The sequence below is a fragment of the Onychomys torridus genome, chromosome 8 (genome assembly GCF_903995425.1).
Source record: "Onychomys torridus chromosome 8, mOncTor1.1, whole genome shotgun sequence".
NCBI classification, from domain to species: Eukaryota; Metazoa; Chordata; class Mammalia; order Rodentia; family Cricetidae; genus Onychomys; species Onychomys torridus.
The window spans coordinates 91,041,743-91,102,690 of record NC_050450.1 but is presented as its reverse complement, the minus strand read 5'-3'; the positions used below and the strand labels follow the sequence as shown (position 1 = coordinate 91,102,690).

General features: G+C 49.6%; 3 protein-coding genes across 15 annotated transcripts in view; all 3 read right to left on the bottom strand.

Annotated features, from left to right (window-relative positions):
• Positions 1-13,567: 13,567 nt before the first annotated feature.
• On the bottom strand, positions 13,568-31,940 carry Hexim2 (HEXIM P-TEFb complex subunit 2). 7 transcript variants are annotated; one of them, XM_036198298.1, is made up of 4 exons: positions 31,788-31,930; positions 31,081-31,175; positions 26,537-27,461; positions 13,568-13,585 (listed from the first exon to the last, which is right to left on the bottom strand). In XM_036198298.1, the coding sequence occupies exons 2-3, from the start codon at positions 31,135-31,137 to the stop codon at positions 26,583-26,585; spliced, it is 936 nt and encodes a 311-aa protein (XP_036054191.1). In that variant the 5' UTR covers positions 31,138-31,175; positions 31,788-31,930; the 3' UTR covers positions 13,568-13,585; positions 26,537-26,582. The 7 variants fall into 7 exon arrangements, with proteins under 7 accessions (XP_036054191.1, XP_036054192.1, XP_036054190.1 ...); XM_036198299.1 differs by lacking the exon at positions 13,568-13,585 and adding an exon at positions 14,260-14,277; XM_036198297.1 differs by lacking the exon at positions 13,568-13,585 and having other exon boundaries at positions 26,448-27,461; positions 31,882-31,940.
• Positions 31,941-44,783: 12,843 nt separating this feature from the next.
• Positions 44,784-46,846, bottom strand: Hexim1 (HEXIM P-TEFb complex subunit 1). Its single transcript, XM_036197415.1, has one exon. It carries the CDS (start codon positions 46,230-46,232, stop codon positions 45,162-45,164), a length of 1,071 nt encoding a protein of 356 aa, XP_036053308.1. The 5' UTR covers positions 46,233-46,846; the 3' UTR covers positions 44,784-45,161.
• Positions 46,847-50,679: 3,833 nt separating this feature from the next.
• Acbd4 (acyl-CoA binding domain containing 4) overlaps positions 50,680-60,948 on the bottom strand; it is an 11,378-nt gene continuing 1,109 nt past the window's right edge. Inside the window, exons 2-12 of one of the 7 annotated variants that reach the window (XM_036197352.1) lie at positions 60,614-60,948; positions 60,393-60,528; positions 60,121-60,239; positions 59,747-59,867; positions 59,591-59,675; positions 59,209-59,329; positions 58,878-58,964; positions 58,483-58,553; positions 58,323-58,401; positions 57,538-57,677; positions 50,680-51,313 (exon numbers count right to left, since the gene is read on the bottom strand). The exon at positions 60,614-60,948 is cut by the window's right edge and continues 134 nt beyond it. In XM_036197352.1, coding sequence (XP_036053245.1) covers positions 51,194-51,313; positions 57,538-57,677; positions 58,323-58,401; positions 58,483-58,553; positions 58,878-58,964; positions 59,209-59,329; positions 59,591-59,675; positions 59,747-59,867; positions 60,121-60,202 — 906 coding nt within the window. In that variant the 5' untranslated portion in view covers positions 60,203-60,239; positions 60,393-60,528; positions 60,614-60,948 and the 3' untranslated portion in view covers positions 50,680-51,193. Of the gene's footprint in view, positions 51,314-57,537; positions 57,678-58,322; positions 58,554-58,877; positions 58,965-59,208; positions 59,330-59,590; positions 59,676-59,746; positions 59,868-60,120; positions 60,240-60,392; positions 60,529-60,613 lie in introns of those variants that run through there. The other 6 variants (XM_036197353.1, XM_036197350.1, XM_036197351.1 and 3 more) reach the window with 6 other exon arrangements.

The following is a 60,948-nucleotide window of genomic DNA, read 5'->3' as shown; positions in this document are numbered from 1 at the left end:
GTTTTTATTTTATGTGCATGAGTGTTTTGCGATGGGTTTTGGGTCCTCTGGAATTGGGGTTACAGACCCCAGAATGTCTCACTATACAATTTTGGTTGTTGAATCCTATGTGTTTATTGCCTATTCAAAAGCTAAATTAAAAGCAAGCTGTGGGGGCTGGAGAGATGGTTCAGTAGTTAAGAGCACCTGCTGCTCCTGCAGAGGACCCAGGTTCAGTCCCCAGCACCCACATGGTGCCTCACAACTATGGGTAACTCCAAGGCCAGGGCATCCAGCCAGCGCCATCTTCTGGCCTCTGAGAGCACCACATACACATGGTGCACATTCAATCATGCAGGTAAAACACCCATACACCTAAAATGTAAAACGTAAACCTTTAAAAAACAAAAGCAAGCTGTAGTCTGGGAGTTGGCTCAGTGGCTAAGAGAGATTGCTACATAAACACGAGCACTTCAGTTTGCAACTCAGTACCATTAAAAAAAAAAAAAAAAAGCTGGGTATGTGTACACAAACCTAAATTCAGTGCTAGGAGAGCTGGGAAACAGAGTCTATCAGCTTGCTAGCCAGCTAGTCTATCAAAAAACTTGCAAGCTCCAGCTTTGGACAGACCGTGTATCAAGGGACTAAGGCAGAAAATGATAGACCCAGACACCTGACCTCCACTAGCCTATGCCTGTGGACACAGAGGAAAGCACCCACACACAGGTATATACACACAAAGCTAACGACACCAAGCATCCTAGCTCATGCCTGTAATCTCAGTACTTGGGAGGCTAACATGGAAGGATTGTGAAGGTCAGCCTGGGTTACATGGTGAACTTGAGCCAGCCAGGGCTACAAAGCAAGAGTCTGTTTCAAAGGGGAAAAAGAAAGGAAGGAAGGAAGGAAGGAAGGAAGGAAGGAAGGAAGGAAGGAAGGAAGAAAGGAAGGAAGGAAGGAAGAAACACCAGCCAGGGCTGGGGGTCTAGGCTTGTAATCCCAGTATTTCAAGATGATGTAAAAGTTCAAGGCCACCGGGCGGTGGTGGCACACACCTTTAATCCCAGCACTCGGGAGGCAGAGCCAGGAGCATCTCTGTGAGTTCGAGGCCAGTCTGGTCTACAGAGCGAGATCCAGGAAAGGCGCAAAGCTACGCACAGAAACCCTGTCTCGAAAAAAAAAAAAAAAGTTCAAGGCCTTGGGGTGCTCCCCATGTCCCCCCTCTGAGAAGCTATTGGCAGTTGAGGGCTACTGAGAGAAGGAGACTCACTTCTGGGGGATCATGTGACCTCATGTAGGTTGCCCCAGACCCCCAGTGAATGGCTCTACACCCATGTGCTTAGATCAGCACTAATTGGACTTGGGGGCTAATAAATAATAATAATAATAATAATAATAATAATAATAATAATAGACATGATGTTGCGACAGAGATGCCCATCCTGCTTGCCTCAGTCTGTATCAAGAAAATGGGGGATAGGGCCAAGTATCATGGTACATGTCTTAATCCCAGCACTCAAAAAAAAAAAAAAAAAAAAAGCTGACGGGCTGGGGGTGGAGCCCAATAGTATACAGCACTTGCTTAGCATGCACAAGAGCTCCCACCCACCCAACAACACAGAAGAGATTTAAATCACCTCCCTCTGAACTGGTAGATCAAAAACAAGCTTCCCAGAAACAGACCTTTCCTTGGTTTTTGTTTGTTTGAATTTTTACTCTTTTTGTATGAGTGTTTTGCCTAAATGTATGTGTGTGAACCACTTATGTGTCTGGTGTCTGCAGAGGTCAGAAGGTATTAGATCTCCTAGGACTGGAGTTAAGGGTGGTTTGGGCTAGTATGTGGGTGCTGGAAATTGAACTCTGGGTTTCTTGCAAGAGCAGTCAAATCTTAACCACTGAGCTATCACCCTCTTGCCCATTTCCACCCTCCTTCCTTCCTTCCCCCTCCCCTTTCCTTCCTTTTTCAAGCAGGGTCTCACTGTGCACCCAGACTGTCCTCAAACTTTCTAGCCTCAGCCTTCCAAGTGGGACTATCTGCGGAAGATACCACCACACCCCATTCAACACCAAATCCTGACCTTTTATTAAATGCCTTAGTCTCTGAAACAGTCACCTGCAGAGACACGTGGCACATCTTTCTCAGTGACACATCTCACACTTGCCACCCTCCTGCCTCAGTCTCCTGAGTGCAGAGGTTACAGGTGTGCACCACCCATCTGTATCAATCAGCTCCGCCAATGCAGTCAGAATAGGAAAATTGGGTTAATCCCTTCAGAAACCCAAATCCCACACAAACCAGTGCAGAGAGGCCCTGTCTTGTGGCCTGCCGAATGCTCAGCTGCCAGGCTAAGTGAAGAAGGAGGGCTGAGAGTCATGTGTAGTGTACTTGGTATACACTGAAGGGTTAATGAATGTGGAATGAACCTCTATGGAAGACCTGCTGCACGCAGACAACATGGAAGCATCTCATTGACATAGTCTGCAGAGTAATAGGCAAAGGCTACTAATATTAACACTCACTCTGGTTTGAATGAGTTCCCCAAAGGTCACGTGTTGGAAACTTAATCTTCGGCACAACTTTGGGAAGTGAGACTGTAAGGGTCGGTTAAAAGAGACTCCTCATGAAGAGATCAATGTCGTCATCACAGTAGCAGGTTCCTTCGGAGAGGAGAGTTCCGCCCTCTGGGGACGCTCTTGCCACGTGATGGCTTCCCCCTCTTTGTAATAAGGCATCACCCGCGGCAGCTGTCACTGTTGAAGCACCAATCTCCAGATCCATAATAAATAAATTTCATTTCTTTATAAATGACCCAGCTTTGGGTGTTCTGTTATAGCAACCCAAAACAATAAGGCAGCCCCATTGTGTACAGATGGAAAAACTTGGGCCCAGGGAGACTGGGTAACTTGTCTAAAGTCAAGAAGATGTTAGATCAGAGACAGTAATGGAGAGACAGGGAAGAAATAGACAAGGGCCAGGCATGGTGGCACATGTCTTTAATCCCAACACTCAGGAAGCAAAGGATCTTTGTGAGTTCAAGGTCAGCCTGGTCTATATAGAGAGACCCTGTCTCAAAGAAGGAGGAGGAGGAGGAGGAGGAGGAGGAGGAGGAGGAGGAGGAGGAGAAAGAAAGGAAGAAAGAAAGAAAGGAAGGAAGGAAGGAAGGAAGGAAGGAAGAAAAGAAAAGGAAGCAGCCCAGGCCTCTGCCACAGGGACCACTGAGGCTAACTTCAGACCCACTCCCCACATATGTGTGGGCCCAGGGGCCTCTGAGCAGGGAACCGTTAGGCATCCAGGTTCCTAGGACAGCCTACTCCTATGCTATCCAATATGGTAGCCACTGGCTCCTGCAGAGTTTCCACAGCTCCGGGAACAGACCTCACGGGGGTAGTGAGGGAGTGAAGAAACACAGATGGACACACAGAAAAGCTGAGGGCGAGAGAACTGGGCTCTTTGATGCAGAATCTGAAGCACCTTGGAAGCGCTGCATGTTTATTATGTGGAGTTGAACAGAGAGGCAGGGTAATAGCACAGTGATAAACAAGGAGGTGGGGTTGATGGTCAACAGCTGAATCAAGCACACAGGTTTAGCTAATCTCAGTAGGAGCAGCCCATGAGGGGAGGAGTACCTGAGGAGAGGAGCCTCTGGGAGGAGCAGTCTTCAGGCAGTAATTTTTTGCGGGGGAGGAGTATATGATGGACATTTCTTGCACACCCTATCAACACCCCCTCATGAACAAGAAGGGTCTCAGGAGAGGGTCCTTGCCATGGCAGCACCCAAGTCAACATCACACATTCACTCAGGACTTAACATACTCAGGACTTCCTCCATTCCCCACAACTAGGCCACGTGTGATTATTGAAAATTTTAAAGATTATTTATTTTGTGAGTACGAGCATTTTGTCTGAATGTATATATGTATACCATATAGGTGCCTAGAGCTCAGGGAGACTAGAAGAGGCCTTTGGATCCTCTGGAACTGGAATTACAGATGGCTGTGACCACCATCTGGGTACAGGAAGCTAAACCCAGGTCCTCTGCAAGAGTAAGTGCTCTTAACCATTGAGCCATCTCTCTAGCCCCTGGCTACTGAAATATGAATGATTGAAATGAAATGAAGCTTAAAATTCAGTTCCTTGGCCACTCTATGTCACATTTTAAGTGCTCAACTGCCCCTGTGGCCAGTGGTACTGGACAGGGCAGATAGAAACCAGTTCCATCATCCAAGGAGCTTCTGCTGGAGCCCCAGGGAATAGCACAGGCCTCGGATCCTGGCACTTGGCAACAGGAGGATAAGGAGTACGAGTTCATCTTCAGTTACATCGTGAATTTAAGGCCAGCCTCGGCTATAATAACATGAAATCCAGTCCTCTTCCCCACCCCCCAAAAAAACAAATGAATAAATTCTGTTGGGCACTGGTGGTGTAGCAGGTGAAGCAGGATGCCTAGGGGACTACTTACTTATGGGGAAGGTTACAGAGCGGAGAACCAAGAGTGGTACTTTCCTACCTTGCTGAAAGGGCAGAGTACACCTAGGTGGCTGGGACGGCTTCACGGGAAGAATGACATTTGACGGAGTAATGGTTGGACAGGAAAGAGATTGGCGGTTTCGGGGGAAAGAGCACATGAAGAGCACGGTGGAAGTGGCCTGCTGGGAGAGACACCACATCCGAGATGACCAGAATGAGGGGTGTGGAGCTGAAGAGGGAAAGTGGGAATCTGGGTCCGGCAGGATCCTGACGGCCTAGGCAACATACTAAGGATGGGGTCAGAAGGGGCAGGAAGGGCAAGATCAGCCACATCAGATCATCATGTTAGAAGCAAAAGCAAGAACTGGAAGGAGGGTTGGGGATTTAGCTCAAGGTAGAGCACTTGCCTAGCAAGCACGAGGCCCTGGGTTTGATCCTCAGCTCAAAAAAAAAAAAAAGAACTGGAAGGAAGCTGGGTGCATGGCGCACGCCTTTAGTCCCAGCACTTGGGAGGCAGAGGCAGGAAGATTTCTCTGAATTTGGGGCCAGTCTTATCTACAATGTGAGCTCCAGGAAAACCAAGCTAAAGAGACTGTGGGTGTACTCAGTGGTAGATCACTTGCTAGCATGCACAAAGTCCTGAGTTCGATCTACTCCAGCCCCAAGTTCTGCAGGCAACAAGGTAAAACAGCTATCCAAACCAGGGCTCTTCCAAAGTTAGAGGTGTGAGTCTGGTGTTTCCCAGCCAGAGCTAGCTGGAACCAGCAGTGTCCCGGGAGCACAGGGTAGAATGAGGGGCACAGGTGGCCGGAAAGGCAGAGAGCCCCGCTGCTTCAGAACATTCCTTCCTAGGCTACCCACAGACATTTTCTGATCTGACAGCTGGAGTGGCCAGGGACCCAGGCCAGGAGTGACTCACCCACCGGGTCCCAGGGCGGTGGGGGCGGCCTGCCCTGCAGTGAGGCCCGGTCAGCAGGTGGCGCTGTTGAGTCGGCACTGGCAGACCCTGACTGCGCTCCCCTGGGACCTGGAGCCGGGTCAGCCCTTGGGTTTTTCTTCCAGAACTCGGGGCCCAGGAGCTGTGAGTAGCCTCGCTCATCCTCGCCGGGACCTGGCTTCCGGCTCTCAGCTTTCCTGTGCCTTCGCTCCCTACCGTGGATGTCCCAAGGCCACCAACCCTTCCCATGGCGCCAAGAGAAGGGCAGGAGGTGTCGTGGGCAGGCTTCATTCAATTCCTGGCCCTAGAATCTAAGTAGCAAATTAATCTTCCCTTTCCCTCCCTTTCCCTCCGCCCTATCCTCCCCCTCCCTTCCTCCCTCCTCCCTCCTTCCTTTGCTCCTCCTGGGCAGCTCTATCTAGTCGTTCAAAACAAACATGTTTTCAGCCCATCCCACGCCTGCCCTGCTGGGGCCTATTCAGTTTTAAATCCTGGACTCCAGTTCCTTCTGCAGGATCCAGGGGGCAGGGTAGCGATGCAAAGGGCAGGTCTAGGTGCGGGGGTGGAGGAGGGGCTGGCAATGCCCTCAGCCTTCCTGCGGTCTCCAGAGCAGGGACTGTTCTTTTCAGTTCTTTTCTGGCCTACCCACACTCAGGTGAAGGGGACTGCGTCCACCCACCCCTTGCCTCCAGGAAGGACTGGCTGTTCAGCACCTCCCCCACCCTCCTGAGTTCTCCCTCTGACATTTACCCGATGCAAGCAAGCCCGGCAAATCTTGACTGGGACCATCCAAGGTGCCATTATCATCTGGTGACTTGTCCAAAGGTCCATTTCCACCCTGTGCTTCTCAGTGACGCCTCCCAACATGGCGGGCTCTTCCTTCCTCTTTGGGATCAGGGTCCACTTGGGATAAAATTCCTTTACTGGATTTCTCTCCCAGTCCGTGTCTGTCTTCCTGGGACCTCACTTCTACCAGACTGGGGGACAGGAAGGCCAGGGCCAGGCAATAGGCTCACTCTGTGTTCTTAAAGAAATTCATTTGTATTCCTGTCGTGGTTTGGTTTTGTTTTGTTTTTGAGACAGAGTTTTGCTGTGTAGCCTTGGCAGTCCTGGAACTCCACTGTAGACTAGGCTGGACCTGAATCCATGGAGATCTGGAGACCCACCTGGCTCTGCCTCTCTGCCTCTGCCTCTGGGATTAAAGGTATGCACCACCATCACCCGGCTCTTAAAGTCTTTAGGTGGCAGAATTTGTCCTTAGCATTTAAGAGGCTCCTGGGCAGAGGAGAGAAATGGGAGGGAAGGAAAATGGAGGGAGGTGGTAAGAGAGAAGGAAAGATTATTTATTTTTGATTTCTTCAGAGTCAGTTTCTCATGTATAAAACACAGTTAACATAAATATACTGGGGCAAGTGGCAGTGGTTTTCTTTTTTTTTTTAATTTAAATATATTTATTTATTAAAAATTTTTTCATTTTATATAATCAACCCCAGTTCCCCCTCCCTCCCCTTCTCCCACCTCCTCACCTCCCTCCCACTCTGCCCCCATCCACTCCTCAGAGTGGGTAAGGCCTCCCATGGTAGTCAACAAAGTCTGGCATACCAAGCTGAAGGAGAGCCTAGCCCCTCCCCATTGTATCAAGGCTGAGCAAGGTATCCCACCACAGGGAATGGGCTCCAGAAAGTCAGTTCATGCATCTGGGATAAGTCCTGGTCCTGCTGCCAGGGACCCCACAAACAGATCAAGCCACAGGTAACGGTGGTTTTTAATCCCAGCACCTAGGAGACAGAGACAGGCAGATCTTTGTGAGTTCAAGGCTAGCCTGATCTACACAGTGAATTCTAGGCCAGCCAAAGGCTACAGAGTAAGACCTTGACAAAACAAACAAGGAAAATCCAGGTAACAGCAGCTCCTTCCTAATGGAGCTGACGAGAGGAAAATAAAGATGCATCTCACGCAGTTAGACAACACTTCTCACTAGTTTCTTGTTTGTTTGTTTGTGTTTTGGTTTCTTTGACACAAGTCATACACAGTCGAAGCTAGCTTCAAACCACTATGTAGCTGAGGCTAGCCTTGGACTTCTGATCCTCCTGCCTCCACTCACCTAGGAAGTGCTGGGATAATGGGTATGCACCGTTATGCCTGGCTTTCCAACAACTTTTAAAAGGTAAGGAAAACAAGTAACCAGGCCAGGTCTGTTGACGGCATGTGCCTATAATCTCAATATTTAGGCAAGAAGATAGAGCGTTCAAAGGCAGCCTGAACTACATAGCAAAATGAAGTCTTGTGGATTTCTGTTGTTTGCGTTTGTTGTTATTTGTTTTGAGACAGGATCTCACTCTAACTCTGGCTTGCCTGGAACCACTATGGGAGACCAGGTTGGCCTCAGACTCAGAGATCTGCCTACCTCAGCTTCCCAAATGCTGGGATTAAAGATGTGCACAACACGCCTGGATTTTTAACTTTTTATTTATTATTACTGTGTGTATGTACATGGTATACATGTGAACATGGGTGCATGCACGCCATGCCCGGGTGTGGAGACCAGAGGACAACCTTGTGGGGTCACGCCTCTTCTTCCACTCCTGCCGGAAAGCAGGGCCAGCACCTTATCTCATGAGTCATCACTGGCCCCATGCTGTGGTTTGAAGGTGACGTGTCCACACAGGCTCATGTGTACACAGACTCATGTGTAGACAGACTCGGTTCTCCACCGGTGGGAACTTTTGGAATTGGCAGCCACCTTAGGAGGTGAATTCTAGCTAAGCAAGTCGGTTTCTAGGTGTATGTTTAGATTATTCCTGGACCCTGATTCTATCTTGCTTTCTGATTCCTGTTGGACTTTAGGTGAACAGCCTCAGCTTCCTCCTCCTCCTCCTCCTCCTCCTCCTCCTCCTCCTCCTCCTCCTCCCCCCCCCCACCACCACCTCGATGTTCTGTTCTCCCTAGGCTCAGAATCAACAGAGCCGAGAATAATGGATCTCTGGAACCATGAACCAAAATAAAGAATTCTGCCCTTGACGCTGTTTTTCTTATGTGTTTGTCACAGCCAGCACCAAAATAACTGACACAGGAGGAAACGTTGACAACCAAAAAGTAATAAAAGTGTCTACAGCTGGGGATGTAGCTCACTGGCAGAGTGCTTGCCTAGCATGCATAAAGCCCAGGTTCGATCCCCACCACTGCATAAACTGGGCATGGTAGCACTCAGTACCGTGTTATGGTAGATTACATGCCTATAATCCCAGAATGTGGAAGGTAGGAGAAGGAAGATCAAAAATTTAAAGGCTTCCTTAGCTACAAAGGAAGTTCCAGGCCAGCCTGAGCTACAAAAGATTCTGTCTTGGCTGGGCGGTGGTAGCACATGCCTTTAGTCCCAGCACTCGGGAGGCAGAGCCAGGCAGGTCTCTGTGAGTTCTAGGCCAGCCTGGTCTACAGAGTGAGATCCGAGACAGGCACCAAAACTACATAGAGAAACCTGTCTCAAAAAAACTGAAAGAGAGAGAGAGAGAAAGAGGGGGGGGGGGATTCTATCTCATTAATTAATCAATGAAATGTTGATGAGGTATTCTAGTCCATGCCTTTAGTCCCAGCACTCAAGAGGCAGAGACAAGAAGATCTCTGAGTTGCAGGCCAGCCAAGGCTACATAGTGAAGGGGGAGGTGTGGGGCAGGGAGATCTGGAGAGATGCCTCAGCATTTAAAACACTGAATTGTTCTTCCAGAGGACCTGAGTTTGGATCTCAGGACCCGCATCTGGCAGCTCACAACTCCCTGTAACTCCAAGGGATCTAACGCCTCTGACCTCTGAAAGTACCTGCACATACATGCTACACATATAAACTCATGAAGACACATAAATAAAAATAATTCTTAAGTCTGTCATACAGAGATCTGAGTTTGAGCTTTAGTGAGAGCCTGAGGAATGGGGGAGATGGGGTAGAGAAAAAAAGGGTAAAAAGGAAGTCCATCCCCAGCATCTACAGACAGTGGCTCACAACCACCTGTAACTCCAGTTCCAGGGAGCCAAGACCTTCTTCTGACTTCCATGGGCATGTGGTACACATACATGCAGACAAACATACATACGCATAAAATAAATGCATCTTTTTTATACCGGGAGAAGAACAGACAGCACTGAGGTCTGGATAGGGTTCTTATGCTCAGCAGGCGAGGCTGGAGGCTGTGGAGCAGTTTCAGTTGTGGTTGAACATGTGTGTGTAGACACAGAAAGGCCCCAAATTCAACTAGATACAAGCCCAAGAGGGAAGTGGGCATGAGAACCAGAAAAGGAATTTTCACAGTTGCCCATCTTAATAACCTAACCAGCCAGAACCCACATATCCAATCCCTGCAATGTAACTGAATATACTTAAATTTTGTGTTTGTTTTTTGAGACAGTGTCTCTCTCTGTAGCCTTGCTGGCCTGGAACTCACTACGTAGACCAGGCAGGCTTTGAACTCACAGAAATGTACCTGCTTCTGCTTACCAAGTGTATGCCACCATTCCAAGCTCACACTTACTATTTGACATTCTTAATGTATTCATGATATGTTTGTGTTTACGTGTGTGTGTGTGTGTGTGTGTGTGTGTGTGTGTGTGTGTGTGTACAGCAGCACATGTGTAGAGGGTTCAGAGGACAACTTGTGGGATTTGGTTCTCTCCTTTCATCATGTGGGTCTCAGGGTTCAAACTCAGGTCACCAGGCTTGGCGAGCCTTTACCCAATGAGCCATTTAGCATACTCAAACAAATATGTTTTAGCATTGTCATATAATAGAGTACTATATAGCAACGAAAATGAATGGACTACTGATCTTCATAACTAGGAAAAATGTCACAAACAACACTGAAGGAAAGAAAAAGAACAGAAGACAGAAATATCTTGTTTATTTTCACAGTAAGTTCCAAAACAGCCAACTAGTCTACGTCAGAGGTCAGCTTGCAGGTTATCTTTGGGACCCAGGGATGAAGGGCAGGCTTGGAATGTTCTAGATGCTGACACTGTTTCTTCATCAGGAATAGTGACACCAGTGTACAGGCTTGGAAGAGTCAGTAAGCCCTACAGGTGACTTAGAATTGTTTATATTGAAGGTGTGTTTCTCTCTCTTTTATGTGCATGTCAGGAAAGTGCCTGGCCCGAAAACATGAGGACCTGAATCCAATCCCCAACGCCCACACTAAACAAAGCCTTGTGCAGTGGCCTGTGCCTATCATTGCAGAAGTCAATACGAGGAGACGGGAGGGTACTTAAGGCTTGCTGCCCGGCTAAGTCAGTGAGCTCCAGGCTCAATGAGAGACTCCCAGCTGGGGAGATGGCTCAGTGGGTAAGAGTGCCTGCTGCCCAAGCATGAGAACCTGAGTTCAAATCCCCAGAACACACACACACACACACACACACACACACACACACACACACACACACACACACAAAAGCTAGGTGTGGTCTCATGCACCTGTAACCCCAGGCCTGTGGGGAAGACGGAGACAGGGGGATCACTGGAGCTTGCTGACCACCCAGCCTAGCTCCAGGTTCAGTGAGAGACCCTGTCACAAGAGACTAAGGCAGAGAGTGGTAGGGCAGGATATTCAATGTCCTCCTCCGTTTCCCACATGTGCCCATATGCATACATTCTCTACACTCACATACAAATGCACACACACAAACACACACTCAAAATTAAAATAAAATAAATAAAAAGTAAAAATAAGCTGGGCGGTGGTGGCGCACACCTGTAATCCCAGCACTCGGGAGGTGGAGGCAGGTGGATCTCTGTGAGTCTGAGGCCAGCCTGAACTACCGAGTGAGTTCCAGGGCAACCAGGGTTGCAACACAGACAGACCCTGTCTCAAAATAGATAGACAGACAGACAGACTGACTGACTATGTCAAAAAATAAGGTAGAGGCAGGACAGGGAGGCAGAGCCAGGTGGATCTCTGTGTGTTCGAGGCCAGCCTGGTCTACAAAGGGAGATCCAGAGCAGGCACCAAAACAATGCAGAGAAACAAAAAAAAGGAGAAGGAGGAGAAGGAGGAGGAGGAGGAGGAGGAGGAGGAGGAGGAGGAGGAGAAGAAGAAGAAGAAGAAGAAGAGAAAATAAAATAAAATAAGGTAGAGGGCTGGAGAGATGGCTCATTGGTGAGAGCACCAGCTGTTCTTCCAGAGGACCTAGGTTCGGGTCCCAGAACCCACATGGTAGTTCACAACTGTCTCCAACTCCTGGAGATCTGATACCCTCTTCTGGCTTTCTCCAGCACCAGGTACACACATGGTACACACAGACCACAGGCAAATTACTCAGATATATAAAGTAAAAAAATAATTTAAAAATTAAAACAAAAAAGATAATAAGGTAGACAGTAACTGAGGAAGACAATTAATATTGCCCTCTGACCTCCATGTACACCCACACCCAAACCCCACATCCCCATACAGAATTTATACTATAGAGCGATGTTTAGGCTGTGCCAGGCCCTAGGTTTAATCCCCACTATGACAAAGGAGGAGACAGAGTTGTTGCTCACACAACAGACAGAGCCAGGTCTACTGGCACTTGCCTGTGATCCTAGCACTAGGGAAATGGAGACAAGAGCATCAGGAGATCAAGGCTACCTCATTCACAGTAAGTGTGAGAGTAGTCTAGGTTATCTGAGACCCTATTTCAAAAACCAGAAGTAGTGTTTTGTACCAGCACTCAAGAGACAGAGGCAGGCAGATCTGGCCAGCCTGGTCTACATAGGGAGTTCTAGGACAGTCAGGGCTACATATAGAGACCCTAGCAGGGTGTGGTGGTGCACATTTATAATTCCAGTTCTGGGAAGATAAAGACAGGTGGGGCTCTGGGGTTTGCTGGCTAGCTAGCCTAGCCTAACTGAAGAATTCCAGGCCAAAGTGAGAGACCCTGCCTCAAAAAAACAAGGTGTAGGGGAGAGAGATGACTCAGAGGTTAAAAGAGTGTGCCGTTCTTACAAAGGATCAGGATTTGGTTTCTAGCATCCACACTGGGCAGCTCATTAACTGCCTGTAAATACCTCCAGGCAATCTAATGCCTCTTGCTTTTGCAGGCGACTATACACACCAAAAATTAAATACAATTGTAAAACAAAAAAACTGAAGTGAATAGTCTTGAATGATACCTGAAGTTGACATCTAGTCTCTAAATACATGTGCATGCATGCATGCGGGTGCGCGCGCACGCGCGCGCGCGCACGCACACACACACACATTTAAAAATAATGCAAGAAAACCATTTGCAATTTCCTTGTGCATATCTTAGCACCTTCTTTCCTATTCAAATAAAACCCACTCTGTATCTGAGATTTCGTGTGCGCATGGCACGTCACATGTATATTTATGTTTGTGGAGGCCTGAGACTGACATCAGACGTCTCTCAGTTATACTGCACCTGCTGTACTGAAGCAGGGTCTCTCCCTGAACTTGGAGCTTGCTGTTTCAGCCAGTCTGGCTAGCCAGCTGCCTTCTGTATGCTGGGATTACAGGTAGACCATCATACTTGTCAAGCATTTTTATGTGGGTACTGGGGATCCTAAACTGCAGTCTTATACTTACATGGGAAATGCTTGACCCATTGAGCCATCTCCCAAGTCTCTCTGTCTCTCTGTCTGTCTGTCTCTCTCTCTCTCTCACACACACACACACACACACACACACACACACACACGCACACTCTTTTTGTTAGAAGCCTTGAGTTTGTGACCCTTCTGCCTCAGTCTTCTAAGTAGCTGAGATTACAGGTCTATAACACCATGCCTAGCTAAAATCCTTTAATTATGAAATATATTAATCAGAAAAATATCAAGTATTAAGAAAAACAAAATAAACACAATGGTAGGAACTATCTAGATTGACCAAAGCTGGTAAAGGTAGTGTTCTTTTTTTTTTTTTTTTTTTTTTTTTGGAGCTGAGGATCGAACCCAGGGCCTTGGGTTTGCTAGGCAAGTGCTCTACCACTGAGCTAAATCCCCAACCCAGTGTTCTTGTCTATAATACCAGCACCCACACAGGGGGACCACTGAGTTCAAGGACAGCCTGGGGCCACATAATGGGATCCAGTCTCAAAACAACAAAATTTGCTAAGTGTAGTGGCACACACCTTTAGTACCAGCACTGGAGAGTCAGAGGCAACCTGTGAGTCTGAGGCCAGCATGGTCTCTATAGGGAGTTCCTGGCCAGCTGGAGATCCTGTTTCAAAAAAACAACAAGACTATAGTAAATTAAATAAATAAATAAGCCCACCAAAACTCCCCCTCCTCACAAAACTTACTTGTATGATACATGTAACTTGATTCTTTGTGTATGCTGCGTTTATATGATGGGGGTATCTGCACATGTGTGTACAAATGCATGCTGAGGCCTGAGGTCGAGCTCAGATGTCATTCCCATGGTGTTTTCTACCTTATTTTTTAAGGCAGAGTCTCTCACTGGCCTGGAACTCCCTAGAAGGTTAGGCTGGCTAACCAGAGAGCCCCAGGGATCCACCTGTCTCCACCTCTCCAGTGCTGGGATTACAAGCACAAATCACCATGCCTGGCTTTAATTTATATATTTATTATTATTAGTGTGTGCACATGCATACACAAAGAACAACTTTTTCACTGTAAACACTTTGTTGACCAAACTGTCTTCCCAGTTCCAGTTCCCCTGCTTTATTTTTTGAGACCCTGTCTCATGTAGCTCAGGCTGCCCTGGAACTCTCTATGTAGCTGAGGACAGCCTTGAATTCCTGATCATCTTCAGCCTCCTGAGTGCTGGGTTTATAGGTATATGCCACCAAGCCAGGTTGTAACTGGATCCTTTTGTCTCATCGTGGGACAGAAATGGAGGCTCTCTGAGCCACAGGCTCACGAAAATGGGGTGTAGCATAGATCTGCACGCTGTGAGAGATACAACAAGCAAGTGTCGGCACACTGTCTTTGCGAGCAGCGAAGCCACTAATTATAAGCACATTCTGTCTGCTATTGGGCCCCCAAGTGGGATGCAGCCTCTGAGAAAAGCAGCTCTGAGGCCTGGGCCTGCCCGGCTCTGAGGCGAGGGCCTTCAAGGAATGCAAATGGCAGCTGCCTGAGCTGCAGTCAGAGAGGGAGCTGCCTGCTGGGCATGCTCAAGGTTTCCCGGGCTGTGAGGGTCTCACTTCTGTAGAGAAGAGAAAAAACCGGTCTTATTTCTGAGGCAGCCGAGGAGTTGACGGAGCTCAGAGCAAGTAGTTGGAGGGTTGTGAACAGTGCCGTGGCCGGTGGAAGCTGCGGGAAGCCCACTATGCACGACTGTCTGCAGAGCAAGCCTTTGGCCCTCGTTGTCAGGCATGGAGGTGAGGCCTGCAATCAGCTGGAGCACCCAAGCCAACCTTTGCATCTGTCCTCTTAGCGCCAGCAAGCTCCCTGCCAGGCTGAAAGCAGTGAGCCGGTTCCTCAGTCACTCACTTACCACTTCCCCATTCACTCCTTTATCAGCCTGATAGGTAAAAAATAAGCCTATTGGTGGCCATGCATGGTAGCACATGCCTGTCACTCCAGCTCTTGCAAGAGGATCAGGAGTTCAAGGTCATCTTTTGACACACAGCAAATTTGAGACCAGCCTGGGATACCAGAGAACTTGTCTCAAAAGTCTTCTATTCGTGAGGCGGTGGTGGCGCACGCCTTTAAGCCCAGCACTCTGGAGGCAGAAGCAGGTGGATCTCTGAGTTAGAGCTCAGTCTAATCCACAGAGAGAGTTCCAGGACAGCCAGGAAAAATCCTTTCTCAACACCCCACCCCTGCCACTGCAAAAAAAAAAAAAAAAAAGTTTAAGAGGTCTATTTGTGGGCAATGAGATAGCTCAGTGGGTAAAGGTGCTTGTTGCCAAGGCTGACTGAGCAGAGTCTCAGTACTCACACGACAGAAGAGAACTGATCCCAATCTTGTCCTCTCACCTCACATGTATGCCACCCCCTACACAAACGAATTAAAAATTGTAAAGATTTATTTTATTATTTGGTTATGTGTATTGGGGGGGGTGCCCACAGAGGCCAGAGAAGGATGTTGGATCCCCTGGGGCTGAAGTTACAGATAGCTTTGAGTCACCCAGTGGGTGCTAGAACCCAAATTTGGGTCCTCTAGAAGAGCAGCAAGTGTTCTTAACCATTGAGCCCTCTTGAAGAAATCTTTGTAAGTAAAAAGAAGACAACAACAACTCTATTTGTATCAGCCTCTGTGTGAGACTCTGTGAGGCGACAAAAATGCACTAAGGGAGGGATTTTACACTCAGGATCTCCGTCAGGAGAACAGATCACTAAGACTGCCTGTCATCCAGGCCACACTGAAGGGAAATACCAACCAGGCCCCAGAAAAGGGTTGGTTGATGCTCATCTACTTCCATTCTGTAGTCCATTTGGTCCCATGACAAAACACCACTGACTGAGTAATTTACAAAACACAAACAGATGTAGCCAGGCATGGTGGCACAGACCTGGTAACCCAGCACGTGGAAACTGAGGCAGGAAAATGGAGAGTCGTTTTTTTTTTGTCTCGGCCCCACCCCGTCAACAACCCCATTCAGACTGATGGGTTGAGAGAGCCCTTCATTCTGAGTCTCTGTGATCTAATCCTCATTGACCAGGCCCTCTGCTCCCAACACTGCCACACTGTGCAGTGAGTGTCCAGTACACAATGGGGCCTGGCTGGAGTCTGTGATCTCAGTGCTTAGAAGGAGGAAGCAGAAGGGTCGAGAGTTCCAGGCCAGGGCTCAGAGGGCAAGAGTGCTTACTGCTCCTGGACAGGACCGGAGAGCTTAGCACCACACAAGGCCCTGGGGACAGTCCCTGCACCAGACCAGAAGCAGACGTGGCCCTTTGCTCGTCATGCACAGACCTGACCTGCTGTTCTAAAGCAGAGGGGACAGGAGAGACACGTCAGATGTGCATCACTATGTGAGCTGTACAGTGAAGGGCTGAAGGCTGAGCCTGACCCCTGGGTTCAAATGCCTCTGCAATCCCTTATTAGCCACTTGGTCTTGGACGACTCCTAATTCACTGCTTCCTCGTCTTTTAGTGTGGTAGCCCAGGCTGGCCTTCAGTTTACTACGTAGCCAATACTAAGGGTGACCTGTCTCTACCTCAAGTGCTGAGCTTACAGGCCAAGCTGCCATGCTGGCTTCAACCTCTCCCCTACAGTCTGTCTGTGGGGATCAAATGGCAAGGAGGGGACACAGCTTACACTGCCTGGCATCGAGCAAGGGCTGAATACTGCTACTTGTTGCCTGTGTTACAACTTATTCCTCAGAGGTCCCTACACAAGCCCATTAGTTCTCTGAAACTGTCTCTCCATCTGTGAAGCGAGGACCTGGCAATCAGGCCCACAGAAACTCAGATGAATAAAAACATCATAAACTCTCTGGAATGCCTCATAAATGAAGGGTGGTATTTAAAAGAAGGCTGTAAGTGGGGCTGGAGGGATGGCTCAGTGGTTAAGAGCACTGGCAGCTCTTCTAGAGGACCCGGGTTTGATTCCCAGCATCCACATGGTGACTCACAACCATCTGTAACTCCAGTTCCAGGGGATCTGATACTCTCTTTTGACCTCCACATGCATAAACATGGTACACAGACATACCCATACCCACAAAATATGCAAAATACCCATACACACAAAATAAAAATAAAAATTTAGGCTGGGCATGGTGGTACACGCCTTTAATCCCAGCATTCAGAAGGCAGAGGCAGGAAGATCTCTGAGTTCAAGGCCAGCCTGGTCTAGAAAATTCCAGGACAGCCAAGGCTATTAAACAGAAAAACCTCATCTTGAAAAACCATGCCCCCCCCAAAAAAATAATAAAATAAAAAAATAAAAATTTAAATAATAAAAAGGAAGGCTACCAGTAAAAAGGGCTATTAAAGGGGCTGGGAACATAACTGAATTAAGTACTTGCTGCAAAAGCCTGAGGACCTGAGTTCAGGTCCCTGGCACTCATGTAAAGAACCTAACAGCAGGCCGGGCGGTGGTGGCGCATTGCCTTTAATCCCAGCACTGGGGAGGCAGAGCCAGGTGGATTTCTGTGAGTTCGAGGCCAACCTGGGCTACCAAATGAGTCCCAGGAAAGGTGCAAAAGCTACACAGAGAAACCCTGTCTCGAAAAACAAACAAACAAACAAACAAAACAAAACAAAAAAGCCTAACAGTCGCCGGAACCCATAATCCCAGAATTGGCTGGCACAGAGTCATGAAGATCTCTGGAACTCTCGGGCTAGCCAACCTAGTGAGGTCTAAGTTCAGTATGAGACCCTATCTCAAAAGCTACGGTGTTCTGGTCTGCTTTCTGTCACTGTGATAGACGACATCATGACCAAAAGCAACTTGGAGAGGCAAGGGTTTATTCAGTCGTTGAGGGCAGTTAGGGCAGGAACTCCAGCAGGAGCAGAGGCAGGAACCACAGAGGAATACTGCTTGCTGGCTTGCTCCCCACGGCTTGTTCAGCTTGGCTTTCTACACAACTCAGGACTACCTTTTGGAGGCCGAGCCACTGAAAGGTGGGCTGGCCCTCCTACATCAATCATCAATGGAGAAGATGCTCCACAGACCACACATGCCCAAAGGCTAATCTGATGGAGGAAGTTCCAGCTGAGGTTCTGTCTTCCTGGGTGACTGCAGGACAGCAACTGAAGACACCCCCACTGACCTCTGACCTCCACATGCACGTATGTGCACATGCATCACCCTGACACATCTGACACAGAGAGACAGAGAGAGGAAGCAAGTGTCCTGGCTAGTTTTATGTCAACTTACACAAGCTAAAGTCATCTGAGCAGAGGGAGTCTCAGCTGAAAAAAGTCCCTGCATAAAATCAGGCAGTAGCCAAGCCTGTGGGGCATTTTCTTCATTAGTGATTGATGGGGGAGGGCCCAGCCCACTGTGGGTGGGGCCAGCCCTGGATTTGTGGTCCCGGGTTCTATAAGAGAGCAGGCTGAACTAAGTCAGTAAGTCTTCCATGGCCTCTGCATCAGCTCTGGCCTCCTTCCTTTTGAGTTCCTGTCCTGACTCCCTTTGAGGATGAACTGTGATGTGGAGAAGTAAGCCAAACAAACTCTCTCCTCCCCAAGTCGCTCTGGATGGTGTTTCCTCATGCCCACAGAGGCTAAAACGGGAAGGAAGGGAAGGAGGGAGGGAGGGAGGGAGGAGGGACAGAAACCCATGTGTGGACAGTCTATGCCTAGCCTTGGTAGGGGAGGAGAAACAGGAGTTCAAGGTTACCCTCAGCTACAGAGTTCAAAGCCAGCCTGGGCTACATGAGACCCTGTCAAAAGTAAATAAATATCAAACCTAGGGGCTGGAGAGTTGGCTCAGTGGTTGAAAGCACTGGATGCTCTTCCAGAGGACCAGGGTTCAATCCCCAGCACCCACATGGCGGCTCACAACTGTCTGTAACTCCAGCTCCAGAGGTCTGACACCCTCACACAGACATACACACAGGCAAAACACCAATGTACATAAAAACGAAACAAATAAACAAACAAAAAAAATCAAATTTAAATCTAGAGCTATAACTCCACATGATTGTGTCCACAGAGCTCACTATAATATGCCTGGCACAGCACAGCCACCACGTTATGGATTAAGTCATTACCCTTCCACCAGTACCTCAGAATGTAGCCTCATTTGGAGATCAGGTCTTTGCTGGGGGAATCAAGTTAAAATAAGGCTATTAGGGAGGGCTCTAATGCAAGAGGACCAGTGTCTTCTAAAAAGAGAGGATTTAGACACAGAAACAGATGCTCACAGAGGGATGAGGCCCTGTGGAGACAAGAAACAGGAGGTCTGGCGATGTAAGTCAGGAGTTGAGAGCTTGCCCAGCATGCACAAAGTCCGGGGTTTCATTCTTAGCACTAGGTGGGTGGGTGGGGATCTGGAGCAGTACACTGACAAGTTAAGAAAGATCAAAAGTTGCCAATAAACTGACAGAAGCCAAAAAGGGGCTAAGAAGGGTCTCTCTTGTGCGGGTCTCACAGGGAGCATCTCAGACCCTGGCCTGTGGATTCTGAAACAACAAATTCTCTTCTGTTGGTCTAAGCCAGTGGCTGGTCCTTTGTTGCAGCCCCCTTGAGATGCAAACACACCTAGTGTGTATCACTCTTGAAGAAATACACGGTGCTGCTTCTATTGCTGATGACATGTGGCATCTTCTCACCGGCAGACTTCATATCCAGCCAGGAACATGAGAAGGTGCCCTTTTGGTTCTGTGTATGAGTAATGGGGGCAGACAAAGCACGATTTAATGCTGTTCAGTGCCATGCCCATTTGTGCCCTTAACCTCTACACTTGAAGTCCCTGGAGAACTCTACCATACCCTGGGCTCCAGGGGAGGTCGAGAATGTGGGAGACACTAACATAGGAAGCAAGGGTGACATTGATTCTGAAAGCTCCAGTGGGCTCATGCACAGACTTGCTTCCTAGATGCCATTAGAAGAAGGCCTGGGGGAATGCCCAGTCCAGAGGCCCCTGGCCACAAGAACTCACCACCAGCTGGTCATGGTGGCACATGCCTTTAATCCCAGCACCCAAGAGGCAGAGGCAGGTGGATCTCTGTGAGTTCGAGGTCAGCCTGGTCTATTGATTGAGTTCTAGAACAGAGAGGGCTACACAGAGAAATCCTGTCTTTGTTTGTTTGTTTGGTTGGTTGGTTTTTCAAGACAGGGTTTCTCTGCCTCCTGAGTGCTGGGATTACAGGCATGCACCACCACCACCCGGCATGTCTTGAGATTTAAAAAAAAAAAAAAAATTATGAGAAGCAAGGAATTTCAAGTAACAATGAAAAGATTTTCAACAGTGTTAGGGCTGTAACTATATAAGAAGTTGGAAAAATAAAAGTAAAAGTGTTTGTCAAATGTCATTCTGACTCTGAAACCCTGAACTGGAAGCACTGCCCAGGAGGACAAGGTGGCTTTAGGGAGAGCCTAAGTGAGGGGTGTGGGTGAGCCTGGGGCTACAGGTGTCAATAAGGGCAGTTGGACCAGGAATCCAGAGAAAAGAGAACCCTTTCTCAGGGGAGAAGTGGAGGACCAGACCCATGGAGAACTGAGGGACGATAACATCTGCTTGAGAGGACTCTGTTTCCCTGTCACCTGCCCTCAGGCATGGAGCTCCAAAGGGAAGTAGGTCTGGGGCCTCAGTAATCTGCAGCTGGGAGCTGACCAGTCCAACCACACAACTACAGACAGGGCTTGGCTCCAGACAACCTGAGAGAACCTGTCTGGATCCTCCCACTGAGGCAAAGGAGTCACAGAGGCGCAGGAAGACACTAGGAAGGGAGCCTGGAAAGAGTAGGAGCCATTTGAAATTAGATAAAGAGACTCCTTCTCCTTCTGTGAAAGCTGGGGCAAGGCAGAGGCAGGCTCCCCACAACCTAATCTTCCCTGTAATGTTCCCCTGGCGTGCCACAGGGGCTGTTAAGGGAGCAGCAGATGGAGCCATCCTCCTTGCCCAAGGCAGGTGCCTTGAGGGCTGACCTGCGGTGTCCCATCTTGGATGGGTTCCAGAGATGGTCTCAGAGGCAAGTAGTCTCTGGAATGTCCAGGACCACAGACAGCTGGGATTCAGTAGCCAACTGGGGACCAGCTGCTCAGCTTGTCCCCTACCAGGCAAGCCTGTGCAGATCCACAAGGTTGACAAAGAAGTCTCTGTTTGGGGTAAGGGGATGGACTTTGGGCCATGGAGAAGTTGGAGGGTGGACAAAATATCCCCTGTGCTCCCGCCCTGACCTGCAGGAAGGCCTGGCCTTCTCGTCAGGTAGCACCTCCCAGCTCCTCAGAGGCCAGTATTTCGGGCAAAGGGGAAACCTTCTAGAAGAGATAAGGGACTGAGGGAGTGAGAAGAACTCCCAAGAACCACTTTGGAATGGAGCTATTCAGGATTACGCCATGCCCAGGGAGTAGCAAAGTGTATGGGCTCTTCCATTAAAATACTGCCCACACAGCTGGCACTCAGCTACGCCCTTAACTTGCTTTCTCTTTAAAGAAGGGAAACACAGTGGTCAAGAGCTCAAGCTACAACCAGAAAAAAAAAACTGCCTACAACCCCAGCTACACCCTCCTAGCAGGGGTGTGGCCTTGGACAGCTTTCTCAACCTCTCTGTGCTAAGGCTTCCTCCTCTCAAGTGACTGACCCCAAACCTTACAGTATGCATCACCCTGTCCCTGAGGCCATATTCACTGCCTAAACTTGCAGTCAGGACCCAGGAGGATAAAAGATGGGGGATATACTTTTCAAGTCAGGCAGCATAACCTTGCCTAGAGAGCTCAGGATCTCAGCCTGGGCTGAAATGCCTCCTTGCATCTCACAAGTGAAAAGCAGTCTCTGTGAATAGAAGTGGAATCGATGGAGGGTCTGAGGACTCCTGGTCCAGTGCTCCTCCCTCAACAGCAGCCTCAGGGAGCCTCTACTTTGGCTATGGGCATCCAGTGTCTTGCCTAGATGTAAGAAGTGACAGGCATGTTCAGGGTGGTATGGCTATACACATTTGAGAATCTCTCCAGGCTGAGGACACACGCAGGAACAGAGAGCAGATGTGTGGCTTCCAGGGCTGGCTAAGAACAGGGAGGCTGGGGGAGAATAACTGCTTAATAGTTTTAGGGCTTCATTTTAACTTTGTGGAATCTGATAGTAGTGGGGTGCTGGGATGTATACACTATGAATGGAAATGTCACTGAATTGCTCATTTGAATGGTACATTTCATGTTATATAAATTTACCATGTACTTTTGCTCTGTGTGTATGTGAGAGAGAGAGAGAGAGGAGAGGGGGAGAGAGACCGAGACCACATGTGTGCAGGTACCCACAGGAGCCAGAAGAGGGTGTCAGATCGCTCTCCTGGAGCTGAAGTGCAGACAGCTATTACTCACTCCACATGGGAGCTGGGACCTGAATTTGGTCCTCTGGAAGAGCAGCGAGCCCCCTTAAGCACTGAGCTATCTCTCTGGTTCCCCCATCTTTGCTTTTCTGGGACAAGGTTTTTACATTCGGATGGATGACCTTGACCTTGTAACCCTTCCAAGTATCAGCCACTATACACATAAGTGCTGCTGAGGATCAAACCCAGGGCTTCATATACACTAAGTAAGCCTTCTACCAACTGAACTACATCCCCTGCTCTCCCCTTGTATTTAACAAATATAATGGTACCTAGAAGCCCAAAGATTAGAGAAAGGAGTAGGGCTAACAAGTGCACAGGATGAGCTGAGGTCTGAGGATGCTACAGAAACAAGTTCGGGGGGTGGGGGGTAAGGAGGCTGGAGGGGCTATTTCTCCATGGTAGGGGAGGATGCTCGATGTTGCAGGTAGAGGAAGCTGAGTTCCATCCTCTGGACCAGGCTAATAGGCTGTAAGAAGAACCCCAGGTGTCTGCTTTCCCTCCCTGACTGGAAGCTCCTGGTGGGTGGGGGCAGGGACCTCACCCCTTTCTGTTTCATTTCCAGAGCAACATCACAAGGGTCCTCTTAAAAAATAAAAACCTCTGGCACCGATGGAATGAGATCGAACATGTTAAGCAGCGGAAGATTGGCCACTGCCCACACCAGAGAAGTCAGACTGGCGCTCACCACCTCCAGGCATTGGGGAGACCTCCCAAGACCAGAAGGCCTGCCCAGAACCCTTGGTAGCTCAGCAGACCCAGAGGGCAGCGCCCCCTAGTTTGGGGTGGGGGAAGGGACTGAGGGAGCACCATGGGCTCCTTTGTCAGACCCAGGAAGGAGAGAGGGGGCAGCTACAGGAAGTAGGGGGTGGGAAGCTCCCTCCGGAATCTATCCCCCCACCTCCTCCCCTCCTCACTTGCACAGATCTTGCACATGCTCAGTGTGCCCATGAATTGGGTTGGCTGGGGGAGGGCACTGGCTGGCACCCCCACTTAAAGGGCCAGTGCCAAGCTTGCTGTTCTCAAGAGGGACAACAGAACCAGCTGCTCTCCCATTCTGAGTTCCTTCCTTACATCCACGATGCTTCCTCTAGACCCACCCCATTACCTCTGCCCATTTTACTATCTTTCGGAATTGATTCCACTGCAGAGAGGGTCTGCCTATTGGGTACTGGAATTGCCACCTGGGATCAGAGTCCCTGATAGAGGAGAGAGAGAGATCTGGCCAGGCAGGCAAGCAGGCATGGTCCTTGAACAGTCAGTCCCATGAAGGAACTGCTTTCCAGGCCTCTCCTGGCCCAGTAATCAAGAGGTCAGGGGGAAGTCAGCCACTGAGCTTTGTTCTGAAAGCCAGTTTTCCCCAGCTGTGGCGGTGAGGAAGTGGCCTCTGTTGTACACTGGGATAGAGAGGCCAGACCTCCAGACCTGGCTGCCAAGGAGAACAGCAGAAGAGAAAGTGGGGGGACATGAAAGGGACTCACACCTGGCCTCCATCTTTCCCTAGTACTGAGTTCTCAAGATGGCGGCTTCCTCTTCTAACACTGCTGACCCTGAGACCGGGGGACCAGCTGGAGGCCAGAGCTGATGTGACTTTCCTCAAGCCTGACCCTTTCCCAGATCACACCCTGTGCTTTGTTTTCTTCTTGCTCCACCCTGTCCATTGTCATCCCCCCCACCCCCAACACACACACACACACACACACACACACACACACACACACACACACACACATATACTCTGCTGGCCTTGGGGAAATTAATTCACCTCTGCTATCCTGGCCAAGAGCCTTTCAGCCATTTTGTGTGTATGTAAGAGGGTGGAGGTGGCTGGCAGCTTTCCTGCCTTTCCTCAGCTCTTCAGCTTAGACCAAGAGGGGCCAGCCTCTTCACCTGCCCTTTGCCCAGCAACTTACAGTCATGCCACACATGGACCACCCCACACCCTACTCCACAAACCTCCCCTACACACCAGCAGCCCTTAGGAATCTTCCCCTCCTTGTTACACACACACACACACACACACACACACACACACACACACACACAGCCTCCTCTGGGTAAACAACCATGTCCTGGTCCTCCCTCAGCTCCTGGCTCTGTTCTGTGGAATGCAGCAGCTGGGAGGCTGCAGGCCTTGGGACCCAGGCTAGTCTACTGCAGGGCCCCCGGCAAGCTATCCTGGAATCTGGACAGTGACTTCCTCTCTGAAACTTGGGTTTTCCATCTGCAAAGTGGGGACGATCATTCCCACCAACTGTCTGGGAAATACAAGAAAAGGAGGCAAAACCTTTGACCAGGATTCTGGGGACAGATCCCTCAGTCTGGAAGCTTTGCTTTCCCTTGAAACCAATCCCTCCCTCTAGTCTGTTGTAGAAGGTGCTGGCCAGGCCTGGGTGTGGCCGTACAGAAATAAAAGTTGTCCTGGCAATAGACAGGGTTTGTCAACATTTCCATCCTAACAGTTCCCAGCTTTTCCCTTGGCCAATGGGGTCATTCCAAACCTCTGGAAGGGAAAGAAGGCTAGGTTCTGGAGGTCTCTGCTCCTCTGTGCCTGGTGCCAGAGACAGGGACTCACTGGTGAGCTAAATTCCCCTGTCACCATTGAAATCATACTCAGCACCAGGCAGAGACGACACAGGAATGGTACCCGCTGGAGGTGGGGGGGCACACTGCATTCTCTACACTGACCCCCCTCCCACTCCATCGTGGAGTCGGGCCTATGGCTCATACTTCACAGGAAATTGATCACACACTTAATTAGGCCAACAGGAGGAGGATGCCAAGAGGGACAGTAGGAAGGCTCTATAGACAAGCTCAGCTAAGAATCCACTTCCTGTCCCCTCTACCTTACGGATTTATCTATAGCCAGCAGTGGATCTTGGGTGCTTATTTCTGTGTCCCTCCCAGAGGTAAGGGGATGAACTATAATGACTAGCTTAGGCTGGAAACCAGGCTGAGGGGCTGTCAAGATCAAGGAGGCTCAGCCCTCTGATCCGTGGTGGGGAACCTGGGAACAAGGTCTGAGCTTTCTCCTCCCAGGGAGGCAGGCTTCCAGCTCCTCCAGGAGGGTCTCATTCTGTAGCACAAACTTGTGATCCTCTGAAGACTGGAATTACAGACATTGTTCCCAGTCCCACTATCATGCGGCAACTGGAATATCAGGTTCTGGCTGCACCTCGGGGCTCCTGACTGTACTCCCCCTTCACCTGCCTCCAACCTCTAACCCCTCAGGATGATTGCTCCTAGACTCACGAGTGTGCTTTGGGTATCCTGGAGGACCACTGGGAACCCATCTAGAATCTGGCTGTCTCTTCAGGCTTGGATATGGGGAAACTGAGACCTCTCTGGGACTGGGTTTACTCCATGCTTCCAGAATGCTAGGCAAATAATGTATTACCACCACTAACCTATATCCCCAGCCCACAAATGTTTTTTTTGTTTTGTTTTGGTTTTTTTTTTTTTTTTTTTAGGATTTTGTACTTATGTGTTTATATGTGTATAGGCACGTACATTCATGTGTGTGTCTGTGACAGAGGTCAGAGCCGGCATTAGATCCTCTGGAGCTGGAGTTACAGACAGTTGTGAGTCATGTATAGATGCAGGGAACCAAATTCCAGTCCTCTAAAAGAACAGTGAGGTCTCGTAACCACTGACTCATCATCTCTTCAGCCTCAACAGAAGGATTTTGGCTGGGGATGTACTTCAGTTGGTAGAGTTCTTGCTTAGCATGCATGAAGCCCTGCGTTTGATGCACAGCACAGCCAAAACCAGGCATAGAGGTGCATGTCTGTTATCCCAGAACTCAGGAGGTGAATACGGAAGGATCAGAAGTTCAAGGCCAGCCACAGCTATGAAACTTTTCCAGAATACAAACAAACTCCAGAAAATGAAGAGGGCTGGAGAGATGGCTCAGTGGTTAAGAGTACGCACTGCTCTTCTAGAGACCCAGGTTCAGTTCCCAGAACCCACATGGCAGCTCACAACTGTCTGTAACCCCAGTCCCAAGGGGATGCAATGCCCTTTCCCGGCTTCCACTGGCACTGCACACATGAGATGCGCAGCCATGCGTGCAAGCAAAATACCCACACACATAAAAATCAGGTTTTTTTAAATACAAAGGAATTTTGAGTCTCAACATCAGCCCTAGTGAAATCAATTCTAGCCACCCCCACTGGTTCTCACAAGGTCATTTAATTCCTCTGTAAAAAGTAAGTTGACATCAAAGACCCAATCGTGGAGATGACAAGAGGAAACTCTGACCTGTCTTAGCAGTTCTCAGTGGAGGGAGGGGTGCGGGGAGTAGCTTTCATCTGTCACCTGCCTCCCTGTGACCCAGCTGGCCTGCCTGGGTATGAAATGGGGCCTCATCCTTGGGCCTGGGGGTCCCTTCTGCGGCTGGCTTCTCCAGGTCACAGCAGCTGCTATCTCGGCTCCACATCTCGTTCTCCTGCCGAAGCCTCTGGTTTTCAGTCCGGAGCCTCTCCACCTCAGCAGCCAGCTCTTCCACCTGCTGGCAGGGTTGCCTGCTGGGGCGCCCCTGCAGCTGCTGGAGCCTCCGAGTTTCTTGCTCGGCCTGCGACAGCCGCCTCTCTAGATCCAGGTAGTCTCGCACCAGCTCCTGCTTGCTGCGGCCCTGCAGGCTCTCCGTGTGGTACCGCTCATAGGCCTCCGAGAAGTCCCTTTGCTGAAACTCCCCATGAGCTCGGCCCTGCCCATCACTGTCCCCTGCCTCATTCTCCCCACTGGAGCCTGGGTGCGACGGCCCGTGGAGCACATCCAAGTTGGGCTCCTCCAGGTCTCGGTCGTTCATGAGGAACTGGGTGGTGTTGTAGGGTGCCAGGGGCTGGCCTTTGGCGAACATCTCCTGGCGGACCCGCGAGGCCCTCTGGCTCTGCCGCTCATCCCGCTGCTGCTTCTCGGCCCAGCTCAGCTCCAGGTATGGCCGCCAGTGCCGCTTGCGCTTCGTCGGCCGCCTGCGGTGCTTCTTTCGGGCCAGCACGGCCTCCACCGAACAGGGCCGGGGGCTCTGGGTCCGAGAACCCCTACTGTTACAGCCTGAGCCGCCCCCAGCTGGGGCAGCACCTCCATCCTCTGAGTCGGTGTCCTTTCCTGACGGCAGAAGCAGGGAACCACCGAAGTCCTGAGGCTCACTGGCTACCTGGGGGCTCGGCAGACCACCAGAGGTCTAGAGAGAGGAAGGAGGGTGAGTCGGCACGGACAGCCTTTCCCTGGGAGGAGAATCTTCCCAGCCCACCCAGCCCCTCTTCTCACACCTGCCTCAAGTGGTCGCTCTCCAGTCCCTTTTACAATTACTTAGTTAACTGTCTTCCAGTGGCTACTTCACCTGTCACTGGTCAGTTCTTTTTCCTTTTTCTTTTTGACACAGCGTCTCCACAGACCAGGTTGACATTGAACTCATTTGTGCCACCAAAATGACCTCGAACTTCTGATCTTCCTGCCTCCACCTCCCGAATGCTGGATTATAGACATAAGCCACCAAGCCTGGTTTATGCAGTGCTGGGGATCAAATCCAGGGTTTTATGCCTGCTGGGTAGTCGTGAACTGAGCCATCCCCCTCCAGCTCATCACTGCCCATTTAAATGTCCAGAACCACACCAGACCTGGAGCAGGCATTCCACAAGTACTATTCAAATGAAAGCTAGGAAAGCTAGATGTGGTAGCCTACACCTGTAAATCCCAGCTGGAGGGTGGATGAAGCCAGGAGGCTCAGGACCTCAAGCCAGGCTCAAGGGCAGCCTGGGCTACCTCAACACCTTCCCAGCTACCCACATTCAGAAGGGATTTACACTTGGCCTAATGCTCTGCTGTCCTTGAAATTGAGGTCTTCCTAGGGTAGCCCAGGCTAGCCTCAAGCTCACCATCCTCCTGCCTCAGTCTCACAAGTAGCTGGGACTAGTAACAGGTATGTGACAGGATAAGTAGCTTGAACTCCATAACTGTTGAAGCCAGAGTCCTACCCATGCGTGGCAGGAACAATGTCACGCAGCTACATTCTCAGCCCTTTGGTTTTCAAATCGAGTCTCGCTAAGTTTTCCAGCTGAACTTGAACTCATCCTCTTCCCATCCTGAATTTATAATCCACCTGCCTCAGCCTCCAGAGTAGCTAGGATTATAAGCCTGTGTTACCAGGCCAGGGTTTGAACTTACTAACTTTTGAAAAGGGATTCCCTGCCCCCTCCCCGAAAACTATAGAAATAATCCTGCTTCTAGCTCTTTGCACGGCTGATCCTTTCTATTCCGTTTCAGCTCTAATGCCCACGGTGAAGTGATGCTCCCCGTGAAGATGAAAACTGCTCGCCTGCCTCCCTCCCTCCCTCCCTCCCCTTCCCCTCCCCTCCCCAGCTACTCTATCACGTCACACAAGTCACGTCACAGATAGCACCTAGCATATTACTATTTCCCGAATATCTTCATCCCCTGAGAACGTGCCATTTTGCCTCTATGCTCAGTAAATATGAGTTTGCTTCTCTCTTTATGGGAGGAGCAGCAAAAGGTCCTAGCCAAGGAGAGGTTGCGAGGAGATTCTGGAACTTTGAGGAGGTAGAGAAAGCATCTGTCAATCCCAGCACTTGTGGACAGAGCAAGTAGATCTCTCAGTCTGAGGCCAGCCTGTCAAGTTTGAGGCCAGCCAGGGCTATACAAGGAGACCTTGGGAGGGGCGTGGGGAGGGAAGAAGAGCTCACACAAAGGCATCTGCTTATCTGTATGGTGAGGGTGGGAGTCCTGGGTGTCAGGGATAGCGAACAAATTACTCTAAGTTTGTGGTTTAGGAGATTTCTAATAATAACCACAGTCACTGGCATGTTTTTATACAGTACAAATGGCATCTGAGCAGGGGTTCCTTTTTAAAGTTTCATTACATCTACTTATTATGTGTGTACAGGCACACTCTAATGACATGGCTCAAGTGAGTGTGTGTGTGTGTGTGTGTGTGTGTAAGTCAGAAGGTAACTATGGGAGTCGATTTCCCCTTCCTACCGTGTAGATCCTGGGGGTTGAACTCAGGTTGTCAGGCTGTCAGGTACAAGTATTTTACCTGCTAAGCCATCTTGCTGGCCTCTGAGTAGGGGTTCAGGTTTACATTGGGGGACAGACTATTTGCAGCCTTTTAAGAGCAGGGGTATAGTATATGAATATATACAGGTGTTGCTGGATTGTTTGGGAAGCAGTCTCACTTGGTAGCCCAGGATAGTCTGGAACTCATTCTGTAGCCCAATCTGCTCTCCAATCCTCAGCGTTCCTGCCCCAGCCTCCTGAGTGCTGGGACTACACATATGAAGATCATGCTGCCTGTCTTACTATCTGGTTAAAGATGCTAAGGGGATTTCTGGGGGGTGGAGATATGTTGTGAATTGTTTCTTGTGTTCCTTCACCTGCAGGAATATCACCAATCATAAGTGACTGGCCTTGTCCCACGGGTGGCTTGGGCCAACTAACATGGATCTGTTGCCCATCCTAGAGAGACGAAGTACTGGACATACAAATACAGGATGGTTTATTTGTATGCTCACAATCATTTACCTGTGATTCTTGCCCTAAACCAGCTCTGTCTCTCAGCTTAACCTGTTGTCTCCATGCTGTCCCTCTACCGCCTTTACCACTGTTTAAAATAACCTCTGTAACCTGCATGAGTCACACTCTTGTCCTCTCTGAACCTTCTAGCCTTGACATGCCAAGAATTTCAAAGTCTAAGAAATCCTGGAAATGGCTAGGTAGGATGGGTCAAAAGCTTCTCTGAGCCAGACATCATGACACACACATAAAGCCAGCACTTGGGAGATGGAGGCAAGCAAATCTCTGAGTTCGAGGCCAGCCTGGTTTACAAAAACAGTTCCAGGACAGCCAAGGCTGTTACATAGAGAAACCCTGTCTCAAAAACAAAACAAAACAAACAAAACACAGCAAACCACAAAGGGCTAAGATGTAGCTTAGGGATAAAGCACTTTTCTAGCATTTGCAAGGTCCTGGGTTCAATCCCAGCAATGCAACAAAAACAAAACAAAACAACTCTCTGAGTCTCGCCTCTTTATATTTTGGAAGTGTGGGTAATGAGAGAATGGGGAGCCGGGTCAATGAGAGAAGAGCAAGAGCTGGGGCCCTGTGGGCTCCTGTCCAGCCCATAAGGTGCCATTTCCTGGGGGCTTTAGGATCTTCCTCTCCTCTGAGTTTTTCCTGCCTACCCCTCACCCCCTTTAGACCAAAAACTCTCTTCCTGTTTCATTCTTGGTTCTCAGCCTGGAAAAAGAAAAGGGCAAATAATAATCACCACGCTATTTGACCTTGAAGTGACTTGTCATTCAGTGAGCGGCAAGGTTCTCTTATCCGAAGACACTGCGCTTAAAATGGAAATGTGTTGCTTATAGGCTGCATGACTCTGGAAAAGTCACTGCAGCTCTCAGAACTTTAGCTTCTGGCAATCGGAGGTGATTCCTACCTTGAAGGGCTTTTAGGAATTCATGAGATACCACTGAGTCACATTCTGGCCTACTTCCCAGAGCACAGTGCAACACTCATTTAAAACACTGGCGTTCTAGCTGGGTGTGGGGGTGCAGGCTGTAATTTCTGCACTTGTAAGGCTAAAGCAAGAGTGTTGTTGCAAGTTCGAGGCCAGCTGGGGACACATAGAAAGACACCCCCCCCCCTCCCATCACAAACAGCAGAAATAAAAGATACCGGTTTTCTCAATCTACCAGCACATTTGAAACAAACAAACAAAAACCTAAGATTTTAGCTGTCTGACCCCATGCTTAGGGTTCTGGGATGGCTGAGGGGTGGGTACTTACCTTCTCCAGCGCTGCTGGTGACTCTGTGTTAGAGCTGGTGTGGTTCAGAGTGGCCATCTTCTACTCTCTCAGTAGATGCGTTTAACTAGTGTTACCTGCTTGGAACAACAACAGAAACCTCAGTCCTCGGGCAGAAGCTGGTTGGTCAGGAACTGCTTGCCCCGGCAGCAGCAGCAGCAGCCATCTTGTGGCCCCAGACCTGCTGGCCTTCGCTTTCAAAGGAAGGCTCCGAAGGCTGCTTCCACACCCTAGTTCTCACACCTCCAGCCAGCAAAGGGTCAAATGGGGCAGAGAGACCATCTCCCCAATCCTGTTCCTCAGGCCCCATGCCTCCATCCTCCTAACAAGTGAAGCCCAGGCTGGCAGTTAGGCAGGCAGGCCTAAGTTGTTTCCCCCTCGATAGTGAGTGAGGTAGAAACTGCTTGGGGGAGCTGGGGACACGGGGAGCCTGCGGCTCCTGGAAGCCCTTGTCTTGACCGCCTCGAACCTCTCCAGGCTGGGCCCTGGACAGAACCTACAGTTCACGTCTTTTTGTCTGCAGGGCCTTGGATGGCTACCCTCCTGCCTCCAGGGACGGGGAAATGGAGGGAAGAAGTCTTCCATACTCCATGCAGCTGACAGGGGAAATCCAATGAGGGAAAAAATGGATTTCTTGGAAGGGGAGAAACAGTCAATGAGAGGGGGGTTTTAGCAAAGGTGGGACTGACCTATTTGCTGTCAAGGGCTTAGTGTACACCACTACCTCTGTGTGTCTTTCTGTGCGACCGCCTGTCCATGCAATTCTCAACGCCTCAGCCCTACCTCTTGCTGCAGTAACAGCAGCTCTGGCCAAGCCGCTCAGGCGCTAAGATGGGGGGAGGTGGGGGGGGGCGGACGAAGAGGACAGCCTGGCAGCGCAATGACTGCTGGGGGTTGTAGTTCTTCCACGCTAGGAAGGCTGCCCAGGATACCTTCACGCTCCCTTACGTCAATAACCCTACCCAGGAACGCCCAAACCTATCTGCTTTTGCGTGAACCTCCCGCGCTCACCAACCTCTTCTTTGATTGGCTCGCTTGTCTGTCACTCTTCTCACTTTTGTCAACAACTAAGCTGTGCGGAAGCACAACTAGACCCGCCCTGTCAGAACTCAATTAAAGAGTTCATTGATGGCGCTAGTCTTTACCAGGAAGAAAAATAGATCCGGCGGGGAGGGGCGGGGCTTGCGCGCGGAGTGATCCCTAGCTTAGAGGAAGGCGACGAGCAGCTCGGTGGCCGCCGCCGCCATTTTGGGCTGGGAGGAGGCAGCGGAGGGACTCGCTGCGCAGTGAGAGCACCCCATGGGGGGTGGTCCGGGCGCGGGGAGAGGCCGGGCCGAGTGGGCTGCCCGAAGTGGCGGCTCCGGGAGACGGCGGGGAGTTGGGTCGGGGGCCGGGGAGGGTGAAGGTTGGTGTCTCCCCGGCCGAGCCCAGGCCTCAAACCGTCCCGGCAGCCCCGCAGCCTCGCCTGTGAGCGCGGGGCTCTGGGGTGATTACCGCGCATTTCCCGTGACCCCAGCAGAGGAGAGGCCAATAAGACGGCTCCCCCTTTGCTGTGCTCCCACCGGGACGCGGATCCCGAGGCCAAGCTCCGCCAAGGCCTCTCCCCACCCCCACTCGTCCCGGCTATGGCTGCCAGGCCCGGCGTAGCTAGACCCCCACTGCAGGACGAGGTGGGCGCGACGCCAGTTGGAGACGCTGGCTCGCAGGGACGGGCCGAGGTTGCAGCTCCGGCCTCATGCCCTCAGCGGTGCCAAGTCAGCTGGAGGCTCGGAGGGCGCCCGGCCGGATTGCACCTACCTCTCCCCACCCCCATACACCAAGTCCATCCCACCTCTCAGGGCTGCGAGAAGCAACAGCCCTCTAACTACTATAGCAACCACCAACTCCCCTGGGACCAGCTAGATCCGGGCACGTGGAAAGCTCGAGCTCAGTGCTTGCAAGTCTCTTGAGCTCTCTTGCCCTCAAGGTTTCTCCCATCGAGCCCCTTACCCCCCCACCCCCCCCCCCACGGCCTGATCTCGAACGTCACCAGCCACTTTGGGAAACTTCTAAAGTGTGCTGCCCCACTTCAAAATTTTACAACAAAGGGATGGGGTTCTGCCCTTTGCTGGGTTGGAACAGAAAATAATTCAGAGTCACCACGGTCCAGTAATAGAAGTGGAGTGGCCCATTTCGGATGCTTCAAAAACCTGTGTTTGCGTTTTGAAATCCGAGCTGTAACTTACGGGCGAAAGGGCTGTGCAGCAAAGGGAAAGGCGAGCTAATTCCAGTGTGATCTTTGTAAGCCTACACAATGTCCCGTTGACAGTCTTGTCCCACAAACTAAAGAGTATTTGCTGTGCCAATGTTCCATTGTTACTAGAGGCCATGCATAGCTCCTGTAGACGTAGAAGGTACTTAAGTAGAAATGGCAGTTTTGATCCACTTCATGTATGTGGTATATAGGATTTAGGGGAGACATTTCTTTGAAAGAATAAACTTAAAACTTAAAGCAGTGCCAGCCTTTTAAATGCTGGCATTTGATGTGATGTTCTCTTACTAAATCGCAGATTCCTAGAGCTTTTCAGGCTACACCTTCAAGTGATAGTTTTGTAGCTCAGCTGTCAGTTAAGCTTGTGTCCAGGTAGGTTCTGGAGTAGGAGGTTAACTAGCCATTGGTATCTCTGGGCACCTTGTAATGAATTTTACTGCTAGTTATAGAAGGTCTAATTCCTTGGTCTTTGCTTTAACAGTAGGACCCATGACGTTTCTTCAAACTTAAAGGACTCCTTGTATTAATAAAGTCTTTCTGGCTGGGTGTGGCGGATCTCTTAGAAATTCGAAGGCCAGCCTGGTCTACATAAAGAGTTCCAGGCCTGCCGGGGCTACATAGTGAGACTCATTTCAAAATAAAATAGTCTTATGTGATGACTTCATAGTTGAAACTAGTTTCTCCCTGCGTCCCTCTGATGCTTTAAAGAAAAAAAAATCTTATAGCTACCTCACAAACAAAACCTAGCATTCTTTGGTTTTTTGAGATGTCTTACTCTAGCCCAGACTGGACTCAAACTCAGTATTCCTCCTGCCTCAGCTACCAGAGTGCTGGAATTACAGGTGTGAGCTGTTTTTCCCCTTGGACTTTTGAAACAGTTTCACATAGCCCAGACTGACCCTGAACTCCTTGTGTAGTTTAAGCTGGCCTTGAACTTCCTTCCTCCACTTTCCAGGTTCTTGGATTATAGGCACGTGCCGCCACACCCAATGTTGTTTATTTACTTTCTGTGTGTTCATGCACACATGTGGAGGTCAGAATTTGTGAGAGTCAGTTTTTCCATCACCTGTGTTCCTAGGGTGAGAACTCCTGCTATCAGGCTTGGCAGCAAGGGCCTGTGCACAGCTGTACTGCTGGCCTCCTAATGGGTCTTTAGGGTTTGTCACTATTATTGTTATTTGCGTGTTTTTTTCAGACAGGGTCTCTATTTAGTCCAAGTTGGCCTGGAGCTATCAGCTTGAGCCCCTCAAGTGTTCTCAGATGTATACCACCACTTCAGTTGTGATTTAAGATTAAGACAAGGTCTCCTGGAGCTCTTGCTGGCCTGGAACTCTTTGTAGCCAAGAATGACCTTTGAACTGGTCATCCTGCCTGCACTTCTGAGTGCTAAAATTACAGGAGAGTTCCGTCATATACAATTTATGTGGTGTTGGGGATTGAACCCAGAGCTTTGTGCATTCTAGGCAATCATACTTCCAACTGAGCTTTACCCAGTCCCCATTAGAGTTCTTAATTCAAAATGTGAACTACGTTTTTTTTTGTTTTGTTTTGTTTTGTTTTTTGAGACATGGCCGTGCTCCTCTGTAGTAGCCCAGGCTGACCCAGACCTCACCTCACAGACTTCAGTGGCCTTAAATAAATAGCAGCCCACTTGCCTTAGCTAGGGTTCCAGGTGTCAGCCAAGTAGCTAAACACCTGGTCTAACAACTCACTGAAGCATCAGTGTACTGTTCATCCCGTGGTTCTATTTGTCATGGTCACTTTACCCTGATCAAGAAAAGAAGAAGAGCCTGGTAGGGTGGCTCATGCTAATCCCAGCACTTGGGAGGCAGAGGCAGGAGGATTACCCACAAATTGGAGGCTAAGCTTGGCTATAGTTTAAGACTGTCTCCAAAAGAAAAGAAAAAAAAAATGGAGCCGGGCAGTGGTGGCGCACACCTTTGATCCTAGCACTCTGGAGGCAGAAGCAGGCAGATCTCTGTGAGTTCAAGGCCAGCCTGGTCTACAGATCGAGTTCCAGGACAGCTAGGGCTACACAGAGACACCCTGTCTGGAACTCCCCCCCCCCAAAAAAAAAATGGGGATGTAGTTCAGTGGAAGAGCACTTGGCTTAGCTTGCACAAGAACAGGGAGTTGGAGTGGGGAGGAGTTAGAAAAAGATAGCATTAACTTGGTAGGAGTCAAGTCAAGTAGTCATAGGAGCTGAAAGGGGGCTTCGAGGTTATCTGTGGTTCTTTTGTCAAGAATTTATTGGAGGAGGCCCCTAGACTCCTGTGATTCATCCTCCATTGTGAAGCAATCTAGTTAAACCTTTAGATGCTACTAAATGGCAGTACTATACCAGGTGCAGAAATGTGTTACTCATTTATAGATGAAGGCTTACCCGTACTTAAGGATGACACATGGGCTTGTCCATTCCTTGACTTTAAATAGTTGGAAATAGCTGGGAGTGGAAGCTCATGCCTGCAGTCCTTACACTCAGGAGGCTGAGGTAGGCGGATTGTCATATTGGACACCAGTCTGAGCTACAGTGAGACCCTGTCTTAAAGAAACAGTGGGAGGGAGAGACAGTGCTGCCTTTAAAGTATGTAAGCATGAAGACCCGAGGTCAGTCCCCAGAACCCAAGTAAAAAAGCTGCTAGGGGCCTGGAGCAATGCTCAATAGTCATGAGCACGCACTTCTCTCAGTGGACTGGGGGCTCCAGTTCCAGGGCCCTTTTCTGACCTCCATGGGTACTAGGCATGCATGTGGAGCAAATACATTCACGCACACAAACACTCAATAGACAAAAGAAAGATGCCAGGTGTGGTGGCCCATTTTTTTAATCCTAGCATTTTGGAGGCACAGGCAGGCTGAACTCTTTTGCCCCTCCCCCACTCCCGACAGGGTTTCTCTCTGTTTGCTTTGGAGCCTGTCCTGGAACTTGCTCTCATAGAGGTCCCCCTGCCTCTGCCTCCTGCTGGGATAAAGGCGTGCGTTACCACCACCCATCTTTAGGCTAGTCTCTTGAGTTTGAGGTGAGTGGTCTACAAAGCAAGTTCTAGAACAGCTATGGCTACACAGAAGAAACCCAACGTGGGGTGAGGGATGTTAGGGAGGCAAGGTCTCTCTGGGTTTGCTGACCAGGCGAACCTGAGTGTACCTGGCTAGTTACAGACCAATAAGAAACCTTGTTTCAACTAAGTAAATAAGAATATGTCTGTGGGAGATGGTATCAAAGGCTGCCCTCTGCCTCCATGTGCATGTGTATTCACATTCCCACACGCATGTACCTGCACACACATCACACTTATACATGTACCTGCATACACATACACAAAGTGAATACAGACAGTTCCCAGATAGAGCAGGTGAGGCACAATGAAGATCCTAAATGCCTCAGGCTCCTAATTCGGAATGACAAACACTGCTTCCCTCCCAAGTGCTTCTAGTGATGGCTCTGCTGTACCTGTGCAGACGTCCCTTTCTGCTTCCAGAAATAGTTTCTTCAGAAGCTCTGAGGGGGTCTGGGAATGTAGCTCTGATGGTAGAGTGCTTGCCTAGCACATACGAGCCCCCGTCCTTATCCCCACCAATAAACTTATTAGCACATATATAAGACCTGCCTTACCCATATATGGCTGTGGCGTACACAAGAGAAGCCATCTAAAGGAACGGAGTAGGGTCAGTGTCTCATGGCACCAAAGCAGTTGCCACTATAAGGTGATTGATATTTTATATTTATCTGAATGGCCAATTCCTAGAGAGCAGTCACTCTATAGGATTCATAGGCAGAAGTGGAAATGTTGCTCCAAATTTCCAAATTACTCTGAAGAAGATACTTGCTTCTGAAATATTTATGCTTCTGTGTGTAGTTCCCATGATCCACCCTCCCATCCATCTTTTTTTATTTGTTTGGTTTTTGAGACAGGGTTTCTTTGCATAGCCCTGGTTATCCTGGAATTCAATGTGTAGACCAAGCTGGCTGTGAACTTAATATGTAGCCAAAGCTGAACTTGAAGTCTCAGTTCTTGCCTTCCCTTCCTGAGTGTTTTAGTTCAATGTGTACCACCATGTGTTTTTTGTTGTTGTTGTTTTTCTCTTTTCGGATTGTTTGAATGTTACTAGGCTAAGTGTACATTTATTAAGAACTAAAAGGAAGATGTTCCTTCCAGTCCCCAACTTGATATATTGCTTTTGCCTGAAAGTTGTATTGGCATTATCCAGATATGCAGTATTACATGTTTAAAGTATCCTCCAGGGGCTGGAGAGGTGGCCTCAGTGGTGAAGAGCACAAAGTGCTCTTTCAGGGGCCAAGTTCATTTCCCAGCATCCACATCAGGTGGCTTACTGTCTTTATGTCTCCAGGGAATCCAGCACCTCTGGCCACTTGTACCCTGTTCACATACCCTACACACAGACACAGGATTAAAAATAATAAAATCTTACAAGAAGGCTTCAGAGCTCAATTTCCTCCTGTAGCCTTCTAGAGGCTAGAGCAAATTCATTAGCTTACTGGGGAGATGTTAGTCATTTCTCTCATATTCTTATATTTGAAGTACCCCAAAATTCTTCCTTTTTGTTTCATTGTAGAAGAGTTTTTTGTTTGGTTGGTTTGGTTTTGCCTTTTATTTTGTTTTTCCAAGACAGGGTCTCACTATGTAGCCCTGGCTGTCCTGGAACTCACTCTGTAGACCAGGCTGGCCTTGAACTCACAGAGATCCACCTGCCTGTGCCATGCGTTACCATGCCTGGCATGGTTTTGGTTTTAAGACAGGGTCTCACTATGTAGCCCTGTCTGGCATGGATATCACAGAGATTTGCCTGCCTCTTCCAAGTGGCTGGGATTCAGGAATGTAGATTTTGTTCATTGCAGACCAGTAGCCATGTATATGTGCTAGGGGGATGAGTTAGTGGTTAAGAGCTCTTGCAGAAGACCCAGGGTCAGTTCCTAGCACCCACACAGTGGCTCATAACTGTGTGGGACTCCAGTTCCAGGTGATCCAGCACACTCTTGACCTCCTCAGGCACCAGGCATGTACATGGTACATACACATAAATGTAGGTAAAATACTCACATAAATTAAATTTTCAAAAATAGAGATGGGCTTGGTGGAGCATACCTTTAATTCTAGCACTCAAGAGTCAGAGGCAAGCATATCTGAGAATTCAAGGCCAACTTGGTCTACATATTGAGGTCCAAGCTAGTCAAAGCTACATAGTAGACCCTGTCTCAAACAAAACAAGGATAGTGGTGTCATACACCTGTAATTCTAATTTTGGGGAACCTTGAGGCAAGATGATCATAGGAATTCAAGGCCAGCTGTGGCTACAGAGTGAGTTTGAAGCCAGCTTGAGTTACATGAGATCCTGTCACAGCACAACTAGATTATACGTGTGTGTGTGTGTGTGTGTGTGTGTGTGTGTGTGTGTGTGTATAGATATATATGGAGATAGATATAGATTATGTATGTATATAACTTCTGATGGGAAGACCTTAAAATTCCCTTCTGAATTTTTATGTGTGTGTGTGTGTGTGTGTGTGTGTATGTATGTGTGCGCGCGCGCACATATGCATGCAGAGGCCATAAAGGTCAGGTGCCTTTCTCTTTTGCTTTACACCTTGTCTTTTGAGACAGACTCTCACTGGTTGGCCAGCAAACTCTGGGGAGTGAAAGTCAGGTCCTCATGTTTGAGGATCAACCACTTTACCACTGAGCCATCTCCCCAAACCCTGAGTTTTTGCTATTCCTGAAAAAGGTAGGTGTGATTTGTACTCCCAGCACTTGGAAGGCCAAAGCAGGGAGATTGTTGAGAGTTCAGTGCCAGCCTGAGCCACACAGCAAGTTAAGGCCAGCTCATGTCACAGTGAGACTCTGTTGTTTTGAAATAGGGTCTCTCTGTACAGCCCTGGTTGTCCTAGTACTTGATAGTAGACCAGGCTGCCCTGGAACTCACAGCTATCCATCTACCTGCTGGAATTAATGTATGCACCATCTTATTCTTGTTCAGCACAGTGACTCTTCAAAAAAAAAAAAAAAATTAAAACCATTGACACTGCTTTTGGGAATTGAAAAATCACACTAGATTTACTAAAGTAGTTTTGTTTTTCTGAGACAGAGTCTAGTGTAGACCAGGCTGACTTTAAACTTGGTAATTGAGGATGACCTTGAACTCCAGATCCTGCCTCCATTTACAATTCCAAGCACTTAAATTAAAGGTATAATACCACCATATCCTGTTTGTAGGTTGCTGGGAGTCCTATGGACTGGACCCTGCATGTTCCAGATACTGTACTAACCCCCCAGCTCTTGGGAGATTTATAAGAGCTAAGTTAATTGATCTGTCTAAAACAGCCTTTGTTTCCTCAATAAGAACCCAAAGGTGCTGGGTATAGTGGCGCATACCTTTAATTCCAGCACTCGGGTGGCAGAGGCAGGTGAATTTCTGTGAGTTCAGGCCTGTCTGGTCTACAGAGCCAGTTCCAGGACATTCAGGACTACACAGGGAACCCTATCTCAAGAAAAAAAAAAAAAGTTTTTCTGAGTTAGTTGTAATGTATACCAGTCTACTGGGGAGGCTGAGGTAGGACATGGCTGGAACATAGGAATTGAGACCTGCTTGGACAACAGAATGAGACCTGATCACAATAAAATAAATTAATAAATAGCTGTGTGTGGTGATGCTGCCTATAATCCCAGCACTCTGGAGACCTACAGAGAGGTGAATCACTGCAAGTTCAAGTATAGTTTGGTCTACATAGTGAGTGGTTCAGGTCAGCAACAGGGGCCGCATAGCAAGACCCTCTCCCCTCCAAAAAAACAAAGAGGATTAGATTTGAAAATATTTTTGAATGGTGGTACAAAGCTCTTATCCCAGAGTTCAGTAGTCTAAGGCAGGGGAGTTACAAATTTGGGCTATATAGCAAGACTCAAAAATAAATGTAAAGATTAGGGTCCAGTGAGATAGCTCAGTGGCTTTCATTGACGGTGGCTACCACCAAGCCTGATGACCTAAGTTGGATCCTCAGGACTTGCATGGTGGAAGGATGCCTAGTGCCCACAAGTTGTCTTCTGCCCTTCACTCGAACGGGGTGGCATGCTTACACATACAAATATGAGGCCTGGAGAGGTGGGTGAGTGCTCACTAGAACTCGCTGTTTTTGCTGAGGACCTAGGTTTGGTTCCCAGCACCCACATGCCAGCACACAACACCTGTATGTAATCTGGACCCGATACTCTCTTCTGGCCTCTGGACACCAGGCATGCTTGTAGTGCACTTACATACATGCAGGCATACATGCACATAAAAATAAATCTTTCAAAAATAAAATCATTACATTACTTTTCATTTCTTACACACCAGCAATTTATATTTTGTGTAAGAGTATTGTGGAATTTTATTCCAGTGATGTATGTAAACGTGCAAAGTTACTCCCTTCATGAAAACAGCCAGTGCTGTCTGCTGGTTCATGCCTGTAACCTCAGCTTTCAGAAGGCTGAGGCAGGATTGTTCTGGTTCTGAGGCTAGCCTGAGTAGAGTAAGACCACATCCCACAAAGGTGACAAAAGCAAGCCAGGCGGTGGTGGCGCATGCTTTAGTCCCAGCACTCCAGAGGCAGAAACAGGGTTTCTCTGTACAGCCCTGGCTGTCCTAACACTCACTTTGTAGACCAGACTGGCCTTGAATTCATAAAGACCACTTGTCTCTGATGCCTGGCCTGTGTTTTGGTTTTATTATGTAGACCAGGCTAGTTTTGAACTCACAGACATCTTCCTGCCTCTGCCTTTGCCTCTGGAGTACAAAGTGTTGGGATTAATGTTTGTTTTCATATTAGCCATCCTTTGATAAAATTTTTTAAAAGACAATTTTTTGTTTGTTTGTTTTTTTGGTTTTTTTGAGATGTGGTTTCTCTGTAGCTTTGGAGACTGTCCTGGATCTCACTCTGTAGCCCAGGCTGGCCTCGAACTCACAGAGATCTATCTCCCTGCCTCTGCCTCCCGAGTGCTGGGATTACAGGTGTGTGCCACTACCGCCCAGCAAAAGACAGTATTTTTATTAATTTCATGCATGCATTCAGTGTTGTAATTTGACAGTTTCCTCTAACACCTCCCAGATCTACCATGCCACCTCTTAATTATTGATTGATTTATTGATTTGTTGTAGTCCACTGATTCCAGTTTGTACTCCCATATATGCATGGGAGTACATCCATTGGGGCATGGTGGACCTGCTAGGGGCCACATCCCTAGACAAACAAACAAAAATGTCAGTCCTCCCTCCTCAGTATGGGGTGGGGGTGGGGTTGATCCCTTTTCCCTTTTGTGCTGGAATGTTGACCCCTTGATTTTCTGAAGGTGCACTGTTAGGTTGTAGGGGTTTTGTTCTGCTCTTAGATTCTGTGGAGTCCTTTGGTTTTCCTGCCTCCTGTGTCCCCAGACCTGGAGATCAAAAGCAGTCTTTGTGCAGGCTAGGCAAGCACTCTGCCGCTGAGCTGCAACACCCCTGGCACAGCTTCTCCAACTTTGAGGTCATCAGGGTAAAGTATGGATTGGTTTTTGTTTTGATGATGCTGAGTATTGATCCCAGTGCTAGTCAAGTGTTCCAGCTGCTCTGTCACTAAACTACATCACAAAGCCATGGTTTTAGGAGAATGCTTCTACCATGTAGCTCAGGCTGGCTTCAAACTCGTCTGTTTTCCAAGTGTTGGACTGTAGGTGTGCAAATAATATACCTGGCTTTAAAGTGTGTTTATTTATATTTTCCCCAAGCTAAGGATTTCTTATTCTGGGTGAAGTGGAAAGTAAACTACTGATCAAATATGCAACTGTCGTGTTCTTGGTAGAGCCAATAACGATTGCAACGATTGCTAGAATTGACAAGTGCAGGCCCCCACACCTGGCTTTTTTATGTGGGTTCAGGGAGCAAACTCAGGTTCTCAAGCTTTCATGGCAATCGGTTTACCAAGTTAGCTATGTCCTCTGGTTTACCAAGTTAGCTATGTCCCCTGGTTTACCAAGTTAGCTATGTCCCCTGCCTCCTCCCCCTTTGATTATTTTGAGACATAGTCAGCCCAGGCTGGCCTAGAACTTGCTATATAGAGGACAGTGATTTTGAACTTCTGATCTTCCTGTTTCTACTTCCTAAATGGTGGGATTACAGGCATGAGTGCATGCCTGGGTTATCAGACTCAGGACCGTGTACAAGATAGGGAACCACTGTGCCAACTGAACTACATTAATTCCCAGGCCATTATTTAGAAGAAAATCTATTTTTCGGATCTAAATCAATCTTGAGTTCCCTGGGTCTGTCCCCTAAAACTCTGAAATCAAAAGGATTCTACCTCTTAATGGTCTCTATGTTTTTGACTGGCCCAAGAAAAGTTCTGTCTACCTGTCAGTCTGGGAAGCAATCTCCTTTCATTTACAGCCATCGTACACGGAAAGGAACATGCGGAAACTGTTCACTTGTAAGCCAGGTCTTCTGAGCAGCTGTTCAGATGCTTGGCAAAAGACTTGCATGAAAGGTTGGGGCGTGGGGGGGTGGGGTGGAGGATCATTTGTCATCACAACCCTGTTACTACAGGCAACACATCGTCTTCTCTGCTGGAAGAGCAATAGTCTCTGTTTCAATCTAGGAAGTTGATAGAGTTTTATGTTAACATTTACCAATCCAAGAACATAGATAGAAAAATGTGCTTTTGAAACATTGAGACAGAAATTTGCATAACCCAAGTAAAGTAGAATAATTCAAAGGTATTTAAAACTAAGTATTTGTGCATTTTTAAAAACTGGATTGTTTTGCCTCCTCAAAGTAGGATATACACCTTTTCCTAATGATAAATGCATTGAAGGTCTGCCCAGAGTGGATTCTGGACATACCTTGTTTCTAGTAGTAGGAGAAATAGGTTGTTTCTGGTTAAATCTTTCTTAGGAAAATCATGTCAAATCAGAGGTTCTCTCTGCTGCATCCTACTGTGGTGCAGTCAAAATGAGGCATGCCTTTGCATGGTAAAGCCAGAGGGCACTGTTGCTGCTTTCTGCCAAACAGCCAGTTTTCTAGGGCTGCTGCATGATGTCATAGAAGAAAAAATGAAAACCATGAAGAAAACTATTTCAAAATAGATATTTAATGCAATCTTTAGGTCAAAGAAAACTTGTTTTTACAGTTTCTGCAGTGAACCACCTGCCTGAATAGGACCAGCACAGTCTGGTTTTAAAGACCCCCAATTTCCTCCTACTGGCACAGTTCTCCTTGATTTATTGATTTGTATATGCTACTTATGCACCATAAGCATCTCATTCTTGAAATTTCCATCACCTCCACTGTTGCCAATTTAGCTGCCAGAAGAGGCAGAGAAGGGTGCCCCCCACCCTGTGCAGGGGTTCTTGACCATCAAGGAACTGGGCAACCTCATGATGCTCTGGAACCCGTGGGTGTGTGTAAATATATATCTCACAAGACTACATAAATTATATGAGGTCCGTGGACCCCCAAGGCTCCCCTGTGGTTTTTAAGGCTACAGGTTAAGGAACTGGTGTGCTAATAACTTGAGCAATGTAATGGCCCTAGGGAAACACTGACACAGGTCAGGTGAAGGAGAGTTGGATTAACTACACTAACAAAGAACAGTGGTTGAATCTATGATTTCTGACTCTGGTAGGAATTAGTTCTCAGAGCCTTCCTGCATTTTCAAGAGAAGTACTTAACCTAGGCAGCTGTAGATGGAGAGTAACTGCTGTACTGGTAACATGCAGGGTTTCTATCCGTCACCTAACCCAGCCCTCCACGAACCAGCTTCACTTGCAGAAAGGGGCATTTCAAATTTCCGTTCGATTCTAATGGAAAGGTCAGCTTTTCTTAAAGAGAAAAGTACTTAAGTATTGGACAACAAAGCTAAGTCTTTGGATCACTTAGTGATTTCAAGTCCGATATTCTGTCTCTAACATGTTAAAATAAAGAGTTGGCCCACAAGTTTTATCTCCTGCTTGTACTAAGAAAGCAAGTTTACCAGGAGCCTCACCTAGACATCCAGGAACTCCTAGCATTATTGGAGTGGCGGGGGAGGGCTTAGAAGGGAAGCCAGTATTACTGAAAACTTGACATGTAGAAATGAAATGATTCTTTCAGTTATCTAACAAATTGCTAAATTAGGCTTATACTTTTGCTCGCATACTTCTGAAAGGCCATCAAGGGGCAGATGCTAAGCTCTGCCTGTAGCCACTTTCTCCTCCTCCAAATACCCAGCAACTGGTTAAGAAAGAAAAGGCATTAGGAAGCAAGTACTGAAGATAAAACTGAATGTATTTTACCTGAACTGTATTTCGAAGCATATTAAAACCTGGGGGGGGGGGGGGGACAATTTCTTCAAGTCTTTTGGCAAACTGGTAAATTTAACATTTTCAATGACACATTCAGCACGATTTTGAACCTCTAGAAATCACACTGAAACTGTTAAGATTTACAAACATTAAATTTATTATAACTAGAATGACTGTAATGGGTCTCAGATTTGGCCACCTCATAGCTCCGCTTAAGGAGGGTTTTTTAACAGAAAAATGCATTATAACTTGGTCAAATGACTTGCACATTAAGAAACAACATCTAAGGAGGAAAACAAGAAAAGCAACCCTTCAGTTTCACATAATTAAAGAACAGGAGAAAGCACACAAGCAACATCATAGCTAAATTTACCAAACCAAAGCCAGGGGGATTTTCTCTTCTGATTATGTGTCATAAAAAGGTCCGCTGTCTTATATACACATGTATATAATGTTACATTCCAGCACTGTAAAAAGTCCCCTTCGCCCCCTCCCCCCAAAAGTTTTCAGTCTAGTCGCCGAACTTGGAGAGCGGCGCTCGCTCCTGCTGTCGGTGCAGTTCGTTCTCGGTCAGCAGCTGGAGGTTCTCGGCGCGTAGCCGGTCCAGCTCCAGCTCCAGCTCCCGCACTCGCGCGTCGACGCCACCCAGCCGCTTGCTTTCCAGCCGCAGCCGGTTATTTTCGTCCTCCTTGCGCGAGAGGCACTTCTCCAGCTCCAGGTACTCTTTGATGAGCTCCTGCTTGCTCATGTTCTGCAGGCTCTCGGCGTGGTACCGTTCGTACGTCTCCGAGAAGTCCCGCTGCAGAAACTCGCTGCCATCCCCTCCCATGCCATCGCTGCCCCCGTCCTCCTCACCAGCTTCTTCCAGAAAGTCCTCATCGCTGGTGTCGTCGGATTTGGCGGCTGCCCGCTTGGGGTAGAGGCCGGTTTTGAGGTCAGGCTCCTCCTGATCGTGGTCATCCATGAGGAACTGCGTGGTGTTATAGGGCGCGACCGGCTGGCCCTTGGCGAACATCTCAGCTCGAACCCGCGAAGCTCGCAGGCTCTGCTTCTCGTCGAACTTTTTCTTCTCTTCCCAAGTCAGCTTGTAGTATGGCTTCCAATGCCGCTTCTTCTTGGAGGGGCGTCTCCGATGTTTTTTCTTGCCCAGTTGTCTCTGCTGCTGTCCCCATGCTTCCTCGCCTCCAGCGGCAGGAGCCCCCAACTTGGTGGCCTCCGAGTCATGACCTGGCAGGACGAGGGACTCGGACATCGGTTCCCCCTCCACCGACGGGGAGGCCCCGCCAGTAGACAGGTCCTCCCCATTCTGGCCCTTCTCGCCCGTTTCCAGGCAGCTCGATTCTGAACAGTCACTGGTCTGCAGGGGGGGCGGCTGGAGCTTCAGGCCCCCTTCTCCCTCCTTCCCCGGACGGCCAGCGGGCTGCGGGGACGCTCTCGATTGCCACCTACTGTCCTCCTTGGGCACCCGTTCCTCCGCGCCTGGGGGGCGCTCAGAGTTCTGCTCCTCATGGACAACAGCAGCACCTGTACAGTTGCTAGTTTGAGGCTGGTGTTGATGTTCTGACCAGAGTGGCTCGGCCATGGCTTAGTAGAGTCCTCTTCTGAAGTTTGAGAAATTTTGGCTTAAGGAAAAGACGTTTTTCTTTCTTTTCAGAAAATGTCCAGCAAAGTCCTCTTCGGCCGGTAATTACTGCAGTGACGCCTTTCGTCCGTCTTGTCAGCAAACTCCAATCGCAACTTGGAGTTAAGTCAGTAAAGGGTTAAGCGCTCACAAGCGTGGCCACTAGCAGGTCCAAGGGGGTGCAGCGGCGGGCACAGTACGTGATGTTCAGAGGGGTGGGCTGCACGCCTCCCCGCCGAGCGCTCCCACGATGGAGGAGTTGGTGGGCAAGGAGGTGAGGTTTAAGTCCAGTGGGTTAAACCCAGCCCCGAAGGGGTTAAAACTACCCGATGACGCTGCCTCCGAGGGGCCGAATCCACAAAGGGTTAAATCCCCTGCCGCAGAGTCCACAAGGGGTTAAAGTCCCAGAGCTACCTCCTCCCACTTCCACGGGTGTCGCTCCAACCCGAGCTCCCAGTTCCCCAGGCCGGGCCGGAGCCTTAGCCGAGGACAGACAAACTCATCTCCCCTCTGGCTCGATGCTCCGCTCAGTTCTCCTCCGCCTCCTCCTCCTTTCCTCCCTCCTCCCTCCCCCTTCAGACAGCTCTTCTTCCGCCTCCTCCTCTGGCTTCCCCTCCCAACCTGACTTTCCACCTGCCAACTTCCAACTGCTGTCTCCCAGCCCTCAGCGCCTCTTATATATAGAAGCCTGCTAGCCCCGCCCGTGCGCATGCGTAACGGAGTCCCCGTGTGGGGCTGCCGGGAGTCGTAGTCCCCTTCCTTCGGACCCGCCGTCCTCGCGCGCCGTGCAACGTAGCCAATCGCAGAGCGCGTAGGGGGCGTCTCCCAGACCGCCTCCTTCCATCGCTGTGCAGTCGCTGAAGAAACGTGAGCGGTCATTGGGCAAGAGTTATTCGTCTCTCTGAGGAGGGAAGACCAATCGCAGAGGAGCTGGGGCGGATTCTGGACCATACCATTGTGCTTCAGGAATACAAGAAGATTCCAAGACCTTTGGGAGCCTGGACAGAATATTTTTTATTAAAAGGTGCGTTTAAAAGACCACTGTCGTATTCTGTTCTCAGCGGAAAGGTTCCGATGGTCGTACACGGTTTTCATCTAGTGCAAAAATGGTTTGTCCCTAAAAAGTAGTCCCTAAAGTGTAAAAGAGGATTACGTTCTATAAAGAGAGATGTTAGTCATGATTACTGACATTGGATTCTTAAAATTACAATAACATCTCTAAGGCAGGTGACGAGTTCCTGGGAGAGAGATAAGCGGAAGGATATTGTGGACAAATATTTATTAAAAAAACGAAAAGCGCATGAAGAAGTAAACAAATGAAGAATTAAGAAGTGCCGCCTTAAAGGGACAGTGTGACGGTCTGTCGCGCATCAGCCTCAGACTAGGCCGCGGGAGATGAGAAGGGCGGGTTCGAGTCCTGCGTGACGTCGGCCCCAGGCTGCCCTGGGGACCCTTGGGTGAGAGCAGCGCCCTGGCCAAGAGCCTTCTCCATGCCAGAGGTGACAGCAAAATGGTCATCCGCGGCCTTGCATTTCGCCCGAGTCCATCGAAAGCGCGTGGTGGGGGTGAAGGACTCGCCCCGAACCCGGGATTCGGCCGAAGAAAATGGCCTCCCGGCTTCTGAGACGGCACCCTTTCCCCAGCAGCGACCGGAGTGCTCGGGCCTGTTGATGCACGCCTCCGTGGGGAGGGAACCAAAGCCAATGCGTTTCCGAAAGAAGCGGGGGTGTTGTCCCGAGATGAGCCGAGGACTGGAGGCCGCCCCTGAAAATGGTGTGCTGGGCCCAGGGCCGCAGGGCGATTGGGCGTGAAGTGGGTCCTATACCCACGGAAAGGAGCTCAGACTCTGATCTCCCACTTGAAGGACCCTGAAAACTCCCTTTAATCCCCTTGGCGTAATTACCGCTTCTCCCTTTGCTTGAGTCCCCAGTGACCCGTGCTTCTTATTTCTTCTCACATCCCAGCCGTGATTCAGTGAGGTTCTATGCACAGAAGGATTTGACCACCACAGCCACGTGAGGCAGTCCAGAATTTAGCCTCCATTTTAGATATAATAAAGCTCCAAGACTTGGAGAAATAAAGTGACTTATCCAAGGTCACCCGACAATTAGATGGCAGATCAAACTAGAACTCATCACTCGTGTCTTCCTGACACCCGATACCATTTGTTTTTGTCAGAAACACAAAATCCAAGGCCTGGAAAGCTGGCTCAGCCGTTAAGAGCACTGGTACCCCACGTGGAGCCTCACAGCTGTCTCCAGATCCAGGGGACCTGATGCCCTCCGTGAGCACCAGGCACGGACATGGTTCACACATACACGCAGTGGGGGAAAACCTCAGATACATAAAATAATAAAAATAATTTTAAAACAAAACACAAAATCCCCCCCCCCCCAACTCTGGATTGTTTCTTTTTATTTCCAGCAACTTCAAATGGTTGCAAACAATGCCTATGGCAGTTATTTGTTGGAGAAAAAAGATAGGTTTTGAGTTTCAAGTTGCTCACACTACACTAAGAAACCCAACCGCAGTGAGCCAAAATGGCAAGTAAAGGGAATCTATGTTGCAACTTTGTGAGCCAAGCGGCTTGGGACTTGGGAACTTGTGGACAGGTGGTGTGGAGCAACTGACTTGGAAGTAGCGTGAAGGACATTTTACTTTGTCTTTGGTATATAGTGTAGTTTTTCCTGAGACTCAGACCCTCCTGCCTCAACCTCCACAGTAATTGCAACTATAGGTGCGTGTCATCTCCCGGGTTAAAGGCCTCTTCTAAAGAGTAAAAAAAAAGGTTTAGGACCTTCAGAGCGATGATGGGCGTGGGGGAGGGAGGAGCAGTCTGTCTGCAAGGCTGTCTCCCAGGGGAGAGCAAGCAGGAGCGCCCCCGAGGAACATTCAGATGTTTTGAAAATTACCAGTCTAGCTTGTTTTCCATGTACTTCCAGAAACTCATGTCTGTCTGAAAATCCTGCTTTTTCTCTGTCTTCACCCCTTACTTAGGAGGCACCAGGGACGAAGAACAGAGAGGAAAAGGGGGAATGGGATGTGGGAGAAGATGGCTCGGTAGATGAGAGCAAACAACCATGTGGCAGTTCACAACTCTTAAGTCCAGTTCCAGGGTAGCTGGTGCTCTCTGCTCACCTCCACAGTGCCAGGCACACTAGGTACAGGGACACAAAAGCATAAAATGTAGCCGGGCGGTGGTGGTGCACGCCTTTAACCCCAGCACTTGGAAGGCAGAGCCAGGCGGATCTCTATGAGTTCAAGGCCAGTCTGGTCTACAGAACTAGATCCAGGACAGGCTCCAAAACTACACAGAGAAATCCTGTCTCGGGGGTGGGGGTGGGGTTGGGGAGTTCAGGTTGAACCTAGACTAAGTTTTCTCGACAGGGCTAAGCAGTGGGGTCTCCTGCTGCAATCGCCAGGCTGTAGAACCCCAGAACCTCTAGCCCTTTGACGGGCATTTTCCGCTCCCGTTGTCAAACCTCTCAACTGCGTTATGATGAAAAGACACAAGTCGATCCAGACCCAGAACAGTGAATCTTTTAGTCCAAGTTTGCAGAGCCAGCAAATGAGTTGTGAGGCTCTTGTCCTGCATCCTGGTCCCAGTTTGGCCGGCTCCCACTGCCCAGCTGATGTCGGCCTTGATCACAGGTTTTTCAACCTTTTTGCCTGTGACCCTGGACTGACTGCCCTGCAGTGCCTGTGCAGTGAGTGGTCTGTCCTTAGGGCTACCCGCCCTGCTGCTAAAGCTCCAAAGGTGACTGTATTTCCCCTGAGGCCTAAGGGCAGTTTGGGGAAGTGGTCAGATCCACAGTGTTAGGGAACTCCGAGGAACAGGTCTAGGCATCTCCAGTACCATCTCCTTTCCCAGAGAGCAAGGCAGAGCCTGGGGCCCAGGTGGTAGCTGCTGCCAATAGCTAGCCCTGTAGGCACTGAGTACAGGAGGTACCGGAGTGGCTAGTTTAAAGCTGAATCCCGGCTAGTGGCTGGACCCAGATAGGCACATCAGCGTGGACACGGGCCACCTAGGCAGTTAGCAAAAGTTCCAAAGGCCAAGCAGCTCAAGAGGTCTGTGCAGGCACTAGGTCCAACACACCACCGCTGGGTACCCCAATCCTTAGTGCAGAGTGCAGTTGGGCCAGCGACCCCTCCCTCTGGGGCGGGGCCAACCAACGCCCAGCTCCGGGTGAGAACTCCAGGCCTGCAAGCGCGTCCCGCCCCCCACCCCGTGCTCTCTGACCCCAGTATGAGGCCGGTTTTCTCCCGGTTCCTCTAGGGAGGAGGGGAGGCATCCCTTAAAAGGAAGCCCTAGCTTCTGCAGGGCACTTGGGGAGGGAGTGGGACCGGACTGGTGTCTCGCGCGACCCGCCCGTTTCCCGCTCTTTCCGTGGGCGCCCAGACGGCAGACTGAGGTTTTCTTTTGTTTAATGAAGCGTTCAGTTGCACGTGAATCTTCAGTGAAGTCCTGAGCGCGATGTGTACTTGTGCGTGCGTGCGGGGCGTCCCAGCCCCCAGCCTGCACACTCCTCCCCGGTCCTCCGGGCTCCAGTCTTTCCTGTAACCTTCCAGCCAATCAGTCTTCAGGCCAGGTCCAAGTCCCAACTTGCCCAAGCGCTCGGCGGGAGCAAAGTCAGGTGACCCAGCGGGTGGGGTCGGAGGGTGCTCACCGCCAACCCCAGGGCTAGGATGTGCACCAGGACAGCAGGCAGCCCGACAGCCTGGGGACCTGGGCGTGGGTGCGAGCTGTAGGGGAAGGTGGGGCTTTATGGGGTCCCCACTAAAGGAGGGAGTGCCAGGGTGAAGGAGGGCAGGAGGGGGATTTCTAATGCTGTTTCCCTAACCCTAGGGAGGCTCAGGATACAGCAGGACGTGTGCGGACTCCTCAAAGCCTTCTCGGTTGCTAGAGAGACCCTTTTCTTTAGTCACCTCTTCTGGGTCCGAAACTGTCGGAAGAGCCACTGGACAACGAAGGGCCACAGGATAAAGAAGAGCAGCGTGGGAGCCGAAAGCCCCAGGGGCCAAAGCCGAGTCCTGGGTGGCCTCTGCAGCCAAGAGGGAAGGAGTCAGAAGCCAGCCAGCCCAGGTTCATACCATATTCCCTTTTTTTACTTTGCTTGCTTTTTTTTTTTTTTTTTTTTGGTGTTTCGAGACATGCTTTCCTTGTGTAGTTTTGGTGCCCTTCCTGGAACTCACTCTGTAGATCAGGCTGGCCTCGAACTCACAGAGATCCGCCCGGCTCTGCCTCCCCAGCCCAGATTCAGTACAGCCTAGTAGCTTGCTTCCAGACTCATTCTGCTTGGCCTCCCTGAGACTGGGAAGGTGCTCCACGTGCCTGCGGTGCTCCCCTCCCCCATTCTCTCTCACACAGGGGGCCAATCCCAGGTGATAAGGAGAGATTGTAGGAGAGACTAGCTTCCCAGCCGGCTCCTCCAGGCTGCAAAAGGACCCGGCTAGTAGGAATCAAGACCTGTACTGTAAAGCACATACCACATATTTCAAACAAGGGCCCGGGGTTCTCAGATGTTAGTTTCTAAATCTCTATTCTAGAAGGAGCTGGGACTCCTGGGAGGAGTAGCTGATTGTAGGGCCGGGACAGGGAAGGTGAGGCAGTGAGACATCTTGTACTAAAAAAGCTAGAGAGCCCCTAAAGATGAACTAAGGGTCTAAGAACAGGATCTGGCTTGAAAGGATCTCCAAAGTTGTGACAGTCTAGTTAAAAACAACAACAAAAAAAAGGTAAGGAGCTGATAAGATAGTTCATTGGCTAAAGCCTGCCATACACCCCTGACTACCCGAGTTCAATCCCCAGAGCCTACAGAACGTTTTCCTCTGACTTATACGCGCGCGCGCGCACACACATGTGCACACACACACACACACATACACACCAGTGCTGTGGAGGCTGTAACTCCACCGGGAGGTTCTAACAACAAGGTCAGCACTACACAGACATGGTGCATGGACATACGTGTTCAGGAAAAATACTCGTGTACATAAACACACAAAAAGAGCTGGATATATGGCTCTGTGGTAGGCACTTGCCTAGCATGTGAGGTGCTGGGTTCAAACCCCAGAACTTCAAAAAGCAAAAGAATGGTTACAGATGATTAAATGACGAATCTTTAAACTTCAGGAGTCTGTGACAGTAAGAAAACTAGAAATTATACCACTGAGGAGGCTCGCCAGCGATTCCTTGCTTTAAATATTAATTAGGGTCTGGGGAGAGCGCTTAGCAGTGAAGAGCACTTGTTGGTCTTGAAGACAGGCTAAGTTTGGTTCCCAGCACCCACATGATGACTCACAGCCATCCATAACTTCAGTTTCAGGGGACCCGACACTCTCTTGAACTTCATGGGCACAAGGCACAAACATGTTACACAGACATGCATGCCGGCAAAATACTCATAGACATAAAATTAATGTTAACAAAGAAATAATTAAAAAGCCCAGGCTGGGGTTGCAGCTCAGTGGTGAGGCACTTTCTAGCATGTGCAAGGCCCTGTACTCCACCCCAGCACCGTAAAAAAACAAAAGATAAAGAAGATGAGCCAGGCGGTGGTGGCATACGCCTTTAATCCCAGCACTCGAGAGGCAGAGCCAGGTGGATCTCTGTGAGTTCAAGTCCAGCCTGGTCTACAGAGTGAGATCCAGGACAGACACCAAAGCTACACAGAAACTCTGTCTACAAAAACAAAAACAAACAAAACAAAGAAAGAAAGAAAGAAAGGAAGAAAGGAAAAAAAAGAAGAAGATGGGCATGGAGGCCCTTGCTTGTAATGCTAGCACTCAGGAGGCTGAGGCAGGAGGATCATGGGTGAATTCTAAGGCTAGACTGGCCTACATATCAGGACCCTGTCTCAAAGAAAAAGAAAAAAGCGAAAAGGAGGAAGAGGAGGAAGAACAGGGTCCTGTTTCAAAAAAGAAGTAGAAAAAGAAACCTTGTTTTTCTGTGGTTAACTTGTTTCAGGAAAACCTTACAGAAAACAAAATGTTCACCTGTTGGAGGAGTAAGAGAATTGAAAATCAGATTTTTGCAAGCACTAAATAAATTGCTATCCAGGCAAAGATGAGCAGTTGTCAAACACAGTATGGCAAATAGTTGATGAACTGGATATTCCATGGCTTCAAAAGGAAAACTTGACATCATGGAGTTGGGGCCAGACTGTCTCCCTGCATCCAGACCAGCAGTACACACTAGACTCACTAGTGGTAGAGGGCCAGACACCACCTGTCCCATCATGAGTGTCCCCTGATGTGAGGGATATCACTCTGAGATGGCTTGTTTGTAAAACAATAATGGCTTTGTTTTATTTATTTGTGTGTGGGGCTGCTGTGTGTGTGTGTGTGTGTGTGTGTGTGTGTGTGTGTGTGTGTGTAGGGGGTACCTATCACAGTATGACTCCCTGGAGCTGAAGTTCCAGGCATTTCTGAGCTGCCTGACATGGGTGCAAGGAAGTGAACTTGGGGTCTCTGGATGAATAGGAAGCACCCTTTTTTTTTTTTTTTTGTGGAGCTGAGGATCGAACCCAGGATCTTGTGCTTGCTAGGCAAGCGCTCTACCATTGAGCTAAATCCCCAACCCGGAAGCACTCTTAATAGCTGATCAATCTTCCCAGCTCCCAGCTTTCTGTTTTCAATTTATTGAAGGTCTTATTTTCTAGTTCAGGATGGCCTGGAACTCACAGCAACCCTCCTGTCTCATCCTCCAAAGTGCTAGGATTACAAGTGTAAACTACATTGGGCAGCAGAGGGAAGGAGACAGAGGCAGGCAAATCACCATGAGTTCAAGACCAGCCTGGTCTACATAATGAGTTCTAGGCTAGCCAAAGCTACTCAGTGAGACTCTGTCTCAAACAGAACAAAACAAACAAACAAAAACACCCCCCAAAAAACCCCAAAACAAACAAACAAAAACCCAAGGGCTAGCTAGATGACTCAGTAGTTAAGAATACTTGCTGTTCTTGCAGAGGACCTGGCATTCACGTGGCAGTTCACAACTGTCTTTGATCCCAGTTTCAGGGGATCTAACACCCTCCTCTGACTTTTGAGGATGCCAGGCACACATGTGGTACACAGACTTCCATGCAGGCAAAACACTCATACACATAAAATAAATGTAACCAAAAAACCAAAACACTAAAACCAAAAACCAATGTAAGTCACCACACTTGTCTCTGATGGAACCTTGACCAGAATGCTTAGCGGGATATTAAACCAGTCTTTGTATCTCATACTCATTTCACGGGAAATACAGCATAAAGGAAACCAGACATGACTAGACCCCCAAAGTGGGACACTCTACATGCCCCTATGCCAGGACTAGTTTAGGCTGAGGGATGTTAGCTGCTGAGCTGAATGCCCTAGGTTGGGCACCTGCCTTCCTGCAAAGTCAACAACAGCAATAATGAGGATGAACTACGGACAGTGTGACCCTGCACTGGACCACAGCAGCGGAAAAGGCAGTTCACGACAACTCGGATCATCTGAGCTTGGACTGGGTATCTGGTGATATGAAAGAATAGTAATGAAATATATTCAGAGTAGAACTTTATGTGTGTACACACACACACACACACACACACATATATACTTTTTTTTTTTTTTCTTTTTGACTGGCTTAGGACTCAGTGTGTAGCTTAGGCAAGCCTCAGATTTCATGGATCCTCCTGACTCTGCCTCCAGGGTGTTAGGATTGTAGGTATGCTGTGACAATCTACTTAAAAAATGTTGGGAATCAAGCCTGGTGGCGGTGGCACACGCCTTTCATCCCAGCACTTGGGAGGCAGAGGCAGGTGGATCTCTTGAGTTCAAGGACAGCCTAGTACAGCCAGGGCTACACAAAGAAACTCTGCCTCGAAAAACTTGAAAACAACAAAATGCTTAGGATCAATGAGCTGGGTTAGCATGAAAGGATGCTTGCAGCCAGGACTGACGACCCTACTCTAATCTCCAGGACTCGAATGGCAATTGTCCTGTGACCTCCACGAGTGCTCCAGGGCGTGCATGCATGCACTCGCACAGTCACCCCGCCCCCCATTTTAGCGAGGCCTGATGTCACAGGTCCGTGATTTCAGTTAGGTAGCAAATGTTAGGTTTAAACTTCTCTTTCCCCGTTTTGGGTGGTGCTAGGTTGAGTCCACGGCTCCTAGGGAAATGCCCCATTGCTGAGCTGTCTCCCCAGCCACTCTCTAACTATAAAACCTTGTCTCAAATAATAAACAAGCTGATGATGTGACTCAGTGGTAGAGCCCTTGCTTAGAAATCCCTAGTACAAGATGGGGGGGGGGTGGCTTGGGGTGGGGAATCCTTGGCATTTCAAGTGGGTAAAAGGTAAAACAGAGAAATGATGCTGTGGGGGAGGGGAGGCAGTGTTGAAATCCCTGTCACCAGGGCTCAGATCCACCATGCTCAGTAGGTTAGGGGTCACACCAGAGATCTCCAAATAGAGCGAGCAGGCCCACGCCTGTTTTAGACACCCTTTAACCAGGCTTTTCACTAGGGTGGATACCAGGAGACTTGGGGCCACCCCGTGCTTCATCACTCACAATTAACCATCACAACAATAACAGGAGAGCCCATTGGAGGAGATTGCCAGGTACTGGGGACTGAAAAAGCAGTTCAGTAAAGGTTGCCCACGTTATGTGCCCCCGGGTAAGCAAAATCCTCAGGCCTCAATTTCCTCTTCTGCAAAAGGGAAATAAAGTCAGAAGTGGTGGGAAAGGCCTGTAATCTCAGCTTTGGGAGGCTGAGGCAGGAGGATTGTAAATTCTAAGCCTTTGGGCTTTGGGCTACATAGCAAGATCATGCTACAAATAGACATATATATATATATATATGACAGAAAAAGAGGAGGAGGAGGAAGGAGGGGAAGGGAGGGAGAGGATAGCAGTAAATCAGCAGCAAGGCAAAGAACTGGTCTAGATTAAAAAACACTTGGGGCTGGAGAGATGGCTCAGAGGTTAAGAGCACTGTCTGCTCTTCCAGAGGTCCAGAGTTCAATTCCCAGCACCCACATGGTGGCTCACAGCCATCTGTAATGAGATCTGGCGCCCTCTTCTGGCCTGCATATATACATGCAGGCAGAACATTGTATGAAATACAGACCATTGTATACATAATAAATAAATCTTAAAGCAACAACAACAAAAAACATTTATGACAGGCGGTGGTGGCGCACTTCTTTATCCCAGCACTCGGGAGGCAGAGGCAGGTGGATCTCTGTGAGTTCGAGGCCAGCCTGGTCTAGAGTGAGTTCCAGGACAGCCAGAGCTATTACACAGAGAAACTCTGTCTCAAAAAAAATCGGAAAAAAATAAAAACAAATGAAAATAAAAAACATTTAGGCCAGCTGGGTGGTGGTGGCACATGACTTTAATCCCAGCAGTGGGGAAGTAAAGGCCTGAGGATCTCTGTGAGGGGTAGTTCCAGGACAGCCAAGGTTATACAGAGAAACCCAAAAAAGCAAAGCAAAAACAACAACAACAAAATAACAACAAGAAGAAAAACAACAACAACAGGCGGCCAGGCAGAGCGGTTCATGTCTGTAATCTCAGCACACCCAAAGCTGAGACAGGCAGATTCCCAGAAAAAAACGGCCCAGGCTACATACCGAGTCCCTGACCAGCCTAGGTTACAGGCTTGAGTCCCTGTCTCAAAGAACACAAATGAAAACACAACAAAAGGATACTTGGAATAGGAGTGGAAGCCCGGCGGCAGTGGCAAGCCTTTAATCCCAGCACTCGGGAGGCAGAGCCAGGCGGATCTCTGTGAGTTCGAGGCCAGCCTGGGCTACCAAGTGAGTTCCAGGAAAGTCGAAAAGCTACACAGAGAAACCCTGTCTTGAAGATTAAAGAAAAAAAGAAAAGGACTGTAACTGTGCTCTGAACTGTTCTGCATGAGACGGGGTGCAGGGAGATGAAAGGTGCAAAGTTGAACTGTTGGAGGTAAACCCTAAATCTAGGAATGGGGTGCCAACTGAGGGCCCACAGTGACCCCATCCCCAGTGCAAAATGCAGACACTTGGTGGCCCTTCCAACTCTGGGGAGTGACTCCCTGCTTGGTTTTTCTTGGGCAGAGCTGGTTGACCAGTGAAGGGTCCCTCTTTCCTAGTAGGCTCTTCCCACACTCCCCCCTCCCCCCATCCATGGCTTCCCTGACCGGAATAGAGGCATAGAGCAGCGGCCAGGTGGAGTCATGGGCTACACAGCGGAATGAGGATTCCAGAGGAGAGCTGCCCAATCTTTTAGTGAAGGAGGCAGGCACTCACCTGCTCACGTGGCTGGGGCTGGCTCTCCAGGCTCTGCAGTCTCCTCTGGACATTCCTCATGCTTTCCTGCATGGCCCGGACTGTCCCCACCAGCCACCTGTCCAATTCCTGGGGCCCCATCAGGCTGCCTTCCGACCCCTCTGTGGAGCATAGACACAGGGAAGGGGACTCAGGAGACAATCTGCACAAGCTGGGGCAGGTCCAGAGAAGTGTAAGAGTGTTCTCCCTGTCCCCAGTGAGGTCTTTACAGGTCCAGCCGTTCAGAGGATTGGGTAATGCTGGGACAGGGCTCCATCCTAGCACTGCCCTGATTAGCTGTGTGACTCTGGGCAAATCTTCTGCTTCTCTGAGACTTGTTTTAGCTCCTGAAAATTAGGGGAAGATGTCCCCTTCCTCAAGCGCCTGGTCTGCTCGGGGGAATAAACAACCAGTTCATGAAAGTATCCCTTTTTGCAATTTAGCACACAGGAAGTTCTAGACAGGGATAAAGCAGACAGAACTCACTGGCTTCCTCTGAGAATTCAAATGGGAGACACAGAGAAAGGACAAGACAACTTCCCAGTGCCATGCACCTGTGTCTGTAAGTTGCCTTTGCTGAGGGTCAGAGGCCGGCAACCTCGGGAAGAGGCAGGACAGAGATTTTGCTCTCCTAGGCAGGCTTTTGGCTGTTGGGTAGCCCTCCCAGGCTGCTCCCAGTGGGCCCACTGGACTTTCACCTTTGTCCTAAGAAAGCAACCCAGAGAAGGCTGGGGGTACCAGGACTATGGGCGGGGTAGAGAGTTCACCTTTCTCACTGGGGGACTCAGGGCTGCTTCTGGTGTCCCTCTCTCTGCCAGCGGCTCCCCTCTGCTCTGCCCAAACCTGCTGAGATGAGTCCCAGGTTTCAGGGTGGAGGTGGGGCAGCTCTGACACAGCGGGAACAGGAGACAAGAGAGCCGGTCTCACCAACTCTGGTTCCAGCTGCTCCAGGGAGTCACAGAAAACCTCCAGCTCCAAGTCCCTGGGTGGCGGGGACTCTGGGAGAGGGGAAAGGAAAGGCTCTTGCGAAGGGCAGCTGCACTGGGGTTGGGGTTCCTGATCCAGAGGGAGGGGAGAGCAGGCAGCTGAGTACCAAACCCTTCCTTAGGGGACCTAGAGTTCTTGCCATAGTGGGTACGATGGGCCCAAGACATGAGGCCCTGCAAACAGTCTCAGAGCCACCCCTTGGCCTCTGAGAGCACAGGAAGTCTCTGTCCCTGGACATATGATATAAAGGGGACAGTGTGGCAATGAGCTTCTCCTCTCCAGAAGGTGCCCCCTTCTCTAGGTCTGGCTCTGTGTCTCTCCTGCCCGACACTAACCTGGACTTGGAGGTACTGGCTCCTTGGGGAGACAAGAAGGCTCTGGAGCAGTCTGATGGTCTCTATGCAGCACAGGCTCTTTCCAACCTGTCAAGACACAGTCCTCAGAGGGGGCAGGGAAGAGGCTGGCATCTTCAGTGAGATCAAGTCCCTAGTCCCCATTAGTCATGCATACTAGCTGATAACTAGCCCAACAGGGGCACTGACTGAGGTCCTTACAGATGCCACACCTGTGGCCCTTTGCTCCCACTGCTCCACAGCAGCCATCCACCAGCCTACACCTGAGACAGTTCATTCTGTGTTTTCAGGGCTCCCATCCTGGAGATCTGACCTGTGACCCTTCTCAGGAAGGTGTCTGGGGGCCTCGGCATGTCAGGGATCACCTGGTACAGGGGCTCGAAATAGCCAAACATATCCTCTGCCACCTCGCCCAGGGGCACTGTGTCGATCACCTGTGCAGAAAGGGTTCTAATGGGACAGGCTGGCCCCTCCCATTGCCACCCCCCATTCCCTTCGGGCCCAGCCTCTCCCCTAACTACGCCTTTTCATGCACCTCCACTTGTATCCGTCAGGGCCAGACAGGATGGGGAGAAAGGGTAACAGGCGGTTTCCAAAAGGAAGAGTGAGGAGCAAGCTGCCCTTAGGGACTGAGCACCACAGCCCCCCAGCCCCCCAGCCCCCCCCCCCCCCCCCCCCCCCCGCAACCCCCTTACCTTCTGTGCTACCAGCTTCATCTCAGAGATGTAGGCGGACATGGCTTCCCTCCTGCTCATCTTGCCCAGGCTGTTCCAGGCATCCCTAGGAGGCAGAGGGCTGTGAGAAGCTGGATGACAGCTGAGGCATTTTTACCCCGGGGGAGGGGGGCTCACCACTTGTAACGTCCAATGGGGTCCCAGAACCCAGGCCGGGGAACCAGGCAGGGCCCCATGGTAGCCTGCTTGTAGTAGCTGTAGAATCGCAGCATCTCCTCATAGGAGGGGCGGTACGAGCCTGAGTAGAGGGTTGGGAAGTAGAGGGCACCTCATCAGCCCCAGTTAGAGAGGATAAAGGCTGCACCTCGGGAGGGCAGAGGTGGCCACGGATCCCACCCATGGCATCTAGAACAGGAAGCAGAGAGGAACCCCACCAAAGCCTAGGAAGGAACTTGTCTGTAAACATTGCAGGGTTCAGGCCCGGTTCCATTTGGGGGTCGGAGCCTGCCTAACCATCCTGAACCCCAAAATGCCAGTCCCTACAGACTCACCATTCTTAGGCAGGTTCTGGATGACGCTGACGGCTGCCTGGAACTGTCTCTGGCAGTCGGGCTCTTCCTTCTCGGTGCCCATGCCGCTCCAAGCCCTGGAGTCCTACTTTGGAGCAACTCTGCAAGAGCGAGTATCAGTGTGACCAGGCCCCACGGTCCACGGTGGCACTATAAGCCACTGGTCCAGTTCCCGGAGAGGAAAACTAAGTCCCAAGACCCTGAGCGCTACCCCAGGAAGCCAGAAGTTGAGCTGAGGAGGGTCCTTCTCCTACCTCAAGGCAGCGTCAATGGACCCAGAGTGGCGAGGACCACCAGCGTGGCCATGGGTGGGAGGAAAGGCAGGCGGCAAGGGTCTCAGAGCCATTCACGTCCCCAGATGCACCTCTCCAGGTTGCCCATTTCCAATTCCTGAACGGGCGAATCAGCGAGCGAGGAGGAGTCAGAGTGGGACGAACACCCACCCTGGCTCCCTGCGCCCCGGACCCTCACTCACCCTTGGGCGCCCACTGCCGGGACACCGGGGTCCTCTTCTCGCCACTAGCCAGGAGTTTCCGATTGACCTCTGGGTCCAGAGGGGCAGGAATAGGGAGGGACGCCAAGCGAGAAGAAAATGAAGCCAATGAGAGGCACCGTTTCACATTCGGCTTCTACACCCTAACCAGTCAGAAAGGCTCTTTCAAGATTATGCAAATAGTTTCACCCTGCCTCTCCCGTGGAGGAGGGGCTAATTTACGGGTCGCACTCCGCACAGCCCGACAGCCAGCGGCGGGCTGCAGCGCCTCCCGGTGGACACACTGAACAGTCGCCGAGTCCTCGCGCCCCCTGCTG

Bases quoted from the DNA above. Each gene is read 5' to 3' on its own strand.
- Hexim2 (XM_036198297.1), bottom strand. From the start codon at position 31,137: ATGGCCACTCTGAACCACACCAGCTCTAACACAGAGTCACCAGCAGCG. The intron at 27,462-31,080 runs GTAAGTACCCAC...TCCTCTCTCTAG, and splicing joins CACCAGCAGCGCTGGAGAAG to ACCTCTGGTGGTCTGCCGAG.
- Hexim1 (XM_036197415.1), bottom strand. From the start codon at position 46,232: ATGGCCGAGCCACTCTGGTCAGAACATCAACACCAGCCTCAAACTAGC.